At 41.1% G+C, this 72,089-nt stretch overlaps 2 protein-coding genes across 3 annotated transcripts; one reads left to right on the plus strand and one right to left on the minus strand.

The window, feature by feature from the left end:
- Nucleotides 1–8,537: 8,537 nt before the first annotated feature.
- Nucleotides 8,538–41,631, minus strand: RPAP3 (RNA polymerase II associated protein 3). 2 transcript variants are annotated; one of them, XM_060244963.1, is made up of 17 exons: nt 41,552–41,631; nt 37,342–37,524; nt 34,425–34,565; nt 31,256–31,378; nt 29,336–29,463; nt 26,070–26,191; nt 25,154–25,224; nt 24,942–25,070; nt 24,137–24,264; nt 20,652–20,773; nt 19,968–20,038; nt 19,731–19,847; nt 18,335–18,564; nt 14,267–14,456; nt 11,750–11,844; nt 10,157–10,257; nt 8,538–9,097 (listed from the first exon to the last, which is right to left on the minus strand). In XM_060244963.1, the coding sequence occupies exons 1-17, from the start codon at nt 41,615–41,617 to the stop codon at nt 9,012–9,014; spliced, it is 2,103 nt and encodes a 700-aa protein (XP_060100946.1). In that variant the 5' UTR covers nt 41,618–41,631; the 3' UTR covers nt 8,538–9,011. The 2 variants fall into 2 exon arrangements, with proteins under 2 accessions (XP_060100946.1, XP_060100944.1); XM_060244961.1 differs by lacking the exons at nt 8,538–9,097; nt 10,157–10,257 and having other exon boundaries at nt 11,545–11,844; nt 41,435–41,567.
- Nucleotides 41,435–57,342, plus strand: ATP23 (ATP23 metallopeptidase and ATP synthase assembly factor homolog). The gene is made up of 6 exons (XM_060244964.1): nt 41,435–41,968; nt 43,817–43,862; nt 44,538–44,619; nt 46,216–46,353; nt 55,304–55,387; nt 56,841–57,342. The coding sequence occupies exons 1-6, from the start codon at nt 41,782–41,784 to the stop codon at nt 57,042–57,044; spliced, it is 741 nt and encodes a 246-aa protein (XP_060100947.1). The 5' UTR covers nt 41,435–41,781; the 3' UTR covers nt 57,045–57,342.
- The last annotated feature ends 14,747 nt before the right edge of the window (nt 57,343–72,089 follow it).

Below are 72,089 nucleotides of genomic sequence, written 5' to 3' on the forward strand. Positions count from 1 at the left end.
TAACTTCACTAATTTCACAAAATTTTCTCCAAAATTCATTTCTTTTAATATCTTAATTTAAAAAGTCCAGTTCAGATTATCAAATGCTTTCTCAACATCTAGAAAAAGACTACCATAGATTTATATCCCGCTGTTCTGTCTGAATCAGAGTCTCAGAGTGGCTTACAATCTCCTTTTTCTTCTTCCCCCACCACAGCCACCCTGTGAGGTAAGTGGGGCTGAGAGAGCTCTTACAGAAGCTGCCGTTTCAAAGACAACTCCTGTAAGATCTATGGCTGACCCAAGGCCATTCCAGCAGCTGCAAGTGTAGCCTGTAATGGTTGGAGTAGTTCATCTTCAAAACACTTATAGCAAAGCCCTGGTAGACCATCAGGACCCCACACTTTAGCTGATTTTTCTTCATAGCTTCCACAATCTCTCTTATTGTGGGACCATTCAAAATAAAATGTTTTGATAGTCTTTGTTTTTTAAGATAATCTATTTTAAAATAAAACATAAAGAAACAGCACAAGGATCATAGCAGAAACTAAAACTATAAACGAAGATACAAAATGCTCTGAACCTAGGAAACTGTGAAATGGTTGGACATTGCAAGATTCTTCCCCCCCCACCCCCAAATCTAGTCAGAATGGCAGTGGCTCTCTAGGATCTCAGGTCTCTTTACAGGGTGGTTTGAGATAATCATTTTGGTTGTCCTTTTCAGCACTTGCTCTGCATTAGAGTCCCACATTAGGAGTGTGTGTGTTAAAACTAATATTTCTTTGCAAGACTTCCTTGAGTTCGTAAAACTCTATATTTAAACTGTGGTTGATCCCAAATCTTCCTGCCTCTTAAAAATGCCTGCCTAAAATGGAGGGGTGGGGGAATACTGGGACTTGGCAATGCAATTTTAAAAATAAAACATCAAGAAAAGACACAAGGATCATAGCATAAACTAAAAATATAAAATGCTCTGAGCCTAGGAATACATGAAATGGCTATACATTGCAAGCTTTTCTCCCTTTCCCCCCAGGTCTACTTAGAGTGGCAGTGCCTCTCCATGTAATGTCCACCTTTGGCTGTGGGTTCCCAGGCGAGAATACTCATTCAGGCACCCATTCTCAGGTCCATTCAGCAGAGACAAACTGGCTCAAAACATCAACCTTTTATTTGCAGGGGGACAATCCAGCTTGGTAAAACTTTTCTTTGTAGTTGCATAGTATTTATTAATGACTGTTTTGTTGATTTTTCATTCAATTAGCACTGGAGTGTTGCAAGATGGCAAGGCTGTGGGAGTTAACATCCACTCTGTACATACAGAAAGCAACTTGGTGAACCAGGCTCAGGCTGCTTGCAAACAACCTGAACAACCCATTGAACAATAAGCTCCCTGTTCATTATGGATGACCAGAACACTGTCTTATGATGTAATTTTAACTGTCTTATGATGTGATTTTATTATGTTGTAATCCGCCCTGAGCCTGACCTGGGAAAGGGCGGACTAGAAATCAGCAAAAATAAATACGAGCCCAGTTGGTGGATGCTCATGCATGGAAAGCAATCACGTTAGTGGTGCTAATTACATAGAGCTTTGTCACTTTAGTTCAGCACATTTTAAGAAAATCAACAAAACTTTAGAGCGTTGGACTAGAGTCTCGGAGTCCCAGGTTTGGATCCTTGCTGTGCCACAGAAACTTTCTGGGTGCCCTTGGGCCAGTCACACTCTCTCAGCCTCACCTACCTAATAAATAAAATATCAAAAGAGAATAGTATAAACTGCTTTGGGTCCACACTGGGAGAAAAGGCAGGATGTGATTGAAGAAAATAAAAATAACCTTATCTCTTGAATTTTATTGCCTTTAACCCCATTGTGTTTCATATTTTCCTTTTATCCAATCTGTGTGTATTTTTCCCTCTCCATCTCCAATACAAAAGATGTATGAGCCAAGAGAGGGTCAATGTTTGTTATCTACTTGGCATGTTTTCATTGTCTACCTATCAGTCAGTCAGTCAGTTTATTGCGGCTCTAGGCCAATCAACAACAACAACACAACTCATCAATAACAGTACAACACAACACCAAGCTAAAATATAACAATATAAAACTATGTACAACCATCAAAATAGTATTAAAATTATCTGACGTAGGCAACACTTAACTAAGGGCATCTTCTTTCAAATACAAACAGCATTAAATTTCTTCCTGTCAAGGTCGGTAACATATAGAAACTTAGCAAGATCCAGAGAAAGTTGATCACTCCCATCCCCTAAGAGGAAGTAAATGACTTGGGCCTGATTTAAAGATTTAGCGAGCATTAGATGGTTCCGCAGAAGTCTGTACCTTGCCTCTGTATGGAAAAGACAGTTCAGAATGAGATGGGGAACCGTATCGACCTCCTCCAGGCCGCACGGACAGATCCTGTCTTCTAACGGGATCTTGTGGAAACGGCCCCTCAGTACTGCTGTGTCAAGAATGTTCAGGCGTGCCAAGGACAGCATCCACCTGATCTTAATTGGCTGTATCTTTTCTAGATACCTGGCACATTTAAGATCACTTGTAAAAAAGGTTGGGATATACGTCCCCCCAACTTTGGCCAGAGATTGTTTTAACTCCAATTCCAGTAATCGGTCTCTGATAATTACTTTTGCCCCGTTCTTGAACATGAGGGCTAGGGAATCAATATTCAGATCACATTCCTCTAGTTTGGAATTTAATTTCCTCAACCAATTGCTAACAAATGAGTCATAGAAGATTTGATGTACTATATCATCCAGATTCGCCAGCACCCTTAGAAGGAGACTCAAACCTCTATTCCACATTACTGTGGAGAGGCTTGGCAGCCCCGTTTCCAGCCTATTTGCAATAGATGAGGCATATTTTGGCACCTGTAGGATACATCGTACAAACTTCGATTGAACCATCTCCAATTTAGTTGTTTTATTATACAAGAAAATCTCAGCTCTGTACATTAATTGGGGTATAACCTTAGCATTGTAAACCTTAATCGCCGCTAAGGTGTTATAAGCGCCCTTGGAAGTGTAAAACTCCTGCAGAGCAAGCGCCGTGCGTTGGGCGTTACAGTGTACGTTGTCAATGTGCCCTTGGTAAGATCCTGTATGATGAAAAACAACCCCCAGATATTTGTATGTTTTAACTTGTTTCAGTTTTTCATCATTGAAACGCTAAATCATTTCTCTGAATCTTTTAGTGAAGACTATAATTTTAGACTTGTCCCTGTTAACGACTAGATCAGTGTCCAGACAAAAGAGAGAAAGCATTCTGAGTGACCTACGCAAACCAACTTGGGTTCTTGACAGTAGTAACACGTCGTCTGCATACATCAAGATGGGCACAACAATCTTCCCAATCTTAGGGGGATGCAGACCGGGGTCGGTAAAATACCCTACAATGCTATTAATATACAAATTAAAAAGTTGCGGGGCTAATATACAGCCTTGTTTGACACCTTTACTTGTTTGAATTGGATGAGTCAGATGACCTTGGGGTGTGCATTTTACCTGCATACTAGAATTTTCGTACAGTTTCATCATGAGAAATAGGAGTCTACGGTCAATTGATGTACTGTACAGTTGGCGCCACAGCTTGTCCCTTGGTACAGAATCAAAGGCTGCTTTAAAATCTATAAACGCTGCGTATAAACGAGAGCCCTTTACTGCAGCCTGCTTATCGACTAGGAATTTCAGTATTAGCACGTTGTTCAAGTGAGAACGATTTCTTCTAAAGGCTGCCTGTACATTTGCCAGGATGTGATTTTCTTCCATCCAGGTTGTTAATTTCTCCCGTAGATGTAAGGCATATAGTTTTCCCATAATGTTTAAAAGGCTGATTGGCCTGTAGTTTTCAGGCTTCTCTCTCCCGCCTTTCTTATATATAGGAGATACTATAGCCTTGCTCCATTCCTCTGGCATTTTACCTGTTTTGTCTATAAAGGTGAATAGGGAAGCCAGAACAGGCGTCCACCAGTCCTGGTACGATTTTATCAGTTCTATCCGGACACCATCCGACCCTGGGGCTTTCCCACTTCTGATCTGCTTTATCAGCAGTTCAATTTCTAAACAGGTAACCGGTTCCCACTTAGGGCAGTCTGTTAACTCTAGATGTAATAGAGGAGAAACTTTGGAGTCTAGCCCAGCATTATATAGCTTACTAAAGTGGATCTCCCACTCTTTGGGGCTAATAAAATTCTTGGGACAGTAGGGACCTTTCCGTTGTAACCGGTTTAATTCGTTCCAAAAACAGGTCGGATTTTTATTTTTGGCAGCCATAAATAATTTTAGCCAATTTTCTTTAACATAATCTCTTTTCTTTTGTTTAATCAAGAACTTGTATTGTCTTTTTACTTGCTTATATTTAACTCTGTCTAGCCAATTATCGGTCAATTTTAACTTCAAAAACAAATCATTGAGGGATTTCCTGAGAGCTCTACAGTCCAGATCATACCATTCGTTTAGGTGCCCTCGGTATCCAGACTCTTGGTGGAATTTTGCTTCTTGAATCAAATTGGGTTTCAAGATTTTAACTAGCTTGTTGTAACCATTCACTTTATCAGTATCTGCCTCTAGTATTTCCTGCTGCAACTCAACCATTTCCTTGGATTCTAAAATATGCTTCATTTTAACACACACTTGCTGTGACCATGGAATACTCCTTCCATTGCTATCTAAAAGCTCCGATGAACAGGGACTTATTGTTAATCGTTCGGCAGTGGGACCAAGGTTTAATTCCAGTTTTAGAGGGAGATGGTCACTTTCTGATCTAGTGGGGACACTAAAGTCCTTAATTAGCTCGGCCAAAGAGTTTGATACTAAAAAATAGTCAATTAAAGAGGGGCTACGAGACCCCCAGTATGTTAGCTCTGCTGGTTGGTCGTTCCAAGCTTCGTTTAAGATGTTTAAATTTAACTTTTGGCATATCTGAGCCAACCTTAGACCTCTAAGGTTCCACTTACTGTCTTTAGATACCCTGTCACTAAGGGGGTATATGACTGGCCAATCCACTGGAGCCAATCCGGCTGCACTGAACAGATGCTCATCTGAGAGCCCTAGCCTTGCATTAAAATCCCCTGCAACAATTGTGTAGTCTGCCATATAGGTTTCATGCAGCACATCCAAATATTCATGAAAACACTTCATTAGGACTTCTACCTCCTGCTTCAGGGAACGTGGGGGTAAATACACGTTTACCAGCAGTAATGATTCAGTGTTGGTACTTAGTTTTAAAGTTAACGCATATTCCCCAAAGGAGGCTAACTGTTCTGAGCAGCAGTTAAGGGCATTAGATATAAACGTAATTAGACCCCCCTTCCTACGGCCCATTCTTTTGCTTTCTAAGGCCGGCAATGTATAGGAGGCATACCCATCAACAAACGGTTTATAAGCACACCAACTTTCTTGCAGGCAGATGACGTCAAAAGAAGAGATAAAGTCCAGGAAATCACTATGCTCCCTCTTTGAGTGCCAGCCTGCAATGTTCCAGCACAGAAGGTTTAAGGGAGAAGGTTGGGGAGCTTCTCCATTGCTGTTAAAGGTCTTTTTCCTCAGTGCCCTCCATCACTTCCAAAGTGTTGCCAGATCCATGCGTTGCATGTTGGTCTTCCTCCTTAGCAGTGAGAGAGGAAACCTCAATACCTGGGGTGGAGGATGGCCCTGCACTGTGGTCAGCATCCACTAAAAATTCTGTAATCACGTTAGGCTCTATCTCTCCTGTGAGCACAATCAGCTCTTGGTTGGAAGGCTGTGAAGGGGTTAACAGCGAGGATATCTACCTAAACATTTACTGAATTACGTACTTGACATTTTTAATGTCATTAATAATTACAATAATTATTAATTATTAATAATAATTACATTAATAATTACAGTCATCCAACATTTAAATGAAACTAACAGTTGTGATGTTAAATGTCAAGTTCCTCTCAACTCACTAAAGAAATGTTTATTATGAAATCTACAATAATCTAACAGAAATAATTCATTCTTCCATAGGAATATAAATTCTGCTCGGTTCAGCATTCAGTGCCAATATTGAAAAAGATGCTAGTCTGAACATTAATTTCTGCAGATAAGAGGGAGACTATAGTACTGATGGAATGGCAGTAAAATGACATACTCCATATATGAAGCCTGTTACTTCTGTGCCAGGAAAAAAATCTTTAATGAGCTATCATTATTAACCTGGTTCACTGCAGCAGAGTCAGTTACTAGGAAAGGGGCAGGGGGAAACTCGAGAAAAATTTTCTCCTCTTTGTTGTTTGAAGAGTAATGTATCACAAGAGGCAATCTGAGAAAGAAGGGCTTCTTGTTTTGTATAATTGCCAGAGCTTGATGTGGAACTCTATAAAAGACAACTCCTATGAGAGCATGTGGAATAAATTAGCCTTTAGGTTCCACAGGACAGTGATTTTGCTATAATAGAACTGATAGTTCTCTATTTCACAACAATTTAGCAGGATAGTCTGTTTCCATTATGGGCAATCTAAGTGAAATACTGTCATATTGTGGTCAAAATACTGATGACAGCCATGCTGAAAGTATATATTTGCAAATTATGTGTACTGAGTTAGGCATAGTCAGAACAAAGCCAAAACAAAATTATAATGTATTTCAAGATTGGTAACTGTCTATGTGTTCTGCCATGCAGATGAAGGTATGTGCTTATTATCCTAATCTTGAAAAATAGAGAATACAATGTTGTAAACTCACAGTGGTGAATCTGCCATCCACTCTGTTTCCTGCGATTCACCTACTGAGAAATTATTTGCTGGTAGTGATCTTGACAATCATCTGGAAGTGGCTCTTCTACACAGCCTGGTTGTGTAGAAACAGCTAGATCTCAATAGCTAGGATTATTAAGAGTTCCTTGAATGTGATACCAGATAGCCTCGATGCTGCCATTGCTCAGGAGCTGCAGGTATATTTGGTATATTCTTGGCAATTAGTCCTCAGTCAGCGATCATGCCATCTTCAACCATGTGATCGGCTTCTTTGTTTTGTTCTTTGGACTAAGATTTTCTCTTTCAATTGGCAATTATAATTCAGATTACGTTTGTGAGTGAGTGATTGTAGCTGATGGATTAATAGGAAACAAAGTACATTGCTTATTAAGAGCTCTTAATGGATTTCAGTACAGCTTGACCTTCAGTAACCAATAAGGCTTTGGAAGTTGGCAAGAGTATTCAAGACCGTTGTCAAATAGTCCTGTGCACTCCATTGCTTGGTTTTAAGCGAGCAATTGTTATAACAGTAATAGTTCCTTTTCCTGAGGGTTTATTGCATGCCTAATGCAGTGATACGCAGTGGCTTGGGTGTAATGTGTGGCACTGTTTCCCAATATAGAATCCACATTGTTTCAGGAAAGAGGACAAGGCCTAGCCTGGTGGTGTATGTGGTTGACAGGTGGTTTAAACTTTGAAAAAAGCTATTTCCATAATAATAATAATAATATTTAATTTGTATCCCACCCTCCCCGTCGAAGCAGGCTCAGGGCGGCTCACAACACAGGCACTTCAACAATTAAAGCAATACATATTATATGTACATACATATTATAAATCAAACATTTATAAACTTAATCATCATTGTAACTAGAAAACATTCTAAGATTAGATTAATATTAAAATGTTGGTGTTATACATCATTCAGTTTTTCCGTGGCGATGGTATTCATTCAACAGTATGCTGTAAGATCATTAAGTAAAGGCCAGTTGAAAAAGACCAGTCTTGCAGGCCCTGCAGAACTGAGCAAGGCTCCGCAAAGCCTGCACCTCTTCTGGCAATTGGTTCCACCAGTGGGGGGCAGAGATCGAGAAGGCCCTTTCTCTAGTAACTTGCAGTTTGGCCTCCTTTGGCCAGGGATTGTCAATAGATTTTTGAGAAGAAGATCGCAGTACCCTCTGGGGAATATATGGGGAGAGACGATTCCTAAGGTAGGCAGGTCCTTGGCCATATAGGGCTTTAAAGGTAATAAGAAGAACAGGTAAACTATTTTTCCTTCAAGCACAGGCCCTTATGCCAGGGATGGAAGGAAATGTGATATTTTGGTTGATGGTAATTGCAAATGTGATACTCAGTGAGCTCTGGACTCATGTAATAGATATCGGAGGCTGCTGAACATGAGCTGAGGATGCCATCAAATGACTTCCACCCAGAAATCTCTGTGCTTACCTTATATTTAGGACTGAAACCTGATCCTGATGTAATAATGGATGTTTTAAACCAAATCCACCAATAAAGTTTTACTCCCCCCCCCCTTGTTGAAGAAGAAATAAAAGAAATTTTAATAAACCACCTGATGTCGCTGTGCTAATCTTACTGAAAGACCCTATGAAATGGTATAACAACCCAATACCCCTAATGGCCAACATGATCTTAGCAGCCAAAGAATGTTATTTAGACTTTAGAAAATTTGGACTTTCAATTTGTCTATTATTGGAGATGGAATTTATTCCAAAAATGGAATTTATTATCCTTGGATAAGAACTATGCGACACCCATTCAGTAAAAGACAAAATTTGTAAAAACAAAATTATTCAAACCAACTTTTGGAATTTAAGCATTTGTGAATTCATTTATAAGAACAAAATACAAAAAAACTTAACAAGCAAAATCAGTAAATCCAGAAAGAACACTGTAACAGCTCAGTATCAGCTTGATTCTACAATGAAAAATCCTGCATAAATCTGGGATCAGCTAAACTGCACTGTAGAAGTTTTCCTAACTATCTGGAAGGTCAGTGCTTGGCACTGCATGTTTAGCTTTTTCAAAAGCTTAGATCCAATGCTTGGGACATTGCTTTCTTACTCCCCCCCCACAAGTCAATACAGATGATTGGAGACCTAAATGACATGGAAAACAGCAAAAGGAAATACAACTGGGATAGTGGAAATTATCTCCTGTATCTATGAGTAGAAGGTATGTTGCTCAGCGTTTAGTCTCTTCCCATTACAAATGCCTAACAGAAAAGCTGCAGACACATGGAGTCTTCATAAATACAGATGCAGAAGGCCATTAGTCTCAAATTCTGTATTTTGTCTTGAGATCTTTAATGGAAGAATCATTTAAATCCAACTGTTCCAAATGATCAAACAATGAATGCACAGCTATAAATAAAAAAGATAAGGGATTCAGTAATGCTTTACTAATGAATTTACTGATCCATTACCCCATAATAAAAAGGCAGGCATCATCAATATATAAATAATCCACTAAAAATCCACTTTTTAAGATCAGACATACCATCAGAGGACCTAGTTTCTCACACAGTACCTTTCCAAAGGCATGAATTAACTATGTATCATCATAAACTCTTGAAAAATGAACAGAACTACTAAGTACACATCAAAAATGGTCAAAAAATGGGTAATACATAATTTTTTTTAACCAACAGGTCAAATCTCTGTGAGTAGTAGCTAATCCAACTCAGCTGAGATGGGATTTTTTCTTTCTTAACTTGGAACCCTTATGCAGTAGAAGCTTAGGTTTACAAAGCAAAGCTGCTGGGACTCTACTTGCAGAGACAGATGAGCGTAAGCCATTTTACTCAGTTTAGGTATATTTGCACTGGATCAGCCTGTAAGCTGTAACTCTACTCTTATAGCCTTGCTGAAGTCTCATGATGAAAATCCTCCAAACTAAGGCTGTAAAGAAAACCTACATATTTCCACTGATCCAAAAATTACCAGTAGAAGTTGTACAGTCTTTCCCAATATTCAAAACTACGTAAATTGTACAATGACCAAATTTTATTCATTTTTCACATTTATATTCTGCCCTCCCTGCGAGTGGGCTCAGGGTGGATCACAGTAGATTGTGAGGCCATTTGGCATCACAGCATATACTAAATAATTAAACTGTATTTAAACACCATTTGTTATGTTCACTATCTCCAAACAAGTGCTGCTGGACTCCGAGGGTTTATATAACCTGGGCCATGAAGGAGTGATGACTTCAGCAGGGGAGGCCAGCTTTTTTGTTAGACTATCACTGTTCTTAGTGCTTTTCAGAGCAAAGTATTTCTTTCCATAAGGATGGACAAAAATTTCTCCTAAAAAGTTAAATTCAAGATTCTGCTGAGGTTACTGCAATCTACAACAGCAGCCATGGTGATCTCAATTTACTAACTAGATTTCAATAATGGTTTCAACTACATTTTCACTTACTTTTTTTCTCTGAGTCTGACATGAACATTACTGCCATATCAAATCGTTTTGATTCTGACAGTTTCTGCAGAATTTTTAAGATCAGTGAAGGCTTCTCTTTTCTACAAGACAGAAAGATGTAATGAAAAATAACTCTATGAACATTTATGACACAAATATAGTACTGTTAACCTCAAGCTGAAGCAGAGTGTGTGAATTAAAAACTAATGCTTGCATGTGAGCAATAATGAATACATAAAGCAGTGATTAAGCTAAAAGCCCACCCTATGACAAACTGCAAACCAAATATGCACCTGTTGATAATTTAAAAATCAAGGTGTATTGAGAGAAGCAGGAACATCTTAATGGACTGTTCTTGTTAGCTTAACTTCCAAAATAAGCATCTTGAATAACAGATGCTGCAGCAAAACTCCATTTAAGGAGTAGCTGGGGTATCTCAGTTTTAAAAAAGCATAATAGCTATAGTTGTTGCATATGAGAAACATCCCATTACTGACATTCCAATGATAAATAATGTTCTTGCTTCCTACCAACATATATCTCCATAAATATTCCTTTACTCTTTATTTCCTGTTTGACAACCTAATTTTACTTTGCTGTAGCTATCTGGTTACTCCCACCTCAATTTCTTCCCTTCTGTAAGTGTAGCATAAACACCTGGTGTTATATACAGTAGTAAGGATGTAACATATCCTCTTAAACATGGGAACTAAAGAAGCTTCGTGTTCATGTGGCTCAGTAAGGACATACACGGTTCAGTTTTGAATTCTTGGCATCTCTTGTTAGCAGGTTTACAAACTCTAGGACATTGCTTTCAAAACGAGTATCTGGTCTCACAAATATTTGACAACACAAGGTGCAGCGAAATTGACTGCCCAAGAACAAATGAATAGGTATAAGGAAGATCCACACATTTTGACTGTGCCTGGCAAATGTTACTTGTGGTCTTCAAAAACCTTGCCATTCTCAATCTTCTAGAATGCAAAGTAGGTTCTGGGGACTGTTTCCTAAATGCAGTTCATTGTGAGAGACTGACCTGCCTCTCCCATTAATCTGAAATTGCAAAGTTTCCAACTGAGCAGCAAGCTTTGAAGGCATTCCAAATGGCTCCAAGATACAGTGTAAACCCTGAGACAAACTTCAGGGTAGGGGCTTATCTTCAACTTTGTTCTATGTTTAAAAAACCCCAGCGCCTCCAAAGTACACCAGTCAGATGATGGAAGAGATGATTGTAGTGGTAACTCTGTTTGTGGATCATTTCACAGCGATCCCATCCATCTCTGAATTTTCATTCAAATATCTTGTACAAAAAATACCCTAGCAAAGTGTTTCAGCATGGAGTAACAATTTTGCTGCTGTTGTTCCCTACATTTAAACTGCCTACTTTGTTTAATAAAACATCCATTTCACACAGTCCGAAGCAGTATTAATTCTAAGTACTGACATCTTGTTTGTTTCAATCAGCACTACAATTACTGTTCAGTGCAGCAGGGCGTGTGCTGTGAAAAACATCAAAATTGGTTTTACAGGGCTGAGTCCAACTGTAAGGAATCAGTGTGGAATAGCAAACAATCTAAAAGTTCATAAACTTACCCATAAAATCTCTGCAGGGTTTTCAAAATTAGGCTAAAAACTTCTGGATCCAAGGAGTTTTGGAATATATTAGGATAAAGTGAAGGATCAATTTGCTTTGGGAAAAACACACACACAGTTAAAGCAGATCTTAAATATATTCCTTCTGTTTCCACATAGTTGCACAGTTCCAGTTTTTTTTGGTTTTTTTAAACAGAAGCAATTAATTAATATGTTCTATTATTCTAGTCATTTCCAAGCTGTGTTCCAGAAGGCACTGGGGATTTGATGGGAGCTTATAAAATGTACCTCAGTGAGAACACTGGTACATGAGGTACGAGGTTTCATCCAAGACAGCATGCCCTTCTCCTGCAACATGCAGTCTCAACAAAGTGCTAGATGTGTCTTCAAGCACATTTTTTGTTCACAGGATATCCATAAAACCTACATCAACAGAATGCTCGCTCTTGGATGTGGATGAGGAGCCTGTGACAATAAATAGGGTTTTGTGTTATATGTTCTTACACAGACAAGTTTGAAAGACTCAGTTATATCTCATACATTGTTCTAAAAAGGGTTACTAAGTGGCATTTTAACAGGTGTTGTACATATAGATACACCAGACACCAATACAAGAGGAAAAAGAGTGCAGGAATATAGCCTTAGTTACACCAGAAACCTGGCGTCTTTCAGGGATCCCTGCCCTAATGGGAGGCAGTGAGGTCTGAAGGGGTGAACATAAAAGTTTTTAATTTCTTGGCCTCATTGTCATCATGGGGATTCAAAATACCTGAACCCAGGAGAAGTTTTGCAGCACATTCAATGGTACTTCTGCACAGCCACTATGAAGTCCCTTCCCTTAATCCAGTAAGGTAACTCCAATTTGAACAAAGGGGTTTTGTGGGTCTTCACAGACTGGACTCCATCAACCAGGTCCTGGAGATCTTTACAGCCTCTTTGTTTCAACAGGACACTTCTAGCTGGAGCCAAGGGACTACACCCATAGGATCCATCCACAGAACTTAACATGTTGAGGGCTGTCACAACTCCATCTCCCTAAACTGGGCTGCACTGTTTTTCACATAATTTTATTAACTAATGATTTGGTAAAGTGAACATCATCCTTTCACAAGTGACTTGAACATCAGCTTCTGCTATGTTAGCTATGTTTTATATCTTAGAAGTTTACAACATGATTTCCTAAAAACAGAATCTGAAGAATATATTTGTGCTATCACAAAAGTCAGATAAAGATCCAAAACATTTCCCACGCATAGAAATTATATAATAGTGAATTATTTCACCAAAGAAATTCATGTTAAATTTTGTCTTCCAAGCCCCTCTGATTCCGGAAGAAGCCAGGGCTTGTGTGTAATCAAGGTTTTGACTCCAGCAATATTAATTCATTGATTTTCTTCTCTTACCATCAACTTTATTAACATAAAATGAATTCATTCACCACTACTATCATCCAGCATTTTCCATCTTGCAGGTAAGACTAAGATTATATACAGCTGTCTCAAGACGTCTAAAAATGCTCTCAGGAACCTGGAAGTAGTTCATCACTCACTCTGCACTGAGGCTGTTTCAACACTCTGGGTTGATTCTGATTTTATGAGCATCGAATCCGCCTGCAGAAAACTCCTGTTCAAAAGCACTCTTGTAAAGTGAGGAGCAACTCCAGGGTGAAACCGCATCCAGTGCCAATTCAAAAAAATGAGCATAGACAACTTAAGATAATGCAAAGCAAGACAGAAGTGACGGCGGTACGCAATGTAGATGAACATTTTAAATGTGCACCGAGAGACGATCTTCTGTCAAGTGTAGAAACAGCCCCACTTTCCAGCAGAGATGTCACAATAATACACCAGAAACTTCCCCCAAACTGATCCTTGCAAAACCAAAAGAAGAAGCCAGACCTGCTGAGTCCATTGGATATAAATGAACATATAAGCAGTGTGTGGCAAGAACTACTTTAAGTCTCAAACTACTCCACGAGAGGTGCTGGGGAATGAGGCCTTGGGAATTAAACTCAATTAAACTGAAATTTTCCTCACCCCAAGTAACTGAAGAGAAATGTGGCACACTAATTCCTTATTTGTTAAGGACCATGGAGTCTAATTCGCTAGAGCATTAATTTCTGGACTAAGGAATTTTGAGAATGGGTCAACAGGTGATCACTGAATGTGAGTTGAGTTTCTGTACTGGTGTATGTTTTACACACACCTGTAAACTCTGAAACACAAATCATAACAAAATAAAGGAACCATCTCATCATAGCATATGCATCTTTATTAGTATAAAAGTAGCTAAATAAAGGTAGAGCTCAAACATTTTTGCTCCTGTAAATCACTGGGGCTTTCATAGGAACAATTGTACCATCCAAGTTGATATTATGGCACAATGCCAAAATTATTGCATGAAAAAGCAAAGCAAAACTGTGGATGGAAGTTTGATCTAAGGAAAGGTGCTATGACAGGCCATTCCATTAACATTCCAACCCAAATTTCAGCTGTTTTTTTTAAAAGGTTATTTTACCTTCAAGTAAGCGTACAACTGATCAGGGAAACCTTTTAATTTTCTGAAATCTGATTCCAGCTGGAAAGCATTCACAGGGACTGGAGGCAGAGAAAATGTAGACTTGGGAATGAGAGCTGGGCTTCCTGTCTCAGCCAGCTTTTTCAAACTGCAGGACTGTAGAGCAGGTGACAATCCCTTTTCCTCATTACTAAGAAGTATAAAAACATTAAGGTAGATATGACATGCTTCTGTTTGAAAACTTGATTTAAGAAACACACACCATTCCATGAATTAATGAGCTGTTGCAAAAATGTCTGTAGGGCTTCTGCAGGAATACCATCAACATGAATCAAATTCATCAGCAATTCTTGGTGGACTGTCTAGTTAAATCTGAACTAATAGCCTTACCATATTTCATTTCACCTGCTGGGGTCCCACTAGCCCTAAACAAACTTTGAGTGTCTCCTGTTCACAGATTTCTTTTCCCAAAGCTGTGTACTTTCTTTTCCCTCCTTTAAATTATGACTAACGTAACTCACCTGAGCACCCATATACCTAAGCTGCTGGTATACTGTGAATTAGGAGGGAAATAAAAGAAGACCCCCGCAGGAAAAGGCTCTCTTCCTTGAAAATGAAAGCCTATCATAATGAAGGAAGACAACCAAGACAGTGGCAATGATAAGGACTGCAATACAAGTTTCAGACTACAGCTCATTCAACAAAGGGCATGTTTTGCAGCAGCACTGAGTGTTCATAGGATGTTTTGAATTGGACCATTTCCCAACATAAACAGCAGCATCATATAATAGACATTTTTCAAAGCCTAACTCTGTGAGCAAGAATCAAATACATAGTCCACATAACGCTACCAATACATAGTTATAATGTTCCTCGCAATCACACAACAAAGCTTCTCCTTGAATTAGATTTTTTTGAAGTGGTGAAATATAAGACTAAAAGACACACTTTAGAAACTGGAAAATGCATCTTTGCTTCCATGTTATATTGAATGGAACTAAGGAATGAGAAAATAAAAACTGACTTAATACAAGTACATTCATATAACATATATCAATAAAAACAAATTTGAATATCCTGTTCTAGAAAGACTCCTCACTTTCAAGAAGAAGAGATTGGATTTATACACCGTTCCTCACTTATAGCAGTTTATAATCTCCTTTCCCTTCCCCTCCCCACAGCAGACACCCTGTGAGGTGGGTGGGGCTGAGAAAACTCTTTTGAGAACTGCTCTTGAGAGAACTCTGCTGAGAACTTGTGAGGGCCCAAGGTCACATAAGCAGCTGCATGTAGAGGAGTGGGGAATCAAACCCAGCCCCTTTCTCCATTCAGCTTTGTTCCAGATCTACTGAGCACTGAATCCGCCTGCTACAAACGCTCATCATTCAAAATGTTTCTACATTTAAAAATCTGCATTTAAAAACCTCACATTTTGCAGAGTTTTACTTCTCTATTTGCTAAAGGAAGAAAGCCCTGCAGGCCTGCGCCCCTCCCAGAGGAGCACAGGGGGAAGTCTTTTTCTTGGTTTTGCACCCCTGCGTGCTAAAGCATGCGAAAGCCATGCCTGTCTGCCCCTCTCAGAAGTGCTGAAATGCAGGAGGGAGGCCTGAATCAGATGGCCAGCGCGTGGGAGTAGGCAAGGTAGGCAGCTGCCTGGGGTGCCCCCTAACCTATTGCGTGCCTCTGGGCACCCTTTTCCCCTGCCACTCTTGGCTTCTCAGTGCACAGACCCAGGAAGCTGAGAGAGGAGGGATGGTGCATCGGCATGTGCTCTCCTCTGAGCCAGGCTCCCCTTGCAAGGAAAGCCCAGCTGGGAGGAGAACACTCCCTCCCCCCCGAAAGCAGCTGGGCAGGGCGTCGGCATGGCTTCTCTAAGCTGGGCTTCCCTCGTAAGGGAAGTCCAACTCAGAGGAGAACTCTGCAGTGCACTTTCAGAGGTGCTCTGTGCCTCCGAGAGTGCACTGACAGGCCCTGCTTGACTGGAGCCCACCCAGCCCTCCTTCCACACCGACACGCTTACTCTCCCTGTGAGTGGGAGTGTGGCAGAGGGGCAGGCACGGGTGTGGAGGGCCCAGGGCAAGTGCCGGCCTGGGGCACCTGAGGCCCTAGTGCTGGACCTGACTGTGTCTGTGACTGGAGGTTCAATTCACCTGTCTCTTGAGATTGCCTGGTCAAAGTTGGGGAGGGGGCTGAAACTCCAGTCAAGGCGCTGCTGTCACACATGCACACACAACCACCCACAATGGGCTTTGCTTTGGGTCAGGTTGGAACTGGACTTTTGTCCCAGGAGGGGGGAGGAGAAGGGAGCACAGCCTCCAACAACCTGGAGCAGGGGGAGAGTTGCCTCTTATCAGGGCTAGCACTAGGGTCCTCTTATCAGGGCTGGTGCTAATGACCCCCGCCCCTTGTGTGGCAGTGCGTACATTGCTGCTGCTTGCTGCCTCTTTCGCCTGCCTTGGACCCAGACAGGTGAAAGGGGTGGCGAGGTGCCTCTCCACCACGCCACTTGGAGGCTGCCTTCCTTTCAGGCAGTGGTGCGCACACCACCTCTTCTTTCGCCGGCCCTCAGAGTGGAAAAAACAGGCTGTGCCGCACGCCCTGCTCAGTCCCCTTCGGATCAGGAAGGGGCTGGGCGGGGCACCTGACATGTTTGCTTAGCTCCAAGGCATTTGGAGAAAGGGAAGGGGAGTTGCCAGTGAGGGAGGGAGAGGGATGGATGAACTCTAATGCCTGAACTCCACCCCTTAGAATGCCTTACAACTGGTGCTTCGTTTGGTACAAAAGTTTCACCAGGCAATCTCCCACTACCACTTCCAACTTTTTCTCTCTGCCCTCCCGTGACATGTGGTGAGTCAGGTTGGGTGTGAATGCAAAAGCAGGAAGAAGACGCCTAGCGACTTCCTGAATCAGTGCTCTCGTAAGTGAACAATGAAAAGTGGGACGGGACTTTGGGGAGGAGTCTGAAAACTCGGAGGGAAAGTTCTACAATTACCACCTTATATCCGGATGTTCAGGAAAACTACTGTTCAAAACTACTCTTGATAACTGTGGAGCAACTCCAGGGTGAAAGCGTTTTCTGTACCCATTCAAAATGAATGTAGAAGACTTAAGAAAATGCAAAGCAAGACAGAGGTGACGGTGATATGCAATGTAGATGGTGACTTTAAAATCCACACAAAGACAGGATTTTCTGCTAAGTACAGGAACAGCCCCAATTCTTCCAGATCAGAGTCTGCACAGTTAACAACTACACCAAACTGGCTCTATACTTTCAGCGCACTAAAAGTGAATTTCCATAACACAAAAAAGGCAACATTTTCCTGCAATTTCATAATACAAAAGAAAAAGCATGTCAAATGTACAAGTGCTCTTAGCACTGATTACAGTGTGGCTACTTGCTCACCTGTAATTTATCTGTCTTGTTTTTAAAAAGACTGAACTTGGCTACAAGAATGATCTTTTGTCAAAAGGACACCATACATAGTATTTTCTAGAAGCTGTAAATATATGGGAATAAAACCCCTCCATAATAGGCCCATTTGTATACTTAACAGTATTAGACCAGGAAAAAGCAGTTTTGAAACCTGACATTTAAGATTCATTTAAAAGAAGCATATTGGACACACTGATAACCACAACTGTTTCCATTAACTATTTTGAGCTAAACTTTCAGGCAGCTTAAGGAAAAAAAATAAGTAGTATCACCAGGCATTAACATTTCTATTTCAGTTCCATTAATTAAACATTCCCCTCCTCCCCCACAAGTAAAGGATTGGATCCTATGCCTTGTTTCTGCTTGAGATCCCTCTGTCCATTATGGAGGCAGTCTTCCACTGCACAATACAACATTCTTCTGGCACAGGGTCTTTCTGCTCACCAGGCCAGGTTATTTAGGAAGCTGAAAAGAGCCTAGTACAAGAGCAATGTGTTTTGCATCAAAGGATCACCTTTGCAGCAGACAAAGGAAAGCACAGTCAGAAATCAGGCACAGAATCCCAGCCAATCTATCTACAGCAAAAGATCCATGAAGTCTCTGCTCAGATCTATACTAAAAATCAGTGCACTTACTGTACGGCTAAAGAGTCATTTATTTCTTCAATTTTCAATAGTTTTGCTTTGGGAGTATCAGTTGGAGAGCGAAAGTCATCTTTGACTGGATTCTTTGTAGGCGCTATGGCTTGCATTGCTTCTGTACTTGAAGAAATGGGCCAACCAGGCTGTAGGCTGGTGGTAGCTATTGAATTAGCACTTGGCATCTCATCATCCACTTCTTCAATAAATATTTTTCTCAAGGATTTCTAAATACAACACATTTCTGTAGTAAGTGGAGGGTATTTGGGCTCAATTTTATGCTGCTGAGCAACAGGAGAGTTCTGCAACTGTGTTAGCGTATCATAGTCAATATGAAGAGCACATGGCACTCAAGATGACACCTCTCTAATACAAATATTATGGAGAGGCATCTTATACAGTATATATGGACTGGTTTGCTCATGGAAAAAACCCTCCCTTGCCTTCCCACAGAAATCTACTGTGACTCCTGAAAACAAAGTCAAAAAAGCCTCACAGACAAAACTGAGTGAAATCATCCCTCTCTCCCACTCCTGCTAGCAGAGCAAACTTTCTAATTACGCAAAAGAAAATGGAGATTTTAACCATTTCTCCTGCCTCGAGCCCCCTCAATGCATGGTACCAGACTCCCTCCACCCACAAACCTTTGGGAGTCACCAAGAGCTAACTGTGGGAAGGCAGTAAATATCCACCTCCATAAGTGCCTTCTACAAGCGCTTCACAATTCACAGGATCTGCCCTATAAAGTCCAAGGGTATGGTTTAACAGTGTATAACACAGCACTTTTGCTGAAGCTAACAAGGTCCAGCTTTAGTTAACACATCCTATGCAAGGAGCCTTGAGTGCCATTATGAAATAAAGTTGAAATATAAATGTAGTAAGTGCTTAACTACACAAGCTGAAATTATTCATAACTGTCCACTCTTTACCTTGCAACCTCCTCTTCACCACTATTTGTTTCTGTATTAAGTTCAGTACCTTCCTCTACTCTCTGTGGTCTTTCCCTCCCACTTTGTGGACATCTGCTCCCCTTGTACATTAGCAAGGAAGCTAGCCAAAGCTTTCACTCCCTTTCTTCTTCTTTATGTAGACTGTCCTACTCCCCACAACTTTCTTGTTCAGAGGGTGTAGTTGAATGTTAGGGCAAGGAGAGAATGATTAGCTACTGGAGACACACAGAAAAACAGATCAAAGCCAGCTCCAAGAAAGACAATACAAAAATCTTTGCCACAAATCCATGAAGGTTTAATGGGCAAGTAAATATTTGTGTTTAATACAAGTTCTTGTTCATTAAAGTATTTGTACATGCGGGTATTCTTATTCAGAAATGTTAAATGCCAAAAAATGTATTTATAGAGCTATAAATGCATATAAATCCTTTCTTTCTACTTACTATTGATCTAAGATGCATGGGCTTATCAATGGGGTTCACCAGGTTTTGTGATTCCATCTCATTCTTTAACAGTCCAGGATAATCCTGATCTGAGCACAGACCTTTTTCAATTAATTCCTTTAAAAAGATCATTCAGTCATATATGAAAAATTTAAAATATTTAAAATTCACAAAATACACACTTAAAAATGCTTTTACTGAAAATACAAAATACTAGAAACTCACAACAACACTTACATTCTTAAGCTTTGTTACTTCATTAATTGCTTGCTTATTTCCAGGTTCCAATTTCAATACCATTTCAAAATCTGATCAATACAAATAAGAAATGCAGATGGTCACATTTAATAAATTCTTTGGGTATATACCAGTTTTTAGAAAGACAGCTCTTCATCTACATGTTTATGTGAAATAGTTGAGATGCAATCTGGCCTAATTTAATTATCTTTAAGACCACTGAATTCAGTACAAAATGAAGCACAAATTTCTCCCAAAACGAACAATGAGACTTGCTTAGTATCTACACAATTATGTCCCTAAATAATAAAAGGACTGACTACTGATCAAACTCAACATTATTGACTCATGAATTATTAAAATGTCAGAACCTGAGTTCTATCATTTACAGCACCCGCTATGTAAAATGGAGTACTGAAAAATAGAGGTGCTTCCTCTTTGCCAGCTTTCATGAAGAGATGAAAGAGATGTTTGGGTTTGGTTCGGTTGAGATGTATTCATCAATGTGACTTGATCAACCCTGGCTTGGTTTTATGACACTGACCTATTTTTTAATGGTTATGTTTAAATGATGTTGGGCTATTTTTATCACTGTGTTTAAAGGGCTTTGTATTATCATCTTAGTTGTACACAAGATATATTTACTGCATCAAAAAACACCCTCTTCTTTATTGAAAACCTCACCTTGTATAGCTTCTTTAAATTTTCTCATTGCTTCTCTAGCAGTCCCTCTTCTGGCATAGGCTTTAGAATATGAAGAATCCAGTAATAAAGCTTCACTACAATCTTTTTCTGCCTCTTCATATCTCAAAGAGAATTTTAAAACAGATTACTCATTGCTGCTTACCACATCTGATACTATTTTGATTCCTTACAGCTTATAATTACTCCAGCTTGACATTCAAACACTGAACAAACATACAAGTATTAATTTGTGTCATATCAGGACCTGGACACACTACCTGCTCCTTGTTTAATCCAATCTCAGTGTAATTACACTGAAAAACTGCTTGGATTAATCAGGAAGAGGCTAGTTGGGCATCTATATTTTAAACTTACTTGGAAATTTTAAAAATGTCACCTTTTAAACACAGTAAAAATAAAATTAATTTACTTTAAATTATTATTAGGAAAGACTTATTCTTCAGGCACTTCAGTAAGTATGCACCACTCAGTCTGGAGAGAAGAGCCTGGAACCTTCCCTACTCTTGCATCACTGCTAGGGACTAGAAGGGACTGCCATATACACCTGCATGTACCCCTTAATATATTAGATCTCAAAATGAATGATATATATTTAAATTCTTGTGACCTGTTTTGGTAGCCAATCTTGCTGAAAAGTGGATATTGTAATGATTCTTAAAATGTGTTATAAATGCTTAGTAGAACTGCATATTCTGAGACCTTGAAAACTGTCACAGTGCAATACATAAACTGAATGAACCTTTAAGGCCCACAAACGTTTATTCAAGGTATGAGCTTTCGTGTGCAAGCACACTTCTTCAGATAAAATGAAATGGAAGAAAACCATTCAAACTTATAGTAAGGACTGAACAGTAAATCTGTTATAAATAAATTCTCCTGGCATGGTGGCAATTCTGACCATCCTGATTCATTGGAGCTCAATGGGACTGTATGGCACAAGCCTTTAGTCCATCAAACTATCAATCAAGAGTACTTGCATGCCATTGGTTAGGGTCTGCTCCTCTCTCCCGCCTAAGTGGCTGCTGCCAGTCAGCAAAGTTGATTCTGTTAGTAAAACACAACCAACCTTAGTTCTGGCAGTTACTGTGGGAACACACTATTGGCCCATCACATGTTGATCACCCATCTCTGGCCTCCCATTGGCTGACTCCCTTGCCCCCACCTCCTGCAGGCCCAGAAATGTTGAACACACTGCCAAAAGAAGTCTTACCTCAGAGAGAGACACATCTCTTAGCTCTTATCTGTCAGCTGGCCTCAGAAAAGGCTGCAGTGCTTCAGTGGCCTCACAAAAGGCCCTATGAACAGCCCCCACACTTGAATGGGTGGGAAAACAGCCCTCGCCCAAAGGCCTTTAATGGTACCATTCCAGGTTGGTGGGAAATTCCTACGGTATCAATACAGGTCTTGAAGAGGCCTTTCCTCCTAGGGAACCACTGTTTCCAACCTCCAAGTGAGGGCCGGAATCACTCAGAATTACCACTATCCAGTTCTTGCCGTGGAAGCTGACTGGGTGATTTCGGACAGGTCACACACTTCCAGCCTAACCTGCCTCACAAGGTTGTTGTTTAGATCACACAGGGGGAGAGGAGAATGATGTCTGCTTTGGTTCCCCTCCACTGTGAAGAAAGACTATCATTTTCCTATGTAGAGGCTGCAGGGAGGGGGAAGGTGATGGAAACTTGAAGTCAGAAGAGCAAGTAGAGGGAAGGATATAGGGTTGCCAATTCCAGGTTAGAAAATTCCTGAAGGGGTGGGGCCTGGAGAGGGTGCGGTTTGAGAAGGGGTGGGACCTCAGACAGGTATAATGCCATAGAATCCAAACCAACAATGGCAGAGATCAGCTCCCCTTGAGGTGGGGGAAGGAAGTCAATGACTTCACTTGAGTGGGTGGGAAGATAGCAAGGGCACTCACCCAGAGCCTCTTTCAAGAACCCGATGTATTTTTTCTTCACAACAGGCCTTACTCCTAGTTAGAATATAACACGATGAAGACATTTTGAGACAAAAGAGAAATGACAAGCCACATGTACAGGGTCGATAGCTGTATGGATCCAATTACGGGGGGAACATTGGTATAAATATGTTAAAATAAAAGATAAGGGTATAAGAGAATCTTTTCTAATTGTGGGAAGTTAACTGAGATTCCTTCAGATGCTCGATTCATCTCCCCTCAAGTGTGAAGGTATCAAACAGCATTTTTTTTCCTTCTAGTTGGGGTAAGGTGCAGTATATTTCAATTACAATCACTATACGTTGTTCTAAATACTATACCAATATATTGTTCAGGGGGAAAAACCTATTCCTATATATTGCACTGCATTACAAACAGTATTCCATTATATTGTTAGAGAGAGAGAGAGAGAGAGAGAGAGAGAGAGCATTGTTGACCCTATACACTTAGCTTGTTCCTGTTTTGTCTCATAATGTCATCATTGGGCTATATGCTAATTTGCTTTTCAGCCCTGTCTATAAGTTCTTCCATCTCATTTTATCTGAAGAAATGTGCTTGCACATGAAAGCTCATACCCTGAATAAATTTTTCATAGAATCATAAAGTTGGAAGGAACCTCCAGGGTCATCTAGTCCAACCCCCTGCACAATGCAGGAAACCCACAAATACCTACCCCAAATTCACAGGATCTTCATCGCTGTCAGATGAACATCTAGCCTCTGCTTAAAAACCTCCAAGGAAGGAGAGCCCACCACCTCCCAAGAAAGCCTGTTCCATTGAGGAATCGCTCTAACGGTCAGGAAAGTCTTCCTAATGTTGAGCCAGAAACTCTTTTGATTTAATTTCAACCCACTGGTTCTGGTCCTACCTTCTGGGGCCAAATAAAACATTTTCACACATTTTCTATATGACAGTACTTGAAGATATGACAGCCCTTCAAGCACTTTTGTTGGTCTTAAAGGCGCCACTGGACTCTAACTTTATTCTATTGCTTCAGACCAACACAGCTACCCACCTGGATCTGTAAACTGAATGAATTGGACACAATTTGTAAGGTAATATTAGTGCTGAACACATTATTTTACACAGTTTGAACTATTCTCAGGCTTCAATTGTTATGCACACCTACTTGGGAGCAAGTCACTGAACATAATGGAATTTACTTGTAAGCAAACATACATAAATTGTATTATTAGTGTTATGTATGCATGAAAGCGGTGCTTGCATGATGTAGCTCCACACAGGTTTCAATTTTATGCACCACCTGTTTTATTTCAGCACAGCTGGCTTAGGTTCTGAAGAAAAAGAAAGGCCAATTTTATGGACCTTTAAGAGAATAGTAACAGATCAATTCAGGTAGCAATATAATCTCCCATAGTTTATGTCAAATGAACTGCCACAGTAGAACTAAATACAAGATTGCCTACTTATATGTTTTAAAGAAAATTAGAGGTTATTTTAAAACTGATGGCTAAAAAAAATACAGAGTAGCTGTAAATGCAGCACCACTCACTTTTGGATTTTTAGGTAGGCCATAGCTCGGTTTGCTGGGAGAAGAGCATTGGTGCCATCTGCTGCAATTCCACGTGTGTAGCATTCTATTGCTGCTTCATATTTACCTTCTTTGAAATATCCATTACCCTAAAATATTTGGGAAGGGAAAGTGAGCATTTATAGTGCAGGGAGTCAATATATTCATACCCATCAATAATTCTCTGAAAAACAAATCTATATTAAATGGATACAAGGTGTTTCTAAAGAGCATCATTAATCTCAAAAGCAATTAAGAAAAATATATTAGAAATAAATCCTATAAATGTAAGATTATAAAAACAAGGCAAGCAATAACCTCAGCTAATCAGTACTCTGACAGTTCATCCTTGCAAACATAACACATCCTGTCAATAACAGATTTCCTAAAGCAAAGCCATTTGTTATTCAATGAACAATGAAAGGAAGATGTTGATAACTGAGAACTGAATTGTAAGTGACAAATAAGAAAAGTACTATAGCCCTTCACTGTAATGCTATAAGCAGATTACCAACATACCAGGCCGACTGGAAAAAAATACAGTTCAATTATCTGCTCAGAAAAAAAATACTCTGGTCTTATAATCAAAGTATTTAACAGCTAGTTATTCAATAATGGCTCAGCCCATTACTTCTATTTGTTACAGACAGCAAATGAGATTCCAGTTCCACAATTAATACCTTTGCTATGTAAAAACAGCCAAGAAATGTGACACACTGTCTGATTACTGTAAGATTCCAGCCTCTCCCACCACCCACAAGTTGTTAAATAGTTTTGTTATATTTACCAAATCTTTCTCTGCAATAGCCTTTTGCTTTAACTGCTCTAAGTCAATTTGTTTAATTTCTTCTACAGTTTGCATTCTCTTGTGGGCATCTGTTTCTTCAGACTGAAAATCTTCTTTTGACATGACAGCCTGAAATATAAGGGTAGATAATATATGTAAACTATTGCTACTATATAACAAAAACAGTCATGGTATCCTAAGAACTACTTTACCTGTTCAATTTTCCTGAGTTCATTTTTTGCTTCAAAGTTGTCCGGATCCAATTCTAAAACTTTTTCATAATCTAAACAGTAAAACAACACATAACAATTGAGTGTTTTCAAATCATGCACTACATGTTACATGTGGTATAAAAGCAGAAAGGAGGTGGCTGAACCATTAGAAAAATTAAGATTAGCAACAAACGTATTATATGTCAGCTGTGTTTCTTACATAGGAAACATCACAATTATATACCTAAATTAGGTATACCATATACTACATGCTATGCAAACTGGGCATATCTAACTTATCTAGGGGTTAGATTTAGGTGGGTAGCTGTGTTGGTCTGAAGCAGCAGAGCAAAGTTTAAGTTCATTGGCACCTTTAAGACCAACAAAGTTTTACTGAAGGTTATACTTTGAATAAAATTTTGTTGGTCTTAAAGGCACCACTGGACTTAAACTTTGTCTAGAGGTAGTAACAGTCTCCAACTTCTAGATCTTTTAATTTCAAGAGGATTTAGTTTCAAGAAGAAACACAGTCAAATTTTCATAACATTATTGTTATTCAACAGACTTTAACTAGGAAAGAACTACATGAAATATCAGCATTCAACATACCAGTTAGTTAACTCAGTAATCAAATGCTGTTTATTCAGATGCAAAGTAATGGCTGGATCCAACCAGAGTTTCTGCTGGTAAAAAAAGGAAGGATAGGTACTGTCTGACCACAGAAAAAGGCTGCACTGAGAACTGTACAGCCTGTATTTTTAAAAGCCATTTGCAATGAAGGCCATAGTATGGAGGGGGAACTGGGTGAGGCTGAAAGAAGAAAATGGTTGGATCCAACGCAATCAAAGAGATAAACACAGCATAAAAAAGATATATATATTAAACAAACGAATAACCATAAAAGAACCAAGCATACCTTCTTTAGCACCCATGTAATTTTGGAGAACAAGGCGAGCTGCTCCTCTTCTGGCATAAGCTTTTGTATAATTTTTGTCTATGGCAAGTGCTAAATTACAATCAGATTCTGCCACAGAGTACCTGTTAAAAATATTGTACGTTTGTTATTCAAAATATATATTTATTCAATACATCTTAAATGAAAACATCTTAAACATCATGAACATCTGTAAGGAGTGCCTTTCCAATTACTAGAAAATCATACGGATGGTAAACTGGAGACAGCATTCAGGAATATTACATCCTAGACACTGTTCTCCACTCTGTTCACCAATGTCTCAGTGTACAGTCTTATCACATGCTGTTTTATTTTATTTTATTTTATTTATTTCAATTTATATCCTGCCCTACCCCACCAAAGCGGGCTCAGGGCGGCTCACAACCTAAAAATTCTAACAATAAAATTAAGAATTAAAATACATTAATAATTTACACAATAAAATAAACGCAATTCATCAGTGTGCTATCCCACAGTCTTCCTTAAAATATTCAGATGCCGGTCAGTTGTATGCCAACCGGAAGAGGACTGTCTTACAGGCCCTGCGGAACTGCCCAAGGTTCCGCAGGGCCCTCACCTCTTCCGGCAGCTGGTTCCACCAGCAAGGGGCTGTGATCGAAAAAGCCCTGTCCCTAGTTGACTTCAAACGGGCCTCCTTTGGCCCGGGGATTATAAGGAGATTTTGAGAACCCAATCTCAGTACTCTCTGGGGAACATATGGGGAGAGACGATCCCTAAGGTAGGCAGGTCCTAGGCCATATAGGGCTTTAAAGATAATAACCAGCACCTTGTACCGAACTCGGTATATTATTGGCAGCCAGTGCAGTCCCCGAAGCCCCAGCTGAATGTGCTCCCATCTAGGTAGCCCTAATAACAGCCAGGTGGCAGCGTTCCGCACTAGCTGCAACTTCCAGGTCCGGCACAGGGGCAGCCCCATGTAGAGGGCATTACAGTAATCCAACCCTGAGGTGACCGTTGCATGGATCACTGTTGCCAGATCGTCATGTTCCAGGAAAGGGGCCAACTGCCTTGCCAGCCTGAGATGAAAAAAATGCGGACTTGGCAGTGGCTGCTATTTGGGCCTCCATAATTAGGGCAGGCTCCAATAGTACCCCCAAGCTCCTGACCCTGTGTGCCACTGTCAGGGGCACACCGTCAAAGGCTAGTAAGGGAATTTCCCCTCCCGGACCACGCCGACCCAAGCAAAGGACCTCTGTCTTCGCTGGATTTAGTTTCAATCTACTCTAATCTATGTTTGCATATTCCCCCTCCCCCACAATAAGTCAATGCAGATTCACAAGTCCAGGTTGTTTTAGAAGGACCTATCCCTGATTTCGAGATAGTAAGCCCATACATCTTTTGGGAAGTCAATGGCATTCCATTCTGGTTCTAAAATATTGTTATTATTCATTATTAAATTCACTGATCTGTACTGCTACTTCATGAGCTGATGACAAGAAAACCTCTCTAGTCAGGAGAAACTTGCAGAGCATGATCATGTTCTTCAGCTCTGCCTTTGCACATTTAGTTGTCTATCAGTTCTCGCTGCTACTCCTTTGCAAACACAATGAAAACCACTCCCAGTAGAATACCTTAAATATGCATGCAGACTTTGGGTTACTGAATGTGAAGACAAACATTCCTTGAAATTCAGCAGAGGCAGGAAGTACTTATTTCAGTTATGCTAATGGATATTTTAACTCCTTTTACTCAGTTCTTGTCTTGCTACAGGATTGAATTATTTATCCCCTCCTCATTCCAAGTTCATCTTTATCATTTATTCATAACTAGCAGTTTGACAGACGGCATCATATGCTTCTCTCACACAAACTATGAAATCAATATTTTTTCTCTTGATAATAAAGGCTCAGGGAAGCAGGTGATCACCAGAATTGTCATATGGTTCACTTTTTAGTTAAACTAAGTGAAAAAGAGGAAGACTCGTTTCATGCTCTGAGCATGCAACCAGAAAAAACACACAGAGGAAAGGGACTACATGTTAAATCTGAAGCTGCCCCAGCAGAGAAGCTACAGACATGACATCTGAGGTTTGGAATAGCAGTCTTGGGGTTACAACTGAAGCAATATCTACTAGCTGTCTACATTTATTTAAAGGAGAGACACATTCTATCATCTCCCATTTGCCATTTTGATGTGGTTCCATCCATAACTTCTGCATACTGGGAAGTCTTAACAGTCAAAGGAAAGGGGGCAGAAGTTGCTATATATTGGATGGAAATATCAGTTTTACTGCTAGTACTATTTTTTCCTGCAAATCTGAATTCCGACCTTCCAAGTAACACAAGATGCTATAGATAGTTGTGTTCCAAAACAAGGTCTGCAGTGTGCCAAGAGGAATTTATAAACACATTACTAAATATATCATAACTTAATAGATAAGTTACTATATTAAAACAACAAGCAAACCAGTAGCAGGTTTTGAAGCCTGACCTGTGCAACTTCAGGGGGAAGGGGCAGAAGACACAGAACAGAAGAGCGCGAGATGTGCTGATTCTCCCAATTCCATTCCAGTTGGGTTTTACTCTGTCTTTACTCTTATGGATTTGTTCCAACCATATATTATGTTTTCATGGAATACTAAGGAGCAGAACACAAAGACTTCTACCCAGAATCTCAATCCATGTTTCACAAGTGTCCATGTCTATGAAAACGGATTAATTTGAAATCCCATAGTTGCATATGTGTGATTCTGACTCACAATCAGAATCCTAGGACAAGTGTACCCCTGCACTGCAACTTAAATCCAATGATAAAATGCAAAAGGAAAAGTTAAATATATATTTTAGGCAGGGCTTTTTTTTCTGCTGGAGCCTATAGGAGTAGAGCTTTGCCTGGGTTGGCCAGGGTTCCGGCTGGCACAACCTGCCATGCGGCAGCCATGTGTTCCCAGGTCATGCAGTATGGCCTAATATCGAAATGAGCTTCTGCTGGGCTTTTTCTACAGAAAAAGTACTGACTTTAGGTATGCAAAGAGCTAATTCTGAAAACTTTCTTTGGTAGTTATTTAGTTTCTTAAATAAATAGTGAAAACTTGATTTGAAAGCTTGTAGTTTTTGAATTTGGACAAAGATGACAGAACCTTTTAAGGAAAATTGTGATAGCACAGAATCCTCCAGGATAAGCAGACAATGAACTTAATTATCATCAACCTCTTTCTTATGATTACACACCAAGCAAAGCATACAGCTATACAATATAAGCCTTACTTTTTCATTCGAAAAAAAGCAGATGCTCTGTTTGTAGGCAAGACTGGATTGTACGGATCTGCATTCATTCCTTTTGTGTAACACTCTATTGCAGCATCATAATTTCCTTGTTTAAAATAATTATTGCCCTGTTGTTTTTTAAAAAGAAGACAACATGCAAATTGGACAGTGCAACAAGAATATTGTTAAGTTGTCACCTCTCCCTAGTCACTTGGTTTTTACCTGCTTCTGAAATAGAGAAACCTGGCAACTGCTATCTATACCCAGATTAGACTAGTGTAACAGATCTATATGGCATTACCCCCTTCAAGACATCTAGAAACTTCAACTGGAACATTATTACCCTCATTTTAGAACACCTGCATTAAAAACAAAAGTGTTCTGGATTCAGTTAAAGTGCTGGCTTTAGCCTAACAAACCCTGAACTGTCCAAAATCCTAGTATCTGCTATAATCTTTGCCCACTGCCACAAAGTTTGAGATCAGCCAACAAGGCCTCACAAAGAGCACCATGTGTTCTGGAAGCTAAATCAGCTTTTCCAAAGATGATAGCCCCAGAATTTTGGGATGCTATTACCCAGGAAGGCAATTTGCCCTCTTCTCTTGCATCATTCTGAAAGGAATGTGAAGATGTTCCTTTCAGTAGCTTTTGATATCATCAGCATAATATTCTTATGTATTTTCTGGGCTAGGGGCACCACTTTTTATGGTTTCACCCAGAGGTAATTTTCAGAGTGGGATGCTAGAGGTTACCCTTCTCTATGAGAGTTACCTAAGGTATCCCCTCAATGTCCAGTACTGTTTATCTTACTTTTAAATACACACAGTGATGTAAGTATTCTATACTGTCAATCATGCAGAGAAATTTTCTTGAACGTTAATACAAATAAATAAGAAATAATATAGCTGGAAGATGAGCTATAGCACTGAATCTGTACTACAAGTCTGAATAATCAATTTGTAATAACAATATGCTATTTTGCAAGTTTCAGGCACTATATGAATGTCCAAAGCTATACTCTACAGCAGCAGACCACTGGTCTGTGTAGTACTGTCTACTCTGACTGGCAGATCCTCTCCGAGGATTCAAACAGGGAATTGTCTCTCCACTACCTCCACAAAAGCTGCTTTAATTGAAGTTGAGGGGAACTGAATCGAGGGTCTTCTGTATGCAAAGCATGCACTACCACTGAACGATAACCCTATCCCATATACGTATCATGTTCTTTTGTATTCTAATAAAATTTTCAGTAGTAGTTACAGTATTGAGTTTTGACATCTTATATGTAAATGAACATCATACAAGACTAGTACAGCAAACCTGATTCATGCTGCAGAAAATAAGACCTACTGGCATTAACAATCTAGGAGGCCTGAACAAAGAAACACTGTTCAAAGTCTAGCTTGAGCGAGCAATTACATTAAAATATTTCTTAATTAAAAACAAACAAGCAGGTATTCACAATCATATAAGCAGTTTTTTGTAAGCCTTCCAAAAAAGAATATCACATCTCAGTACGACAGCTAGCAGAGTGATAGTGCCAAATATAAACTATAATCACAGTTGTGATCCAAAGTGGGTGGCTTTGCTATATTATGGGGACTTTACTTTGAAAACCAGATGACTTTTCCAAGTCATATCATAAACTGCAGACATTGACATTAGCTTTACTATATTAGACAGGCTTCCTTGAGGATGTGAAGAACAATCACATGCTCTTAGAGAGATCTGGATATCCATCTTTCAATTGCAGACAGGTGAGAGAGACTTCTGAAACTCACACTGAACTACCAACTTTTTAAAAGTAAACAAATAGGAGACATAGACAAATTACAATAATTGAGATCTAGGGGAGAAGAACTGATGGTGAGAGTGGGTAGCCAAAGTTGGGTGTCCTTCATTTTAAAACAAAGCAATAACCTTTTCTTTCTCAGCAAGTGCCTTTTCTTTGTCTATATGAATGCCGTCTTCTTCAGAATCTGACTCTAGAGACACTGAATCATGGGTACTGTCTTCCTTATCCAGTTCTTCAAGGATTTTATCCTGAAATGAAGCACATTTAAAGACTCTTAAGAACTATCACAAATGAAGGACAGATATTAAAAAATCATTGTGGTATTAGAATACCAGTAATATCAGTTCTCAAAATTATATTATAGAAAAACAACCCTATTTTTAAAAAACTTATTTGCACGAGCACCTCTAGTCTACTGCTACAATATGTAATCTTCTGATCCAATTTTCCATTATTCCATCTCATTCTTATAAAGATTACAAAGCCAGACTATGCCTTTATACATTACAAAAACTCAAACTACAAAGTGACAGCATATAACTATTTATGTGCTACCTTATTCTACAGAACTCTTGCCAAAAGATTTATTAAACATCTGTAAAGCCAGAGTAATATTGTAAGTCTGAGCAGCTGCTTATGAAGGCTTCATGAAAAATATCTCGCAAAGAACTGCTGTAGAATGTAAATTCAGATTTGCACTTGAGCATGGACAGAGTGTCAGATTTCCATTAATTCTGATCATAGAACTCATTTGCACTAACCTGTCTTAACAGTTGTAACAAAACCATTATATTCAAAGTATTATATTTGCAGGGCTTGCTTTAAAGTATATAATACCTTTTCCTATGGATTCTAGACCTAGTGGTCTGGGGACAAGGAGTCCTTGGCAAGCACCAAAAGGAAGCCTCTTCTCTACCAAATTGGGTTATCAGAGTTCTTTTAGCATCCTTGAAAAAGAAAGCTTTTCTCCCCACCTCAGGAAGGACCCCCTAGCCTGAAGGAGCCCTCATGCCCACACAGTAGAGATTGTACTTACTGACATATTCTCTGGAACCAAGCCATCTGCACAATTTTAAAGGAACACCTAACCATAAAGTTCCATGCAGATGCTAGATGCCAGGAAGATGGGAGATTGGGAGTAGAGAACAAAAAACTCCCTAAGGAATTACCCCATCCTGAGAGAGACGGGTTTCTTTAAGCCAATGAGATACCACAAACTGCCAGAAGTGAGAACTTTGTAGCCAATCAACTGAATTTCCTTTGTTTACAGGAAGGTATAAAATGATTATGTTTTGTAAAGGAAGGTCGAAGGAGAATGAAGGAAGGGGGTGTAAAGGGATGTTTTCCTTCCCACATTAATGTGAAAACAATAAAAGAGATCTGCACATCAACTCTTCTGCACCTCTGTTGTTAGGGGAAGTCCTTTATTTGAGAAGAAGGGGACTTCATCTATGTGCAACACTACTAAGGCAAAAAGAACAGAAACAGTGCCAGTATTGCAGCCTCAAACTACCTCACAAAGAATGACAAAAGTGAACTTCTAAAAGTATTTTATAAAACTCCCATGGCAGTTAGATCTGAATTCTTGAATTTTGTAACATTTTGTTCCACTGGTTCTAAGGCCTACTGCCTTCAATCTGCACCATATGCAAAATTTAGTGGTAGATGTTGGGTTATACCACAACAAACCTAAGTGGTGTGAGGATAGAATATTTCATAGTTTTAGAGTCGCCTGATGTGAAATCAGTGCATTAGGAGATGAACTAGTTTTCTATATGCACTTTTTAATGTGGATTGGAATTCAAAGATAGGAAACCTCTCTCACTCCTCCATAGTACTCACTACTTCATTCTACAGAACGCAAACATGGAGTCTACCATAATTGCCTTAATGACTACTTTCCTGGAAGTAAATGCCAACAGAATTTACACCCATTGAAACCTTCACATCCAAATAATAATAAAAAAAAACTTGGGATGCGGTGTGCAAGGATGCAAATCTAGCAAGAACTATGGAACCTTAATTCAATTCAAAGCAGACATGATGTTTAATCCAATAATTCCTTTCTTATTTTGTGAATTAGACAACCATATATAAAAATGAAATGCAAAGAACAATTAACACATATAGCTCATATTCGCTGGCTTTGTAAAGTTATAAAAATAGTTCCTGAGGAACAACTATTTAATTCCTTAACATATGAAAAATGCAGACAGGAAGAGTAGTTTGGACATCCAGCCGTTGTTTATTGATGGTGTTATGGTAGAACAGGTGACAGAATGGAAGTTTCTGGGAATTACCATGAAACAAGATCTAACATGGGGGGCAAATACTTTAGCTCTAGAGAAAAAGGCCCAGCAACGACTATACTACTTAAGACTCTTAAGATCACTACAACTGTCAGGGAGTCTGCTGGTTGCCTTTTATCGTAGTTCCATTGAGAGCATTTTATCTTATTGCCTCTGCGCGTGGTTTGGGAGCTGCACGGAAGCAGAGAGAAGGGTGCTCCAAAGAGTGACGAGAAGAGCACAAAAGATTTGCGGATGTTCTCTCCCCTCATTGGTGGATCTGTATAATATGAGATGTAAAAGGAAGATACAAATGATCCTAAGGGACCCTTCACATCTGGGCCATTTGCTATTTGAGATCTTACCGTCAGGTAGACGATATAGAGTGTTGAAGGCTAGGACAAACAGATTTAAGGACAGTTTCTATCCAAGTGCTGTGGTTAGGTTAAATGCAGGGTTATGAAGGATTATCTGTTTTAGATGTATTTAAATGGTTTTAATGGTTTTAGATGTATTTAAATGGTATGAATATGAATATGTGTGTTTGATGTGTTGGTATGTTTGTGGAAGAGCACCTCATTTCGTTGCTCTCTTTTTGTGGAGAACAATGACAATAAATTTATCTATCTATCTATCTAACAGAGTGCAGAAGCCCAGGATTGATCATATTAATATCATCAATGTGAAATTAGTCTAACATACAAAAAAGAAAAAGAATAAAAAAACCTTTACAGAATTCACATATGGCATGTGGATGGCTATATATACAACTATAATCTAATAGGACACTTTGTTTTTAAAATTGCTGGTAACATTTCAATCAATCAACTATTAGTTTTTACATATGAATCTTAAGTCACAGTTGATTGCTTAAGCCTTACTTTAGTGCAACCTTATTAAAGAATGTGGCAACTCAAAATTTTATTGAGAAGTACTATATAAAATTTAACTTCACAAAATAAAATTGCTGTAATTTGGCTCAGTCATTAAGAACAGGTTAACTCACCACATCAAGCTTTCCCCATGCTTCATAATCGTAAGATTTTATCTTGTTCTTTTTATTTTCTTCAGTGGTTTTCTTAGAGACTGTCTTAATTTTGCTCTTCTTTTTTTTCTTATAAGCTTCATTTCGAATTGGGGGTAAATCCTAAATAAACAAAAATGTGGCATTTCATTTTCACATAACATTTAGTAATTTAGATACACTTCATTTCTAAAAGCAGAAATCAGCAAAATCAGCACTGGCCAATGAACTTCTTGTTGCTTGCTGTTTGTACTATTTGCTCCAGCTGGGGATATGCATTCATAGCTGCTTAAAGAGATATATCCAGCCAATTCAGCAGGACTCAATGATCACTGCAATATGGATGCAGATTGACTTCAACATCAACCCCATAAACGGTAAAAATGGAATTTTCCTGCCTTCCTCCTTTCACTGATCTCCACAAAATGCTACTCTTGGAGGATAGGAGACCCTGCAGAGTGACATGACAGGAGTCTTCAGCAGAAAAGCGGAAATCAGCAGAAAGTGCCAATGCAGTCTGGATCCAGCCCACAACCATTAATGGATTCTGAATGACAAACACTGGAATCACACTTGTGAAGGTAAACTGAGCCTCACCCCCCTTTGAGATCAGTAACGGAAGTGATTTAGCACTAATATCTTCATTTACTTGACAGTCATCCTTGCCATACTTCAAGGAACATACTCTTGACAGGACAGAGATGGGACAGTACAGAATCTGGCATTTTCACCCCCTACACCCTTTGCAACCTCCCCCCCCCCCCAAAAAAAAAGAGGCCTGTGGAAGTTGAAATCTCTTCATCTTGAAAGGGTACTGTTTCATCTGTTGGTATGTTTTAGGTATTTTAACATTGGCTTTAATTTAAACTATTTATTGTACTTGTTTTCATTGTAAGCTGCCCTGATCCCTGCTTGCAGGAAAGGCCAGCCTAATAAATTCCATTTAATAAATAAAATAAATACATAATTCCCTACATCCATTTTACTTTCACAGCCTGCAAGGAAGGCTGAGAAAAGTGCAACTGACCCAAGGGCACCCAGTGAACTTAATTACAAAACGGCAATTTGAACCCAGTCTTCCACATCTGCAGCCCTATGCACCACACTATCAGTTACTATGTAGTGCCAACACTTAAGACAGCCATCAAACAAAAGTACCACTGCTAGTGGGTGTTCTGCCCACACACAGAGAACTTCCGTTTGTAAAAGAAATGAAATTGCAGTAGCTTCAACTTTGGATACAATATAATGCATGCTGCTGAAACTTAACCAACTGTGAACTAAACCAATTTTCTAGTTTATTTATCTGATGCATTTATACAGAACCTTTTCGCCACTGTATTAAAGACAGATTACAATTATTTGAATAGTTTTATAAGTTCCATTTTATTTATTTATTCAACTTTTATACTGCTCTTCCCATAGGGTGGGCTAAGAGCAGTGTACAACATTTATATCAAGAAACATTAAAAACAATCCAATAATCTAAGTCAGGGGTGGCCAATGGTAGCTCTCCAGATGTTTTTTGCCAATGGCTGGGGCTGATGGGAGCTGAAGGCAAAAAACATCTGGAGAGCTACTGTTGGCCACCTCTGATCTAAGTAAACAGATAAAATACAGAAATCTTAAAACAAACAGACGATGTACAAAAGATAAAACCTATGAGGAAAATTTTTTGATCCAATTTTGATCTAACCTAAGGCAGTTTTCTTGAAACCCTCTGAGTAAGAACATTCATATATGGTTCTCAGCCAATGAGGGTCAATTGCAGTTGTCAAAAATTGAATCCAAAGGCGGCCAGGAGGCCTCTAGTTCACATACTGTATCAAAGTTGGCAAACAGGTCATGGTGGAACGTCAAGACTTTATTCACAAAAAAGCTCATAAATGCCTCTCAGCTTAAATTGAATTACTAAAAACATTAGGTTTCTCAGTGAGAGAAGTTAAAGATCCAGTCACCCTAAACTACTGTGCTAGCAGATGTGATGGAGGCTACATAGAATGCCCTCTTAACAGTCTTCACCACCATCTCATAGGATTTCATAAGCATCCTATAAGATGCTCTTGAACAGGGCTATTTTTGTAGAAAAAACCCAGCAGGAACATTTGCCTATTAGGCCCACACACCCTGATGCCAAGCCAGCTGGAACTGCCTTCCTGTTCAAAAAAAGCCCTGCTCTTGAAATTTCATTGTAGGACCATCACCAAACTCACTCTAGTAGTCTAAGCTCCCACTTAATCCCTCTAAATTCCATGGTGTACCACGGAGCTAATTTGGGTGGGAACAAACAGGATGTCAGGGAGCAATTTCATTAATGGCTTCAGAGAGATGTCAGTTCCAGTCCTCTATCAGCACATTTAATGAATCACCAGGGGACTTTGGATCCCAAAGAACATTCTGGAACCCAGCTGGGTCCATTAGTCTCCATAGAGCATAAATCTGCTTGTTGCCTAGTTGTGAGGGAGCAGATACACTTTCCCTAGCCTTCAAGGCAAAGTGGTCTGACCACAACACCACATCTATGGTTAACAGATCAATATCTATCCCCATACTGAAGTTCAAATCCAGCATACGGCCTGCTTGATGTGTGGGACCTGATGCAATCTGGGAGAGTCTCAGTGCTGCCATGGATGTCACCAGGTCCACCGCCAGCTGGAAGGTAGCAACACTGGCATGGACACTGAAGTCCTCAAGGCTGAGCCTACCACCACCTCCAAGAAGTTGGGAAGGCTCTCTGCTGGTGCACTAGACAAACAGTACACAAGACAGAGAGCCAAATTCTTCTCAGTGTCCCAAACCAATACTACACATTCAAAGCTGATGATCTTTGGGATGGGGAGATCAAAAGAAATTGTACAGATCATATTCTAACATTCACACATCTTAGCAGGGCATTTACCTTTACTAGGGTTCCACTCTGCCTCCTTAAATCTGAATCCTTTTCTTTAATATCCTTTTCCCAGCTTTCTAAGTCTTTTACAAAATCTTGTAGCTCTTCTGCATTCTGCCGCACTTGCAGCTGTAACTCTATCGCTTTACTTGGTGAAGTCATCTGGTTTCTTTGTGTTGGGGAAAATCCAAGCTAATAAAAAAAATTGCAAAGCACTTTATTAAGGGGAGAGGGAGCAAAAGGGGGGGGGGGAGAATGCATTGGGAAGACTGAATTACTCCACAGGACCTCACCCCTGGGTTACGCCAGAAGCTAAGCAAAACCCATTCTCCCACAGAAACTGCAAAACTTAAAGTAACCATAAAGTTTAATCCAAATGCAGCAGGAGTGCAATTACTTTAAAAACAAACAAATGAAGTCTCCAAGCAGTAATCAGGATTTCAAGTTCTTCAGATGGTATGTGAAGTAAAAATCAGATTTTTTAAAAAAAATTAATCAGGTTTTTAAATTTAAATCAGGAAAATCTATCATTTTTTATTTGATACATTATAATCCAAAGGTTATTCACCATTAAATATGGATTAGTTTTTAATTATGCAGCATGAGGCTGTGTATTATGCAATATTTACTTTTTTGGTAAGTGAATTCCATTAATTCATTCAACAATGTCATGTTCTCCCAGAGGTCTCTTTAAGATTATTATGGGAAATTTTTCTATCTAGAAGATATTATCACAGATGCATGGTTTTGCAGTTCTCAAAGCTATGAATTTGTGACTGCAGAGATAACGTCCCTCCTTCACAGGGGAAATGTTATAAAGTAAACACATAGAGTTGAGAGACCTCAGTCCACTCCTATTGGTCATCTGCAAATCTATGCACACAGGATCAATGCCTTATCTCTTAAGTGCTAAATTTCAAGAAGTTCAATGAATATAAGATTGATTGGGGTGGAATAGGTCTGGATAAAGAGATGTTAGGAGCTAAGTGTGAAGAGGAAGGGGCAAGCAGTACAAATGAAAGCAAAATTTTTGAGCAAAATACTTCAGAAATCTTGAGATCTTTGTGAGTGTATCACAGAATCAGAGTTGGAAGGAACCTCCAGGGTCACCTAGTCCAACAACGCCCTGCAAAATGCAGGAACTCCACAAATACTTCCTTCCACACCCCCTTCCTGCTCTCCTTCTCATGATCTGCCTAATTCACAGAATCAGCATTGCTGTCAGATGGCCATTTAGCTTCTGTTTAACAACCTCCAAGCAACAAGAGTCCACCACTTCCTGAGGAAGCCTGTTCCACTGAGAAACCACTTTAATTGTCAGGAAGTTCCTTCTAATGTTTAGCTAAAAACTCTTTTGATTCAATTTCAACCTGTTGGTTCTGGTCTGACCTTCTGGGGCAACAGAATACAATTCTGCACCATCCTCTATATGACAGCCCAAGTACTCGAAGATGGTGATTGTATCACCTCTCAATCGTCTCCTCTCCAAGCTAAACATACCTAGCTCCTTCAACCTTTCCTCATAGGACATGGCCCCAGACCCCCCCCACCACCACCACCACCTTCGTTGCCCTCTTCTGGACATGTCCTGGCTTGTCTAGATCCTTCTTATATTGTGGTGCCCAAAACTGAACACACTTGTCCAGGAGAGGTCTAACCAGAGCAGAGAAAAGTGATACCATCACTATACTTCTGTTGATACAACCCAAAATTGAATTTGCCTTTTTAGCTACTACATCACACTGCTGACTCATGTACAATGTACAGTCCATTAAGACCCCTTTCCGCACATACTAATGCCAAGACAAGTCTCCAGCATCCCATAACATCAATTTTTCCTACCTAAATGCAGAACTTTACATTTATCCCCTTAAAATGCATTGTATTTGTTTTGGCCCAGTTTTTCAGCCTGTCAAGATCATCCTGTGTATCCTGTCTCTGTCTTCTATTGTATTTGCAACACCTCCCAATTTAGTATTCTCATGAATGTTTAAGAAAAATGTTATTGTTTTAAATAGAAGAAATTTAAATAAAACAAAAAATTATTTTTCTCTTTTTAATAAAGTACAGCAGAAAAGTTGCGCAAATCAATAACCTATTAAACCAGAGATAGTTCATCTTGCAATGACTTCATATTTATCTATTTCAAGTGGTAAATAACCAATCATTAATTTTCTGATATAACTAAAACTAATCTGAAAAATTATTATTATACTAAAATGGAATCTTCATCTGACTGATAATGCAAGCCTTTATGCAGAAAACCATGATTTAAATCTAGTCTTTAGATTAGATTGATTTAAATCAAATCCACCTTGTTAGATCTCACAAAGGCCCAATCCTGCAGTGCAGGAGGATGAAAGACTCCTATCTGCCCTGTGCTGTTTACAAGCACTGAATGATCTCGAAATGGCAAGGGGAGGGAGACAAGAGCCCCTCATCTCATCTGCACCACACTGTCAAGCAGGATCAGCCCCCACCATGGCATTCGTAAAAGAAAAAAAAATGGCACACCCCTGTGGCAGACTTGGGGACATGGCAATGTCTTTTCTGGCCCTCAGTTTGCTGCTTTCACATAACCATGAATCTCTGCATATATATCATTGCTCCAGAGAACACAAGAGGCATTTGCAATGGCACCTGCAGTGAAAAAAGCTAGAGACTGCCATTTGGAAAAAAGTAAACTGAGAACATAGGGAAGTTGTAACAGTAATAAGATACTGTTATAACAATCTAGCAACTACCAATTGATGAGAAAGGAGAACCAAAAGCCCTCCAGTAATGCAGAGAGGGGGCGGAGGCAAGAAAAATAGCACATGTGAGACCTTAAAACACACACGCACCCCTTCCTGGCTACTCAGTATGCAAAGGCACTTTTCGCTCTCCCCAAGAAGATCTTGTCAAACCAGGACTAGGAAAGACTGCACTAAAGCATGGGGAAAATCTAAAAAAATGATGATTAAGGGATGAGGTCTGTGAATTACACACACATACACGCCCCGGTTCGGATGATAACCCAGAGCAAATCTTCCTATATAGCAGCCTCAGCCATAAGATCCCCAGGCGGGGGCAGGTGATCCCCCGATTTGGAGGCCCTCCCCCCACTTCAGGGTCATCAGAAAGCAAGGGGGGAATGTCTGCTGCACACTTCATTATTCTCTATGAAGATCGATTCCCATAGGATGTAATGGAGAATTGATCCGCAGGTATCTGGGGCTCTGGGGAGGCTGTTTTGTGAGGTAGACGCACCAATTTTGCAACACAGCATCCAGTTCCTCTCCCCAAAATATCCTCCAAGTTTCAAAAAAATTGGACCAGGGGGTCCACTTTTATGAGCCCCAAAGGAAGGTGCACCTATCCTTCATTATTTCCAATGAAGGGAAGGCATTTAAAAGGTGTGCAGTCCCTTTAAATGTGATGGCCAGCACTCCCTTTGGAGTTCAATCATGCTTATCACAACCTTGCTCCTGGCTCTACCGCCAATGTTTCCTGGCTCCACCTCCGAAGTCCCCCGATATCTCTTGAGCTGGACTTGGCAACCCTAAATAAGAAGAGTATTGTTCTACTGCTGCGTTCTGAAGTGGGTTTTCCCTCCCATGGATCCAAATGGCTGCTACGACGTTTCTTAGACAGTGGGCTCCTACGCGCAATTACTCTTGCCTAAACCCATCAAAACCAAATGGGCTTGGACTGCCGTAACTCTGAACAAGACTGCAGTATCAGGCTTCAAACGCAACAACGAAAGAAGGCAGGATCTACGAGCGCTTGAGGAGAGAAGCCCTCCTGCAAAACCCATCCGCCCACGTTACGACTTTTTTCTTTCCATCAGGAGCCTCCTCGTGGGTTCCAAGAATGCTGCGAGAGACGTTTAAACGAAGAGGGAAAGGAAAGATCCCCCGTGCAAGCACCAGTCGTTTCCGACTCTGGGGTAAGGTTGCTTTCACAACGTTTTCACGGCAGACTTTTTACGGGGTGGTTTGCCATTGCCTTCCCCAGTCATCTACGCAAACTACAAACGAAGAAGCACTCTACAAATCACTCCTTCGCAGTCACTACCCCGGGGGCGAAGAACCCGAATCCGGAGCGCTCCTAAGCAACTTGCCTCACCGCCTGTGTAACACCAGCCCGACCCCCCCGCCGCCGCCCCCGAGACAGCGCTTCCCTTTCCCAGAATGCCAAGCGATGCAAAGGCGTACAAAACACAGGACCTCTCTCTAACCTCGCCTTTAGGCTGTCTGCCATTATCTCCAACTCGCATGCGCTTTGTCGCTCCTCCGGGTATCATGGTTACTGACGCTACACAGCAGAGAGACGCCCCTCCCAGTCCTATTTATGATTGGAGGAAGCCATGAGACGAAACAGGTCTGAAGCAGCTTTATGGTTACGATAGCCGACAAGGCTCAAGTCAAGGAAACAAGCGTTTGTCTTTTACTTCTCCCTGGTACTTGAATGCACCAGACCGACTCCCCGATGGCCTCAGAGGAGCCGCCACAGTCGGGGGGCAGCAGCAGCAGTATCGAGAAAGAGGATGATTTCGAGTATGGCCTGATCCAAGACCGGCGGCGCGGCGAGGCGACGAAAGCCAAGTCTTTCAACCACAAGTGCCAGCTGATGCTAAAGATCGCCCTGGACACCAGTAAGTGCCACTCTCCCGGGAAGAAGGCGGCAGGGCAAAGCAGAGGCATCGCTTCCTGGTCTGTGTTTTTGGCGAGAGCGGAGGAGCTACAACTCCCCCTCCCCATATTGTATGTAGTTGAAGATAGGAGATCACCGCAAGCTAAAAAGACGGAGGTAGAATATTGTCCCCATGGTAATATTTTTTTTTTTTTTTTTTGCGGATTCAAGTGGGTGTTTGTGCTGGTCTGAAGCAGCAGAACAAAGTTTGAGTCCAGGTGCACCTTTAAGACCAACGAAGATTTGTTCAAGGCATAAGCTTTAGTGTGCAAGCAAGCTTCTTCAGATACAACCATTACTTATAGAAAGGGAGGGGAGTTAGTTGCCAGGAAGGGCTAGTTAAGGTTAAGATGCATAAATTACTGTGTAATTATAACTGAGATTAGATTAAGGCAGTTGGTAGGAGCTGTGAAAGGGAGTAAATTAGCATACAAATACAAGAATTAACAAACAGATGTGACAACAGAGTTTGCGTCCAGTGGCATCTTCAAAGCCAGCAAAGTTCAATTCTGGGTCTAAGCAGGAACTTAGCATGTGTAGATGCTGTTTATTGCTCAATTATCTTGACTCTAATTAGCTCATTCTGGCAACTAATCTCGCCACCACCACCTATATGTATTATTTGAGGAAATCTGTTTCAGTGTATCTGAAAAAATGTGCATCTATACATGCTAAGCGTGAGGTGGTATGGGAGCATAATCCTTTAATGTCAGGCGTTACCCAAAATAGCATAGTAATAAATTAATTGTTTGATAGGGGTCCTGTCTACCATTGTTCTCTCCCCTAAGCCATTGAGTTTACTTTGCTGTAATGAATGGACCGATTGTGGATGTCTTTAAGGAAGCAAAGAGATAGAGTGTATTCAGAGCCCACAGAACTTTTATTTATTTCAGTGGAAATGACAGAAAACAGCGTTTGAGTTCACCACAATTTTTTCTTAGTCTGGATGTTAGAAAAATGAAAAGGTCCATAATAACTGACACAATTTTGGATTGGTTATCATTCTCTTATTACGTATTTATGCCAGTGTAACCGTTTTCATTTTTCTCTGTGAGACCTTCTATGGGTAACCTTTGTAAAGGCACCTCTCTGTAATTTTCTGGGGTGATGTGTGTTATGCTACCTTCTTACCTTCTTTATTTGCCACTGAAGATTCTTACCTTAAATTCATAGTTGGACCCAAAGAACAGAATGGCTTAGTTGCATATGGTAGCATAACAGAATGGTCAGTGCATGGGAGTAGCTCTGAGGTAAAAGGGTATCCTTTACTTTAAAAACGTCCTCTTATAAACTTAAATAAGTATAACAATGTAATGGTTTCTGAATGTTTAATAAGCTTAATGGTTTCAGATAGGTTCTCAAAATTCCTTAAATAAACCTATCTGCAAAAGCTTATTTCTCACTTGCCATTTAGGCTAATAACTTGTGCAAAACTTAATTTTCCTAACTTGCTACTTAGGCTAATAACTTCCACAAGGAACACAGATTTCTCTGACAGCACTCTACAGCACCTCATTCACTCCTTTTCACTCCTCCTCTACAATCCAGTCAACTAGCATCCAATCATAATCTACTCCTCTACTTTACAAAACTGCATTTTAATCTACACACACAAAAAAAATGGTTATATACTGAAAGCATCACAGCCGGTTTTGAATGCAGTGATTTTTCAAATGAATAAATCGTTTATTATGACTGGAAACACTGTTATTATGACTGGTAACACTGTTAAATAAATGGCCTGTTGCTTTATTTTCTGCACAAGAGATTTGCTCAGAAATATGTGTAATTGCATTGCTGTTTACTCTAGGTCCATATGCTAGACTGCTACTTGATGCAATGAACAGCTATGGCTGGTAAGTGAAGGGTTTTAGTTTTTGTTGTTGTTTTTTTCAGTTTTCAACGTTTATTTTGAACATGTCTGGCAACACAAAAATAAAGAATAAAACAAATTATCTACATCTATTGTCCACTTATACAGTTAAATTCATATTAGAAGAGGTTGATTGTGGAGAAATCCAATCATAATTACATCTTCTACTTAAATAAAATTACTAATATAAAAATAATAGTTAAGTCATTTTTTTTCCAACCAATTACCAATTGCTGGTAACATTTCAATCAATCAACTATTACGTGTTCACAGAATGTTATCAGAGATCCTAAAGGTAAATATACAATTTAAATCGGAGTTAATGCTACTCTCTTTTGTTAGAGATGAAATCCCCCGTGAAGACGAATATATAGTAGTTTATATCTTGACGGCAGCTAGAACTCTTTTCGCCAAATTCTGGAGACAGGAGAGCTGCCCTCAGCAAGATGCATTAATTCAAAAAATACTACAGGTCGCCGAATTAGATGTTTTAACAAATTTAGTTAGAGGGATGCCAAAAAGCGAAGCTTTAGAAAAATGGGAAAAAATAGGGGGTTTTTTTGACCCAAGCTATTTTATATATTTATTGTATTTGTTTGTGATTAAATTGGGAATCATGCTTGCATTTTACCTGTATCACCATATTTGTTTTTCTTAGCACTGTTTTCAAAGACCGACACTTTTCCTGTGAAGACTGTGATGGGTGTGTTAGCGGTGGATTTGATTCTTCAACATCACAGGTAGATATTGAGCAATACATGATACTCTTGACAGATATAGGTCATTTTATACTTTACTGTATTAGCAAAGGAAAACTTGCATGATTTTAATAAAGAATTGGTAGTATTCATGATTTCTCTAAACTGGTGAGTGTATTGTAGTTTTGTTGAGAGAATGTAATGAAGTTACTAAATGTTTTAAAAGAATACATACTTTACAAATAGATTTTTATTCATTTATACCCCACCTTTCTTCCCAGTAGGGACACAAAGCAACATACACTGTTCTCCTCTCCTCCATTTTATCCTCATTACAACCCTGTGAGGTAGGTTAGACTGAGAATATGTGACTGGCCCAAGGTCACCCAGCTTCCATGGAAGAGTGGGAATTTGAACCTGAGTCTCCCAGATCCTAATTCAACACTAACTACTCCACCACAAGAGTAGTTAAAATAGGAATAATCCATGACAGGTCAGAGAAATACAATTAATACAACTGTTCAGAAAGTTGATACCACAGTATTGTTATCTTATGCAAAAATTAAAAGTAAAAAATTGTATTTGTATTGGCTGCAAACCATAATGAAACCCATGATGCTTAAAACACTAGCCACAGCAAGCTGCAATTGAGTTCACTAGAGAATGATTTTCTTCATGTTCTCTTTGGTACAGGGCTGGCCCTGCCACTAGGCAAACTAGGCAATTTCCTACGGTGCTGGCTTTTGGGAGGTGCCAAATTGCGCACCCCCATGTGACTCAGTGACATTATCAGTGCATGGGAGGGGGGCACCAGAATTTAGCCTTGCCTAGGGTGCCGGACAGTCTAGGGCCGGCCCTGCCTTGGTGCTGATTTCAGCATCATTGTACATATAAGCAGCATTATAACAGTTCATTGTCTTGAATGTGTTCAGTGTGGCCAGGGGACAGAAGAGCTGGAGTGCCACAGTGAAAGGTTCCTAGGCTGCCCTCTCTTGTAGAGAGGCAAATTTGCATAGTTACTCCCTGTTGCCAGACATGCTGTTTTCTGAATGGGAAATAGGGGAAAATATGAGGAAACCTTGTTTTCTCTCAGGCTGTAAAATGATCTGACAGTCCTCCCTCTCCCTGTTTACCTATGCATAATGTAGGAAAACTGGTCTGTAAGTGATGTAATGTAGCCCTCCTTCCTTCCCTCTTTTTGCATTTCAGCAAGAGGATATGTCCCCATTCCCAAACGCTTGCATCACTCAGCTCTTAGGGGGACGGGTGAAAGTAGCGCTTTGCTCAGTTGCACTGGGCCTGACTGACTCAAGGAGAACATTCATTGACTTGTGGAATTCATACTAGTTTTAATATTGATATTTTTAATACCTGTTCTATTATTTTGTAGCTTTTTTCCCCAATCAAAAGGGTTTTTTGTTACTTTATGAACCACCTTGAGCAGGACTTTGGAGAGGCAGCATATATATCTGTAAATCCAGTTAATACGTTTTAGGTGATGGCTGTCTACAAACATTTTATCCAATATTTGAAAGGAAAATGTTGAGAGAATGTTTTTCAGTGTTATAAGCAAATTGATATAAAGTAAAAGTATAATCTGACTTACTCAGTTAACTTCTTTTTGTGTTTGTGTTATAGATTGTTTTATGTCAAAACAACATTCGCCAACAGTCGCACATGAACAGAGTAGTCACACATGAACTTATCCATGCATTTGATCACTGTCGTGCACACGTGGACTGGTTCAACAACATCAGGCACTTAGCTTGCTCAGAGGTAAGGGAAAACATTGGGATCAGAACTAATTTAATAGTGCTATAAGAATACATGTAATACTTAACCTAAAAATACTCCATCATTCTAGTTCAGCTGAATGACTTCAGGAGCAATCCTAAGCAGGTTTACTCAGATGGAAGTCCCATGATATTTAATGGGGCCTGTTCCCAATGTCTTTAGAATTGGAGCCTTAGAATCATAGAGTTGGAAGGGACCTTCAGGGTCATCTAGTCCAACCCCCTAAATTCACAAATACCTCCCCCTAAATTCACAGGAGCCTCATTGCTGTCAGATGGCCACCTAGCCTCTGTTTAAAAACCACCAAGGAAGGAGAGCTCACCACCTCCCAAGGAAGCCTGTTCCACTGAGGAACCGCTCTAACGGTCAGGAAGTTCTTCCTAATGTTGAGCTGGAAACTCTTCTGATTTAATTTCAATCTGTTGGTTCTTGTCCTACCTTTTAGGGCCACAGAAAACAATTCTGCACCATCCTCTATATCGGCGTTTCCCAATTGCAGGGGCGGGACCCGGCACTGGGCCACGCAGGGCTCAATGCCCAGCCCTGGGGCCTCCCATCCCCTGGCCGCCACCCCCCACGCCCCCCTCCCAGCGTCACGCCCCCCAGCTCCTTCTCCCTCCCACCTCCACTGCTGGTAAATTTCAGGCATTGTAAAGCTCCCCGCCCCCACCACCACCTCCTCGGCGAGGAAAACGGTGCTGAGCTAACTCAGCACTGGGGCAGGCCGCTGGCACTTCGAAGGGACCACGCCTGGAACGAGCACACAGCTAATCCCTCCCCCACACTTCCTTCCCATCCAGGAAGTGTGGGGGAGGGATTAGCTGCGCGCCCGTTCCAAGCACGGTCTCTTCGAAGTGATGGTGGCCTGCCCCAGCGCTGAGTTAGCTCAGCACCGTTTTCCTCATCGAGGAGGTTGGGGTGGGAGCTTTACAATGCCTGAAATTTACCAGCAGTGGAGAAGGGAGGGAGAAGGAGGCGCTTGCGCAGCGAGAGTCAACAGTTTTAAAGGTGAGTAGCTCCCATCCCATTTTTTGTTTTTCTTTTCCTTTTTTTTTCTTTCTTCCTTTTGTCCTTTCTTTCACGCTTTCCCTCCTTTTTCCTTCCTATTTCCTTTCTCTTTCTTTTTTCCTCTATTTTTTCCAATTACCCCCTCCCTCCCTCCCTCCCTCCCTCCCTTTCATTCATTCATTCTTTCTTTATTTCTGTCAGTCTTTTCCCATCTTCACTCTCTCTTTGTCAGTCAGTCTTTTCCCTTGTCTTCCTCTCTCTCTCTTTCTGTCAGTCTTTTCTCTTGTCTGCTTCCTTCCTTCCTTCTAATCTGAGTAGACCTGGGGGGGGGGGTTGCCCTGACATTTCATGTTTTCCCAGCACTGCCATTTCATTTCTTTCTCTCTCTTTCTGTCAGACTTTTCCCTTGTCTCTCCTTCCTTCCTTGCCATTGCTGAGTAGGCCTGGGGGAGATGCTCTGACATTTCATGTTTTCTCAGCAGTGCCATTTCCTTCCTTCCTTCCTTCCTTCCTTCCTTCCTTCCTTCCTTCCTTCCTTCCTTCCTTCCTTCCTTCCTTCCTTCCTTCCTTCCTTCCTTCCTTCCTTCCTTCCTCCCTCCCTCCCTCCCTCCCTCCCTCCCTCCCTCCCTCCCATTGCTAATTTCAAACCAGGGGGAAGAAGCTTGAAATGCCCTGCTATTTCATGTTTTCCCAGGATGAGAGCATTTTATGTTTTTAGTTTTCTGCTGTGTGATCCTTGTGCTTTTTCTTGATTTTTTATTTTTAAAATTGCATTACAAAATCTCACCATTACCCTACCTTTCCTAAACAAAATATTGCAAGAGTTTTAGGCTTGTTTGTACATAATTTCCTGTCTCCTGGCTCCACCCCCAAATTTTAGCGGGCCACGAAGGAGAAGTAAAAATAACCAGGCCACGGGGAAAAAAGTTTGGGAAACCCTGCTCTATATGACAGCTCTTCAAGTACTTGAAGATGGTGATCATATCACCTCTTCTCCAGGCTAAACATGCCCAACTCCTTCAACCTTTCTTCATAGGATTTGGTCTCCAGACCCCTCACCATCTTTGTCGCTCTCCTCTGGACCCATTCCAGCTTTTCTATACCCTTCTTAAAATGTAGTGCCCAAAACTGAACACAGTACTTCAGGTGAGGTCTCACCAGAGTAGAGTAAACTGATACCATCACTTCACGTGATCTATACTTCTGTTGATACAGCCCAAAATTGCATTTGACTTTTTAGTGACTGCATCATACTGTTGACTCATGTTCAGCGTATGGTCCACTAAGACCCCTAAATCCTTTTCGCACATACTACTGCTAAGAAAAGTCTCCCCCATCTTATAACCATCCATTGATTTTTTTCTACCTAAATCAAAACTTTACATTTATCTCTGTTAAAATTCATTTTATTGGTTTCAGCCCAGTTTTCCAGCCTTCCAGCCTGTCAAGATCATCCTGTTTCTGTCTTCTATTGTATTTGCAACCCTGCATCATCTGCAAATTTAATAAGCATTCCCTCTAGTCCTTCATCCAAATCATTTATAAAGTTGTTGAACAAAAAAGACCCTAGGACAGATCCTTGAGGCACTCCACTTGTCACTCCTCTCCAAGAGGATGAGGAACCATTCACAAGCACTCTTTGAGTGCAATCTGTCAACCAGTTACAGATCCACCTAACAGTAACAGGATCCAAAAGACATTTTACCAACTCGTCAACAAGGATAGTATGTGGAACCTTATCAAAAGCCTTACTGAAATCAAGATAAACTATATCTACAGCATTCCTCTGATCCAGCAAGGTAGTCACTTTCTCAAAAAAAGAGATCAGGTTAGTCTGACATGACTTGTTCTTGAGAAACCCATGCTGGCTCTTAGTAATTACAGCCATCTTTTCTAAATGTTCCAGGACTAACTGTTTGATGATTTGTTCTAAAACTTTTCCAGGTATAGACATCAAGCTGACGGGTCTGTAGTTACCCAGATCCTCCTTTTTCCCCTTCTTGAAGATGGGGATGACATTTGCCCACCTCCAATTTTCTGGCACCTCTCCTGTTCTCCAAGAATTCTCAAAAATAATAGCCAGAGGCTCAGAAATTACATCCGCAAGCTCTTTTAGAACCCTTGGATGCAGCTCACCTGGCCCTGAGCATTTCTTTTAAAGAAAAGGTGTTTATGTACTACCCCTATGCTGATTCTAGGTTGCAACTCCATACCTTCATTATATGTTTTGTTTTTGCCATGTTGAGCACTGTTTCCCTCAGAAGAGAAGACGGAGGAAAAGTAGGAATTGAGCAGTTCTGCCCTCTCCATCCCCTGTTACAGTTTCACTTTCCTGCCCTTCCAATGGACCTACCATGTCCTTGCTCTTTTTCTTACTCTGAACATAAGAAAATAACCCTTTTTTTTAGCAGGTTTGGCTAGCCTAAGCACATACTGAGCTTTAGCTTTCCTAACTCTTTCTCTACAAGCCCTGGTGATTTGTTTATATTCATTCTTGGTTATAAGGTCCTCCTTCCATTTCCTAAATGAGTCTTTTTTATTTCTCAAATCTTTAGAGAGCTGTTTATGGAGCCACCTCGGCTTCTTTGGGTTTCTCCTATTTTTTCTTCCCATAGGAATCTTCTGCAATGATGCTTTCAATATTTCACTTTTAAGAAACTCCCATCCCTCTTGAACCCCCTTCTTTAGTATTTCTGGTCATGGGATTTTACCCAGCATAGTTCTAAGTTTGTTGAATTTTGCCTTTCTAAAGTCCAACCTATACGTCTGACTATGTACAACTTTCCCCTTCCCTAAGACTGTAAATTCCAAAATCACATGGTCACTACTGCCCAGGGTACCCACTGTTTCCACCTCATCAACCAATTCTTCCTTGTTGATGAGAATCAAGTCCAAAATAGCAGATCCCCTTGTTTCCATCTCTACTTTCTGGGAAGACAAGTCAGGAATTTATTTGACCTTTTGTTTTTATTAGAGTTGGACTTCCAACAGATGTCTGAGTAATTGAAATCTTCCATGATCACTGTGTCCGTTGATTTTCTTTGCTCCACTCCTAAGACATTTTTATTTTGTTTTTGCGAACAGGAGCAATCTAGGGCTCTGTTCAATTCAAGCTATAAATAACACTCGAGAAATAACCATTTTGAAAGGGGGAAAAGATACAAAGTAGCGGAACATAGAAAAGCAAGCAAATTACAAAGCCTCAGATCTATTTGGGTTCTGTAGTACTTTTACTAATTGTGATAAGCTTGTATGAAATAACTATTTTTCAGGGGAATGGCTACGGAATAAAAATACAGATGATGACTTGTGTAATTTGTTTAAACATAATTTTATTGATTGATATGTGTATATCATAATTAATCAAGTGGGTTGTATCTGGCCAGTTTTTCTTTTCAATGTTGTTTGTGTCTTCTTCTTGGTGAAGCAACCATTCCATGTAGCTTTTCTCCATCTGGGTCTCATGATCACTAGCCTTTTTGGTAGTCTGGAAAAGACCCTTTCTTCCTTTACCAACAGGAAAACAGATAGGATATAGCCCAAGAAGAAGTGAGCAGTGACTCACAAAATACTCTGTCCCAAATGTTGTTAGTTTTTAGGATGCTACTGGACTCTTGTTCTTTTCTAGCATATAATCTTGTGTGTGTAAATAAATGCTGATTCACCATTCTGAAAAGGGGGGGATCTGTTTACCAGATGGTTGAACAGTACTTCTCCAAAGTTTGATATTCAGTTCTTTTTCTGGATTAAAATTTGAAGCTCAGTTAATAAAGAGCAGCCAAACTGCTTGTAACTGCAGGATGCTCCAATGAATGTTGTACTTACTGTTCTGCTCTTCCACCAAGGATGGTACTCAGCTTTTTGGGCAGTGAACATACTTTAGGGTTAATTGTGCACCTGTATAGGAAATCCCAGTATGTATTGAAGATGCAACATCATCTCTCCTTTGGGATATCAAGGAGAACTGTAGAGGGAATGAGGAAGAGGGTTCAAGGCTGCACAGTCTTCCGCACACTGACCAGGACACACAGACATGTATCCAACTGTGAGGTGAAGCAATATTTTGCCCATATAGAGTTAAGTTCTAAGATAGAACTTAGAGCACTCTCTAGCTGATACTGATTATGGGCTACAGTTGCGTTTAAGAACACCAGTGCTAAAATAATAAGTTTGCAGGGCCGTAGCCAGGACTTGGAAGGTCGGGGGGCATTTACATTTTTGGGGTGGCACTGATGCCCCCCAGCACCCCACACAACCTTCCCTCTAGTGACAGGCAGGACCAGCCCTAGCCCTTCTGGCTAGGCAGCACAGCTCCGCCCTGCCCCAGTCACTGGATCTGCTGCCTACTCATGAGTAGCCCTCCAAGTAGGCAGCAGGCATGGGGCTACTCGCGGGAACAGGTGGGGGGAGAGGCAGGCAGCAGAGGCAAGGAGAAGCAGTGGCGATTGGGGCTGGGAGGGAAGGGAAGGGGCGAGGAGAAGCTGCTGCAATTGGGGCTGGGAGGGAGGGGAAGAACAAGCAAGTGGCTGTGATCGGGGCTGGGTGGGAGCGGAAGAGGCGAGGAGAAGCTGCTGCGATGGGGCTGGGTGGGAGGGGAAGGGATGAGGAGAAGCAGTGTGGATCGGGGCTGAGAGGGAGGGGAAGGGGTAGGAGAAGTGGCTGCGATTGGGACTGGGTGGGAGGGGAAGGGGCGAGGAAAAGCGGCAGCGATCAGAGCTGGGAGGGTGGGAAAGGAGGTGGGGAGAAGCGATGGCGATCGGGGCTGGGAGGGAGGGGAAGGGGCCAGGAGAAGCTGCTGCAATCGGGACTAGGTGGGAGGGGAAGGGGCAAGTGGCTGCGAAGGAAGAGAGGGTGGTGGCGGGGAAAACAGCAGGGAGAAGAGGGAAGGAAAGCTCTTCCCTTCCTTGCCGGCCCCTCACCAACACCCTCCCTTTTTTCCCCCGCCATTAAAATAGCATGGGGTGGAGGCAGAAGCAGCCCCAGCCCCCCTGCCAGTTAAAGGGCCCGCAAAACAGCTGATCATCGAGCCCTTTAACTGGGAGGGAGGTGGGCCACTGCTTCTGCCCCACCGGCACAGCTATTTTAATGGCGAGGAAGGGAGGGCAGCCGCGAGAGCATCAGGGAGGGAAGAGAAGACCCTTCTTTTCCCTCCCTGTCACCCTGGTCACAACCCTCCCTTCCTTCCCTGCCATTAAACAGCCAGTGGAGCCGCAGCAAAAGCAACCCCCAGCTCCCCCTGGAGTTAAAGGGCCTGTGAAACAGCTGATGTGCTGGCCCTTTAACTCCAGGGGGATGCTGAGACTGCTTCTGTTCCCAGCCGGCCAAATTGCTTGTGGGGCCAGCGGCAGTCCCCAGAGCTATGGCAGAGGGCCCGGGGACTGGTTGGGGCGTCCAGTCAGGGGGCCTCACCCAGAAGTTGGGGGGCTGTGCCCCCACAGGCCCCCTCGTAGCTACAGGCCTGTGAATATGTATTCAATAGAAGAGACTCTGTAAAGATCTAGAGAATGGAGAAGCTGATTGGAGTATATTGTCACCTGATTGGGAAGGGGGAAGTATTGTCACCTGATTGGGAAGGGGGAAGTATAATTTGATACACCTCTGAATAGTAGGGGTTCCTGTCTGGAGTGATCCAGGTATGCTTGCCCAGGAGTTCTGTCCAACAGTTTGCTGGAGGCAGGGCCATGTTATTTGAAGACCTGAGATAAAGAGACTCTAAATTACTGTGCACAGAAGGTAGGTTTTCTTGTTTTATGTTTGCTTGTCTGTTTTCATATGTTCTTGGTCTGATGTATTGTCATTACCATAGAGTGTAAATAAAAATATTTATATAAATTATTTATATAAAATAAGTGTAAGTAAAAAGATATTTTATATGCTTTCGTGGGGAGGGCGAGATATAAATTGAATAAAATAAATATAAAAAGTAAATCAGTCTAGTCACTTGTGCACTCTCTCCCTGTGTGATCTGAAGAGTTGGCAACCCTCGTGCTTCACATCAACATAAAAGCTTAAGTCTTCAGGGTGCTTCTCATTTAAATTCATTAACACTAAGGTGGGATTTTGTTACTAACTCAATCAAATATTTGAGAATAAATGTGTCTGGAGAAGAAGCTACATTTATTTCAAGATAACTATGAAGTGTGAAGGTCGCTAATTGTGTGTCTGCTCAAAAAAGGGGCTCCTCTGGCACCCGGGGGGGGGGGGGATCTGTGCAAGTAGCACTGGGAGAAGCGTGCTGTGTCACAAGGATTCCCTGAGTCAGTAGTAGGGGGAGCCACTGCAGCAGGAGAACTTGAAGTATTCAGTGGGGCTTGCCCATGGAACATGCTGGCATGTAGGGAAAACAAATCATGGCAATCACATGTCTGTCATCGCAGGGGACAGGGTGGGAGGGGATAATGGGGCTCTTTCAAGCTGCCCTTTCCCACTCCCAGCTGTCATGTGCAATTGCATCTGACCCTGAGACTGGCTGCTCCTGTTGACACAAAGTGCCCTTCCCCTTCCCCTATCAAGGCATGCCACCCCTGCCTTGATAGTATGCTGCAAGGCCACACTGCAATGGAATCACCATGGAGCTGGCCTCACAAGCAGCCAGCTATACTCTCCCCACCCCCAATGCAGCATAACTTAGCCCTTTGGGAGCCAGCTAGCAGCACCAAGGTTGCATGGAGGCTGCCTGCTGCAGTGCAGGCACAGCTCAGGATTGCATTGCAAAGGACTTTAAATTGATAAGGAACTATTTTTAAAAATCATGTCATTATAGTAAGCACTGCAGTTAATTTTGTAGTTATATATCTAATTTGTTATACAAATCTTAATTTTCATGTGGAATACTACCTTCTTTTTTCCTTATTATTGAAAATGGTTGTCATTTTTAAACTATAAAGTCAAGAGAACTCTATTTTCTTCTTGCTGATTTATTTTTTTTTCATAGCCTTCTAGATAGGGAATAATGAAAATATATTATGTGGAAATAGTAGTATAGTTTGACTATTTATAATGATTTACCATGACTTTTCATGTTTTATATTTTCATATAAATGTTTGTCCTTAATATTTGTAAAAATTGATGATTTTCTTTCGTTTTTCTCTTTCTTTCCCTTAACCCTTTTTTTTATAACTTCTGTATCCTTGTTATATATGGAAGAGAGTCCACAGCATATATTTAATTCTCTAATCATAGTTTGTAGAACTCAGTCCTTAATGTCCTTTTCTTCTCTTCTCTCAATTAAAAGCTTTGTTGTTGTTTTTTAAACCCCAAAGCATAGATTAGGACCAAAGAATAATACTTCCACTTAGCTCACTAAAGAAATGTCAATAATTAAAGAATCATTGTGATAGCTATCTAATGAAATTAACATCCTAAAGCTATGGAGTTTCAACCATCTTTATGTGGTACCACTGCTGTGGGGGGTTATTCATTTTATGGTATTAAAGGTCTTTTTTAAAAAAAAATGAAGTGGGATTGGTATTGTGCAATGCAGGGAAATAACTGGGGTGACCGCTTGTGTCCAGTTTGACACTGCTGAAGAGCAAGGAATGTAGTACTCTGTTAAGGTGGGCAGATTCCCTGCAGAGGCAGCATAGAAATGTTTCTAAAATATTTTTCTAAATGTGAAATCATGCATACTACTTTTCATCAGAGTAGGATAAACAATATGGAATGAATAAAAGGGTTTAAAAAAAAAAAAACTGTCAGATCCAATCAAGCAGATAGATTTTTTCTTTTTTCCCTCCCAAAATTCTGAAGCTTCAAGCAGTTATGATACAAGACAAATTTTTAAAAGCCTATTAAAATGGAAGTTCATTCATTCAGCCTATTGGTTAGTGGTTTCTTGTCCAGAGAACACTTAAGATATAGGTAGTTGTGCTGGCAGTCCTTTGAAAATCTTTTCCCATGCTGCTGGTTTTTGTTCCCTACTAGATTCGAGCAGCTAATCTCAGTGGGGATTGCTCACTCGTGAACGAAATGGCCCGGTTTAAATTTGGCTTGAAGCAGCACCGTCAAGTAAGTTGAGCCTGACCCATGGGAGAAAAGGGGGAATTGCATTTACATGTTGCCTTCCACTGGTCTGGCCTGTCCCTATGATTCTGAGGCTCATATCCTGTGTTGGAAGGGGATCTGTAGAGTAAGACTGAGAAAAGATTGCCACTTAACAGTGATACTGTCTTGTCCTTTGCCTCTGCCTCAGAAATCCTTTTACTCTTCTCTCTTCTGCAACATCTTAGCTGCTGTGTGTCTGTGAGCGCACGCTTGTGTGTGCACGCCAGCACAGTAGTATGCAACTTCACGTGTTCACACTCACCAAATAAATTTGGTACATATTCAAGCGTGCTTGTTTTTGCAAACAGCTTCCTACCAGAGACTGAATTGCCTTTACTTGTTGTTTATTCTGCCCCCACCACATTTATCCACCATCTTCTATGTCACTGTAAGGAGAGCTGTCCTACTGCTCATTTTCTAGTTGAAATGAGTGCTAGAATACAACATAAGCTGTCTCTCTTGCATTCAGAACAACAGAAGGGCCCAGGTGAGGCAGCTGCCAGTTGTTCTGTACTAAGGAAGGTGTGTGGAGAGCCTATGCAGTTTAGTGGTTAGAGTGTTGGACTAGGATCTAAAGTTTCAGGTTCAAATTCTGGTTCTGCCATGGAAACTTGCTGGGTAACCTTGGGCCAGTCACACTTGCAGTCTAACCTACCTCACAGATAAGTGGAGGAGAACTATATAAGTTGCTTTGGGTTCCTCTTGGGATAAAAAGCAGAGTGTAATTGAGGTAAGTAAAATGCATAATTGCTATTGCACCTGTCTGCAGCATTCTTAAGGGAAGTTCATTTTAGAGTGGAGAAACACAGATGTGATGGCTGGAGGACTAGATATTGCTACTTGTTGGCTTGCCCAGAAAACCTGCTGTTTAGGCAAATGGAAAAGTTGTTTATTTTAATGTAGATCTAATCCAATGTTCAGATAAATGCTAATGTTTTTCTTAGGTTTGTATCAGCAACTGGCTGCATCAGGTCAGCATTCTTTGAATTTGTATATTTGGGTGATGCAATATCTGAGGTTCAGCTAATGGAAGTTCAGCTGTGTATGGTGAAATGTCACTGTTGGTTCAGTTTTTTGAGTCAGATTCAGATTGTTCCCACCAGCTATTGCATCATTCAAGATAGCTGTTCCTGAAGGAGGGAATCATACTGAATAAATATCCACCATAAAATTTTTGATACTAGTTATCAAGCTGAGCATCTTGGTATATTCTCAAAGCTATACTGCCTATGAAAAATTGAAACTAGTCAGTTTTGCCGAAGTTAGCAGTATTTTTCTGAACAATCACAGTAAACATGGCTTTTAACTATCTTTTTGAAACATTCTAGTGGTTTGTAATTATTGGCACCAACTGATATAAATGTATCAAGATTCCATAGCTTGTGAACTGATCCTGTTTTTTCTTCACTTTTCCTAGACCTGCGTACGAGACAGAGCTGTTCGCTCTATCCTGGCCATTAGAAAGGTCAACAAAGAGAGGGCCGAGAACGCTGTGGATGAAGTCTTTGACTCTTGTTTCAATGATCATGAACCGTTTGGAAGAGTGCCTCATAGTAAACAGGATGCAAAATACGCATACAGAGATTTTCAGAACCGTCATCGATATTACGCAAATGTATAGATGGAATTGTCGATTTCTAGCTGCCAAGCGATATTTGAGGACAATTTGCAGAAGATGAGTTGTTCTGAAATAGTGATGATAACCAGAGTCCAACAAGAGGGCAACATCCTTGTTATTTCCTCTTCAGTTCTGTGTTTCATTCTGCATTTCAGAAATGTATTTTTTCAATGCATAGGAATTGGTTTCGGAAATGTATTTTTTCAATGCACATGTGAAAATGTGTGTGAGCATTCTGCCAGTAATTAGTTTTGCGTGTGTGTTCCTTGAATAAATACAATTTTGTTAATTTTTTTTAATACATGTATGTTTTATTGTGGTTAATTCATTGAGCAATTAATCATCCAGGGTGCAGTGTGCCAGAGGTGGATAGTGTGGAAGAACATGTTGCACTGTGGGGATATCTAGTAAAGTGCAATCAAGTGGTGCCATAGCAAATGATAGGCTGGGTTTGCATGAAAAAGTTGGAGACTTTCCTGAGGGTGTAACTAGCCATGAATATTTGAGTCAACACAAAGATGCCTTCATTTCTAAAGTACTTTCCAGCAATGGGATTTGTAAATGAGTTCTGGTCAACAAAACTGATAAAATCTGTGGAAAATGTGGTATATTGATGTTTAGATTTGGGAACATCTGGCTTAGTATTTCTCTATGGAAGCCTTCTCATTAGCTCTTTGTCCATCCCTTCTGAATGTGAACACTGTTTCAATAGTAAATCAGGGGTGGCCAACGGTAGCTCTCCAGATGTTTTTTGCCTACAACTCCCATCATCCCCAGCCAACATGGCTGATGGCTGGGGCTGATGGGAGTTGTAGGCAAAAACATCTGGAAAGCTACCGTTGGCCACCCCTGCAGTAAATGAATGTCCCTAAACAGGCCAAATTTATGTTCATGCATATGCATCTGTCTAGCATTGCTAGAATTAGCAGCCTCATTCAAGCACAGGGCTATGGATGGAGCCCTTAATGGAGGGAGCTTATGTGATATGATATATACCAATTGTAGGGGGGCGGAAATATAGGATAGGAGCTTTGAATATACGAACTTTAGAATATCTAGGCACATTTGTGTGTCCATTCTCTTCACTTGCTCACATACACACTCTCACACATACATGCATGTACTTAGATAGTCTGAAGTTCATATATTCTAAAGCTCTTATCTTATAAGTGAACAGGGTATATACCAATTGTAGATTAAAGATATAGGCACTTGGTGCATTTAAGATCAATTATTTTTAAGTCCACAACACAAAAAGGTGAACTGGATTCCCTAACAATGCCCAGCTGGACTCCTCGGAGAAATTCAAAGTATCTAAAAGGGGGCACTTTTCAGAAAATAGGGCTGTGCCATTTAGAATATTATAATTAGCCAGATAAGCTCATTAAAGACATTTTGATTAAATGGATGCTCCAGATTAATCAGGAGGCAGATCTTAGAAGTGTTATTTTTAATACAATTACATATGAAAACTAGAGATGACCAACATGATTGTTGAAGAGGTGTTTTCTCCTGAATAATAAAAACTGCCTTTCTACAATTATAACTGCTGTAAAATAGGTATGAATCATCTAAAAGATGCAGTAAGCTTTGGCCATTTGAACTGTTGGTTTTTTTCAGGCACCAGTTTAGAGAGATTTAATTGATCAATTCAAATGCATATGATGATTCTACTGGAATCATAGAATCCATGGTGTTCAAAGGGACCTTCAGGGTCATCTAGTCCAAGCCCCCCTACACAGTACAGGAAATTTACAATAGCAAAAAACCTCCAGGATCCCTTAGATGAAAATCCATCCATATTACTCTTCAATGCCTGTGCAGTAGCAGTTGTACAGCTGTACTAAGAATTTAACGGGCAAGACTAACAATTGGAAGTCCTCCCCTCTTGGTTGTATGAGCTTGCAACCTTCTGTAGTTGTTTCATGCTAAATGCATGGTATACTAAGCTGGAAAGCCTCAGTATGAATAATAGATTCATAATGCTTTTGCGCAGAGGGAGAAAGTCCAGCCATCCAAGAAATTGCAGTTTAAACTAGGACATGAGAAGGGAAGGGATCTGTCCCACTGAACAATCCTGAGATGCTTGTATTGATTAACAATGAGACTTGATTACACAGTATATGGAAGCATTCTGAGAAAATCATTTGCTGGCATTAGTCATGGGTATGTATGACTGCATGAAAATATGGCAGTATACTGAGTGGGCTTCAATTCCTGGAGATTACCAAGTCTCCATAAATCATAGTAACAGACAGTATGCAATGTTCAAATGTTAGTTTAAAGGCCTCCTGCCAAAGAGTGGGTTGGCTATAATTAGTATGTAAATTTTTAGCCTTTCTCACCTTTCCAGTTAAGCAACCCTAGTCTCTGCTTAGGTTTCTATTATGTTTTGTGTCTGTTTCCTCAGGATCATGCCCTCTTCCAACCTCCTTTACCCCCCCCCACACACATTTTATCCTTACCCCATTTCTGTTAACTGTTCTGCCTCTCTGGCAGCTGAAGAACGTTATGCTTAGTACAGCTGTAGTCCAGGGCCCTCTTATCACTGGGGCATCCAGTCACTGGCAGAGACATCAATGTTACCACTTCAACAAATCCTGTAATGTAAGAGTGGCCAACTTGAATATTCTTAAGGACTATTCTGTTCACCAGTCAACAGTACAGGGGCCAGAAATGTATTTTATGCCACAAACCCCTCCCCTTACAAATGTTCTGTAATAAGCTTGGTGCTCTCTGGCAGTGAGAGTTTCCCAGATATGGAGCACATGTATTCAAGTATAGCAAAAGCAGAGTGGAGGTACCTTCTGAGGTCCATAGCCCAGGAAAGAATTTATCACCAGCTTCTTGCCTGTCCTCTTTGATTGAGGAAATGACAGGAGAAAAGAGGGGAAAGCATTTACCATCGCCTCTCCCTTTGAACAGCAAGGGCATTTTGGGCACAGAAGGAGAGAAAAAACAAGTGGGTCATAAAGGGGAAAGGACGGTGGGTCCAAAGTATAAAATTATACCCCCCATTAGTTCCTACATGACACAATGGGTTAATGAGAAATAACATTTTCTCTGATGTAATTTATTTTTTTATTTAATATTAAATAGATATTTATTAATTGCTAGGGATCATAGTTCTGTGACAGAACACCTCTTAATGGGTGTTATAAGTGCTTTTCTTCCTTATAAACAAAAGGGAGTTAGTTTGTAAGATGAAGACTAACAGATTTATTGTAGCCTAAGTCAATGTGAATAATTAGAATTTTACAATAAACTAAATTGAATTAACTAGTGTTAATGTCTCTTTAAGATATTGTTAATTTAATTGAATCTATTGTTAAAGCCCTTAATTTTGTAGAAGTGTCTGTTTCAGCCCTAACTAGGTTTTCCAATCTAAATGTGGTTATTCAGAAATCTCCAATAGTAAATGAATCTAATTTGCATTTAATATTGAAGCTTCATGGAAGAAAATACAGGGGTGGATATCAGCAAATGTATTTAAAATAATTAATTTTATGCCAGTTTCTTAGCTGATAAAATATAATAGCTAATGTGATCAAGTGACTAGATGACAAGGAAGTTGAGTATGGGTTGTCACCGTAATGTCTGAGGGAAATATATACCAATTAGGAAGAAGAGTTACCAGAGCAGCTTTAAACTTCAGTTTTAGTGAGCTAGTAAGATCAGGAGGGAGGGATATAGCTAGAAAAAAAAAGAGCAACCGTTCCTTAGAGCTGATCCTATACAGTTATGCATCCTTTCAACCTATATGAATGCCCTCCACCATCAGCTTTGCCTTCTTAATCAAATTACAATACAGAATAGCTACTCTCTGTACAAAAACTATGATTAGTAGTGATTATATTGCAAAATCTCCAATATTCTGGGTATAGACCAGCACTTCACTTACCAGAGATACATTAGATATGATCTAATTTCTTCTTGTACTTCTGATATGTTTTCTGCCCAATGAGAAAACTAATTGCAAGTAGACAACAGAGTAACAACAACTGCAGTTTCAATTTGGGGTGATGGCAGATGGATCCATGCTGAAGAATCTGCTAGAATGGGATTGAAACAGGATTTGGCAGAACTGCAGTCTGGATAGGTCACAGCATAACGTTCCCAAGACTGACTGATACAAGGAATAATCATATATATATATATATCAGCATTTTTTGTTGGGAGCCAGGGGACCACCGGGCTTGGTCCTAAACACTTTATCTGCTTCTCAAGTAAAGTGACAGCCCCTCCCCCCATTTATCTAACTGAGTAAGCCTTTCAGGGGGACCAAGCTGCAAGTAAGCTTCTCCCTCCCCCCTCCCCCATCCCGGTGCCAATCTGAAGCTGCTCCCTGCTGGTCTCTCTGGTCAGGCAAAAATGAAGCTTCCTTTCCACCCACCCAGAAAGAACTGCTGCCCCTCAGATTCCAAGGCCCCCGCTGCTTTTGTCTGCCGAGGATCCAACTAGCAGGGGTTTGTTTCTGTTCTGAGGATGGCTTCCTCCCTCAGTACTCTTTTCCAGCACTGTTCTGTGCCAGTGTGGCAAGGTGATCCCAGGAGTGAGTCCCATCCCTGAGGCATGAGAACTGGGAAGGCCAGCCACCGCAGCAGCCACAGGGGCCCAGTTGGAGCATGTCCAGCGTGCAAGCCAGGAAGAAAGCACTGTTCGATTGGGCTGGCGGCAGCTACTGCTGCTGCTTGTTTTGAGCAATGCGACAGAGAGGAGACTGGCAGCGATGCTGCAGTAGCAATGCTGCCCTTGTTCAGGATGGCAGTTGGTGAGCAAAGGGGCAGATTGGAGGCCCTCCAATGGAGGGGCCATACAGATGGAAGGGGGGTTTGAACTGAGTGGCCTGGCTCCTTCTAGGCGCCACTGTAGCCACAGTCCTGCTATGGAATTGGCACAATCAGAATTTCCCATTGGTTGTGTGTGCTGCATCAAGCATTGACCCATTAAACATCACTCAAGTGCACTTGTGTGGCATTGGCTGATTCCGCTCCTCTCCCCTGCCCATTGCTGGCCCCAGGAAAGACAAGGATTAACCCTCTAAGGAACTGCTATACAGTGGCTGCTGCTAGGCAACCAACCTTGGTTGCCCCATTAAAAGGAACCAAGCTTGGTTTTGTCAGTAAAAGGCAGGAGAAAGAGGCCCTTTCCAGGCCTATTTTGGCCTTTGAGTAAGAACTCATTGGGCCAGGCCTGACTAGGACTGCCACTTCCAGATTGGTGGGAAATTCCTGGAGATTTTGTGGTGGAATCTATGGAAGCCAGAGTTTGGGGAAGGGAGAGGCCTCAGCTGAATATAATGCCAGAGAGTTCACCCTCCAAAGCAGTTGTTTTCTCCAGGGGACAGAGATCTGTTGTCAGGAGTTCAGTTGATATACCAGGAGATTTCCTGGCTCCACTTGAAGGTTGCCTATCCTAGGCTTGGCTACTTGCTACTGTTCAGCAGCAGCCAACCAGCCATTTCCTCCTGTGGAACCACTGTTGCCAATCTCCAGGTGAGGGCTGGAGATCACTCAGAATTACAACTGCTCTCCAGATGGCAGAGATCCACCCCCCCCCCCTGGAGAAAATGTCTGCTTTGCAGGGTGGACTCTGAGAAGGTCACTTCCCTCCTGCTTTGATCTACACTATGATTTCAGACCACTCACAGACTTTCAGCCAAACCTACCACACAGGGTTGTTGTGCAGATCAAAAGGAGGAGAGGAGAATGATGTAAGCTGCTTTGGTCTCCACTGTGGAGAAAGACTGTACTTTTTCTAGGTAGAGGCTACAGGGAGGGAAGACAAGATGGAAAACTGAACTCAGATCAATTCCTGTACAGAAAATGGCTGCCTTTGGTTTATAGAGGTTTACAAGATAATGCATGGGATGGAGAAAGTAGAGAAAGAAGTACTTTTCTCCCTTTCTCACAATACAAGAACTCGTGGGCATTCGATGAAATTGCTGAGCAGACAGGTTAAAACGGATAAAAGGAAGTACTTCTTCACCCAAAGGGTGATTAACATGTGGAATTCACTGCCACAGGAGGTGGTGGCGGCCACAAGTATAGCCACCTTCAAGAGGGGTTTAGATAAAAATATGGAGCACAGGTCCATCAGTGGCTATTAGCCACAGTGTGTGTGTGTATATAAAATTTTTTGCCACTGTGTGACACAGAGTGTTGGACTGGATGGGCCGTTGGCCTGATCCAACATGGCTTCTCTTATGTTCTTATGGGTGAGAAGACAAGGGGGAGCACTCGCCAAGAGCCTCTTTCTAGAGCCAGTTGTATTTTTCTCCACAATGGGCCTTATTCTTAGTATAATTATAAAGTCAGTTCCGTTTGACTGCATCTTTATGAGGGTGTGACTCAGGATATAGATTTGGGACTGACATAACGTTTGGGAGATCAAGTATCTTAGTTATCTTGCCATGCATTGCTTCATTTTTCCCTCCTAAATTTCATGTGGAGAATTTCTAATCTTGTTTTCAAGAGGTAATTTTATCAGCAGCTCCTTGTTGCACAGTTACTGGCTACAAAGTGACAATATCTGAAAAAAAGGAGTTAGAAAAATACCTTATATGCCTATGGAGAAAATTGCAAGCTAAATTTTAAACTTACCTCCTTTAATGTAATTTAGCTGACCCTGCATTTCTCTAAATTCCGTGGGGATCAGCTGGGTTTTACAATTGCATAATCTTGCTTGTTATTATTACTTTTAACCTTTAAAACCTCTTTTAGTTCATGTTTTCCACTATGTTTCATTTCAAGAGCTCCTTGAAAGTTTCTCCTACTACCTGTACTCTGTATACCTTGCATTGTTGCTAATAAATATTTTAAACTGACATGAAAGACCTAGTATCTTGCTTACTCTGTGTTCCAGGAATCTATATCCTGTGCAAGAAAGATTCTGTAAGGAGATGAGGAAAACTGAATGCTTGTGAAAATTACGTGCTCATATACATACAGGACTCTGAAGAGTTCATGTAGATGAAACAAAGATCACGTTTTGTTCTGTGTGCTAAATGCAAACTGCAGACTTGTACAGCCTCAGTTTATCTCAGGGCTGTGCAGGTAAAGGAGAGGGGAGTTAACCTTTCAAATGTTGCCATTTTGCTACCTGTTCTGGGCCCCTTTCTTCCTTAAAAATGCTAATAACTACTACATTCTACAGGCCTTCAGGAGCCTCCCTAAAACCTCGTCTTCACCCACCACCCTGTCAAAATCCTCACTACATTGCATTCCACTCTTTGGCATCTTGGGCTCTTGAAGAGCTGGGCGATGCAAACAAAAATGAACCGTTTTTTTAAAAAAAATGCTAATAACAATTGGATTAATGGCAGAAGAATATTCCAAGCACATAGAGCAGTGAAATAGAAATCTGTGGGAGTGAGTCTTATTTATGAGGAGAGGAGTATAGAATAGAATATTTGTTTTAAATTGTACTGTTTTAGTTGTGACACATAAACCAATCTAAGCCATGAGGAAAGGCAGGGTATAAATATTTTAATAAAATGTACCAGCTTAAAAAAAAAGAGATAAGCAGACTAGGCATCTGGGATAGCAAAGATGCAGAGAAGGGGTTAGATGGCAGGGTGGACAGAAAAGAGCTTTACACTAAGGGCAGTGGGGGCAGGGAGATGCAGCTTCTGATTGGGGTTGCTGTAGTTTTGCCTAGAAGGGAAAATGGCCGAAAGCTAAGCCTGTGATTGATGTCCGTCTGCATATATGGAATTCTGAAGCCATCACAAACAACAGAAATCACTTTCTCATTGGTTCTTTCCAACTGAAAGGAGGGCATAGCTGGTTTATAATCGCCTGCTGCCTGTTTATTTTGATTAATGCACTGCATGCTGAAATGATCCTCCCTGTATCCATTTCCAAGATGTTCTACCTTTGATTGTCATTCTACCTCTCAGTCAATATATTTTCTTAATATTTAGGAATAATATTTAGGAAAAGTTGTTTTAAAGATTCATTATATATTTACAATGCCTTGTCTCCTATGCAGTACAACATTACAGCAATTTTATAATCATTTGATTCATCTGTGGCTTTTGTAATTTGTAGGTACAATTTCAATTTTGCTCCCATTTTCTCCTAAGTCTGCAGTGAAGCATAGCTTAGAGAGGGGCTTATACTCTTATGTTCTTTCTGTTCATTGCAGGATTCCCAACCAGAAAGTCCTTTGGCAAACTCCTATCTTCTGACACCAGGTAGTATCCTCTGGTGTGTGGGATTATGTTTACCTACCAGATAGCACGCAGGAGACTGGCAGCTTCACCAATATATTTCTTTATTGCTTCACACACATACACACTTGGAAGTACAACCTACACACAGAAAAACAGAATTCAGGCCTAGAAGGGCTTGTGAGGGCTCGCTTAAAGGCACATATACATATATACATCACATATAGATCAGTAAAATGTTGATGGTTTCTTCACACATACAAGCATATCTACCTCTAAAAACCACTCAATTTAGAGAAAAGGAAGTGGTGATAGCAAATAAACATATAATGCATTTTTCCTCCTCATTCCAGCCCACTAACCCTCGGCACAGATCCCATGATCCCAGAGATGATCTTCCTGAGATTCAGAAAGAGTTGCACCAATGCACAGGAACATTTGGAAACTCCATGTGCCTTTTGCTCATGGATGGTAGGATACTGCTCAAGGAGGGTAGTCTCATTTCATCCCTAAGGACAGGCATGTGCTGAACCTAAGAAACAAGCTGAGTATAGAGTGCCCCCTGCAAGCCATGTGAGAAGTCAGCGGACTAGCAGAAGGACCTTGAAACTGTGTTCCAGATGCCCCCAAATAAAATTGACTTGGCACAGAGAATGTACTTTACTCACAGCAAATAACTGTTCTAGGCCATCTGAAATGACAAAAAGATGTTGGAAAGTAACTTATTATAGCACTTATCAGCTCTAGATTTCAAGTCATTGCTTTATGTATCATATTACTTTGGATCTATTTCTTAGAATTACTAATTGGGGGATGGAAATCTCCAAATAAAATTTCAGTTTTGTTGTACATCTTATGGAGGATTGCAAGCACAGCAGAGGGAGCTAGAGTACTGCTGAATGGCAGTGAGTTGTCAAGGAAAAAAAAAAAAAAAGCTCTGAAGTGACTTTTTCAGCCTGCATTTCCATTTTTATTTAAAGCTGCATTTTAATCAGATTTACATAACTCTAATGTTAAAATAGATTAGAAATTAAACATACTTCCACAGCATTGTTCAGCTCCTAGAGAGTTCAAAAATGAAATATTTACTTCCTCATAATAATGATCTGGAGGATGTAAGCAGAATATATTTTGCTTATTGCTGAATTTGCAGGGAGAATATTGTGATTAAGAAGGAAAGTTGCTGGTACTGGAGAACTATGCGGGGGGGGGGGGGGAGTGAACATGCCTGGGTGTCAGATATACTCTGTAACAGCAAGCCAGCCAGATCCAATCAGCAAAGGGCAAGATTCAGACACAATGTCAAGCTGTGAGGCAGCCACATTTACACGTGCAATGATGATTTATATACTGGACTATCGGAACACACTCTGTGTGAAATTATCTTTAAAAAAACTTCCCTGAAATCTCAACTAGTCCACAATGTAGCTGCCCAATTTTTAACAATAATTCAAGAAAATTATACCTATTTTATTACTTCTTTGTCAGCTCCCAATGTGTTTCTGATCCTAGTTCAACGCCATAAATGGTTTAAAATCAGGGTCCCAGGAAGACAGTAATTTCCAATGGGAGATCATCTGGAGAGGCTTTATCCCATCTGGAGAGGCTTTTCCAGAAAGCTTTTGATAAAGTTCCTCATCAAAGGCTCCTTAGAAAGCTTGAGAGTCATGGAGTAAAAGGACAGGTCCTCTTGTGGATCAAAAACTGGCTGAGTAATAGGAAGCAGAGAGTGAGTATAAATGGGCAGTCTTTGCAGTGGAGGATGGTAAGCAGTGGGGTGCCGCAGGGCTCGGTACTGGGTCCCATGCTCTTTAACTTGTTCATAAATGATTTAGAGTTGGGAGTGAGCAGTGAAGTGGCCAAGTTTGCGGATGACACTAAATTGTTCAGGGTGGTGAGAACCAGAGAGGATTGTGAGGAACTCCAAAGGGATCTGTTGAGGCTGGGTGAGTGGGCGTCAACGTGGCAGATGCGGTTCAATGTGGCCAAGTGCAAAGTAATGCACATTGGGGCCAGCTACAAATACAAGTTGATGGGGTGTGAACTGGCAGAGACTGACCAAGAGAGAGATCTTGGGGTCGTGGTAGATAACTCACTGAAAATGTCAAGACAGTGTGCGTTTGCAATAAAAAAGGCCAACGCCATGCTGGGAATTATTAGGAAGGGAATTGAAAACAAATCAGCCAGTATCATAATGCCCCTGTATAAATCAATGGTGCGGTCTCATTTGGAGTACTGTGTGCAGTTCTGGTCGCCGCACCTCAAAAAGGATATTATAGCATTGGAGAAAGTCCAGAGAAGGGCAACTAGAATGATTAAAGGGCTGGAGCACTTTCCCTATGAAGAAAGGTTGAAACGCTTGGGACTCTTTAGCTTGGAGAAACGTTGACTGTGGGGTGACATGATAGAGGTTTACAAGATAATGCATGGGATGGAGAAAGTAGAGAAAGAAGTACTTTTCTCCCTTTCTCACAATTCAAGAACTCGTGGGCATTCGATGAAATTGCTGAGCAGACAGGTTAAAACGGATAAAAGGAAGTACTTCTTCACCCAAAGGGTGATTAACATGTGGAATTCACTGCCACAGGAGGTGGTGGCGGCCACAAGTATAGCCACCTTCAAGAAGGGTTTAGATAAAAATATGGAGCACAGGTCCATCAGTGGCTATTAGCCACAGTGTATGTGTGTATATAAAATTTTTGCCACTGTGTGACACAGAGTGTTGGACTTGATGAGCCAACATGGCTTCTCTTATGTTCTTATGTCCCACTGCTGTTGGAAGTTCAGTGGATGGTGACATGTGACTGGGTTTTCTCTGTAATTGTCCTTACAGATGTTCCTTCCAGTTAGGCTTGTTTTGCACCATTTTGACTTTTCTGTAAACTGCTGAAACCAAGGGCATTTAATATGTTGTATTCACTTCTAAGAAATCTCTCATAGATAACCAGGTCCTTGTTTTGCTGATGATCCCATTAATATCAGTCTAATGGCTATGTGGAGAAATGCCATTTTAGGCTACGGTTATGTGGGAGTTGGCAGGAAGAGGCCATAAAACTCTAGGCAAGGCTTTGCCTAGTCTATTCCTCCTTCCCCCTCCCCTCCTGTCTGGAAGCAGCACTTCTGAGGAGGCCTCTTAGAGAGACAGGAAGTCTTTCAGGCTGGCCTCCTAGAAGGCTGCAGGAGGGAAAACCAGTTCCTGGGTGGGAACTGGGGTTTATATTATAGATTTTGGGAGGGGAAGGCAGTTGAAGTTTGATTTGAGTCTTGGTGACTGGTGAGTCAGTTCTGGATGGTATGGTCAGGGCCAGATATATTAGGGAAAGAAGGAGCGTTTATCCCTACTTTCATTTATTACTTCTGTTCAGCCTATATTTAAAAATGCCTGTAAATAGTTGCTTGCTTTAAATAAATGTTTTATTTGTTTAAAAGGTAGTCCCTCTGTCCCACATAGGTTCCCCAACCGCCTTAGACCACGCTACTGAAAGAGGGGAGTCCAGGGAAGGGGGAAAGGCACACAGTTGGCAAGGGTGCCAATCCTCCAGGGGTCTCCCAAAGTAGGACATTGGTCTCTGTCATAACCAGGTGCTGGGTTGGCAGAGGACCTTGAGGCCAGGCCTTAGAACTGGTGAGGGGGATTGGGAGTCCTGTTCCTCTCGGTCAGGAACCCCTAAATTGAACAGGTGGTGGCAGAATGCCCTAGTGGTGGGAAGAAGATAAGCTCCCTCCAGGGGTTGGCAACTCAAAAGGGAGTTGACAGAATTGGGTCTGAAGGCAGAATCGGGCCGGTTCCGTCACAGACTATATACTTCAATGAATCTGATGAAGTAAATTCAGATACTAGAATAAATTTTGCTAGTCTTTAAGGTGCTACTGGTCTCCTCTTTATTTTACTGCAATAGACTAACACAGTACTTATATGGAATTAGGCTAGGCTTCCCAACCCTCCCGCCCTGGCGGGGGACCCCAGGATTTCCACCCTCTTCCCCCGCTCCCCAAAAAAATGGAAGCGGGGGGAGGGGGGAAACGGCACCAGGGAGCATGGCAAGCCGCCCCATCCCGGAGCGGGCGAGGCTGCCGCTGCCGCCCCCTCCCCGCCCACTGCAGCTGCTCCTCCGAGATGGGCCCAGGCTGAGCCCATCTCGGAGGAGCAGCCAAGAGGCGGCAGCAGTGCAGGGGAGGGCGAGGCAGGCCAGGAGCATGGCGAACCACAAATCCGGGCCCTTCTAGGACCCGGATTCGTGGCTCACCATGCCCCCGGCCCGCCTCCACCCCCCCATCCGATTCCACCCCAGAGGTGGAGCGGGCGAGGCCGCCTCGCCGCTGCTGCTTCTTCTCTGCTCGCCGTGGCTGCTCCTTCGAGATGGGCTCAGGCTGAGCCCATCTCGGAGGAGCAGCCACGGCGAGCGGAGAAGAGGCGGCAGCGGCGTCGCCCACTCCGAGACGGGGTGGCTCGCCACGCTCCCTGGCGCTGTTTCCCCCCCTCCCCCCTAGCTCCACCCCAGCGTCTCCTAGCTCCACCCCCAAAGTCTCCTGGCTCCACCCCCAAAGTCCCCAGATATTTCTGGGGTTGGACTTGGCAACCCTAAATTAGGCAGGAGATTAATATCCAAAAGTTGAAAATAAAATGGCTGCCATTGCAATGCCCTTATATAGATCTATGGTGTGATTGCCAGGGGTGTGCATTCAGAAATACTTGAGCTGAAATGAAACCAGAAATTTGCTGCTTTTGTGTTGGCTTAGACATATCAAAAACGGGCCCAAACATTCTTGAAATTCCAGGATTACTGAGGCCTTTATTTCTTATGGGCAATAGACCTGGCCCCTGAGGCCAAGTCTACCTTCAGCACCTCCAGCTGCTCTGCAGCACACAGTCCCTTTAAAAGGCCATTGTTTTCTGTTAGGGCTAACCTGGCCTCCAGAGTTCAAAGAAAAAGTCCTCATAGAAAATAGTGACCTTTTAAAATGTGTCAAGCACTGCCAAGCAGCAATTTGCTGGGACACACCTCCTCCCCATTTCCCTTTCTCCCCAGTCTTGCTGCCTTTGGGGGAGGGAATGGGACATAATGGGTTGAAAAGTAATGGTCCTGAAACTCCAGAATTTGAAAAGTGTACTCCAAACTGTCGCAAATTACAAACAACACTTCCAAAAATATAGGATAATGAAAAAATTCTTTTTTTGCCATCAAATTGCAGCCAATTTATGGCAACCACGCAGGGTTTTCAAGGCAAGAGACAGAGGTGGTTTCCCATTGTTGTAACCCTGGACTTTCTTCATGGTCTCCAGTGCTTTTTTTTGTAGAAAAAGCCCAGCAGGAACTTATTTGCATATTAGGCCACACCCCTTGACATCACCACTGTTTCATAAGGGACTTTTTGTAGAAAAAGCCCAGCAGGAACTCATCTGCATCTCAAGCCCTGACACCAAGTCAGCCGGAACTGCGTTCCTGTGTGTTCCTGCTCAAAAAAAAAAAAGCCCAGGTGGTCTCCCATCCAGATACTAACCAGGGCTGACTCTGCTTTGCCTGATCTCATCAGATCTCAGAAGCTATCAAGGTGAGCATGCTTTCTCTGAAATCCTGAAATGAAAATAATGTAAACATTTTTGAAAGCCACATATCTAGTGATCACCTTGTACAGTTCTGGTGGTCACCTGTCATAAGCCCTGACGAGGAGGAGTTGGAAGGGTTAACAGAACTGGAAGAGTTGCCAGCCAGTTCCTCAGCTGAACAAACAGCAGCTAGCCCATCAATCACTCTCCAGGCACCAGTGTCAGCTGTTGATGATCAATCTCCTCCAAGCTCTCCTCCTCCCATCTCACGAGTTCGAAGCAGGCTCCGGAAAGAACTTTCAGGGCGAAAACATGAGGCATGCCAATGCTTCAGATCTCTCAGCCTTGAGTTCTAGCAGAGTCACTGCCACCCAGGGAGCAGGCTGATTGAGACTCCCATATAGCTCCCACCCAGGACCTGGTACCCTTGTGGAAGCAACAAGTCTATTCTCTGGCTTGCAGCCATGCTGCTTCCTGATCCTGACCTTGATTTCCTTGGCACCCTGACCTTTTGGCTTTTGGACATTGACTTCTGATTCCGGTTTGTGATTCTGCATTGGTGACTTGGCTCCTGCTTGACTTCCTGGACTTTGACCTTGAACTGGCTTTGGACTCCTGCCTGCCTGCACCCTGAGAACGTGACATCACCCCATCTTAAAAAGCATATCATACATGCAGATAGAAAAGATGCAAAAAAAGGCAATTGATAATTAAGAGACAAGTACTTCCCATTAGAGGAAACGCTAAAGACATTATGACTTTGCAAACTTTGTAAAATTTTGTCTCACAATATATATCTTTTTTTCTCACAATATATATCTTTATGCTAGTGTGTGCAAGCATTTAGTCATCATGGCTAACAATTGTCAGTGGATCTATCACCCATAGGTTTTTATAATACCCTTTTAAAGTTTTCTGAACAATTGGTCATCACTACATCTTGGGGAAGTGAGTTCTGTAAGTGAATTATTTGTGCCCTGTGCTGAATGTATTGCCTATCAACTTCATTGGGTGCCCTCAAATTCCAGCATTGTAGAAGGACATGACCCTGCCAAAGCTAATCTCCTCTAAATCTCTTGATTGCAATTGGATAGAGTTAAGCACATACTTAAACTTTCCATCATAATCAAAGAGGCAAGTGATCCTTAATGAAACAAAGGCAACATGATCCTTAACGAAACAAAACAAAAGCCTCACAAATTCAGGTAAACACCTTATTTCACTCTAAGACATCTTTAAATGACTAAACCAGTTATGAAAATAGAAAGCCAGCAGGGGAGGGGGGGAAATCCAGTGTTTTGTAGGGAGTGCCACAGGTATGATTGTG

Source organism: Heteronotia binoei, chromosome 8 (genome assembly GCF_032191835.1).
Source record: "Heteronotia binoei isolate CCM8104 ecotype False Entrance Well chromosome 8, APGP_CSIRO_Hbin_v1, whole genome shotgun sequence".
In the NCBI taxonomy this organism is placed as follows: domain Eukaryota; kingdom Metazoa; phylum Chordata; class Lepidosauria; order Squamata; family Gekkonidae; genus Heteronotia; species Heteronotia binoei.

Coding starts and splice junctions, on each gene's coding strand:
- RPAP3 (XM_060244963.1), bottom strand. CDS start 41,617: ATGATACCCGGAGGAGCGACAAAGCGCATGCGAGTTGGAGATAATGGC. Junction 10,258..11,749: donor ACCCTGCAGAGATTTTATGG/GTAAGTTTATGA, acceptor TCTGTCTTGTAG/AAAAGAGAAGCCTTCACTGA. Junction 9,098..10,156: donor GTCAGACTCAGAGAAAAAAA/GTAAGTGAAAAT, acceptor TTTTATTTATAG/CTGTGCATTCATTGTTTGAT.
- ATP23 (XM_060244964.1), top strand. CDS start 41,782: ATGCACCAGACCGACTCCCCGATGGCCTCAGAGGAGCCGCCACAGTCG. Junction 41,969..43,816: donor AAAGATCGCCCTGGACACCA/GTAAGTGCCACT, acceptor TGTTTACTCTAG/GTCCATATGCTAGACTGCTA. Junction 43,863..44,537: donor GCAATGAACAGCTATGGCTG/GTAAGTGAAGGG, acceptor TGTTTTTCTTAG/CACTGTTTTCAAAGACCGAC.